Source organism: Pleurodeles waltl, chromosome 4_2 (genome assembly GCF_031143425.1).
Source record: "Pleurodeles waltl isolate 20211129_DDA chromosome 4_2, aPleWal1.hap1.20221129, whole genome shotgun sequence".
In the NCBI taxonomy this organism is placed as follows: Eukaryota; Metazoa; Chordata; class Amphibia; order Caudata; family Salamandridae; genus Pleurodeles; species Pleurodeles waltl.
In genome coordinates this window covers 140,073,386-140,145,474 of record NC_090443.1, presented here as the reverse complement: position 1 = coordinate 140,145,474, position 72,089 = coordinate 140,073,386, and positions in this window count along the sequence as shown.

Here is a 72,089-nt window from a genome sequence, read left to right as displayed (position 1 = left end):
CATAGCCATAGAGGCTATGCTGAAGCTGAATCGAGGATCTTGTAAAATTGCTGTTCTCCCCCCTGAAGAATAGCCTTGGCCTTTTTATTTTTCTCTTGAATTCCTCGAGATCCAATCACATTTGATGTGGTATCTATCCAGAATGGCCAAAATATTGGATGCTCTAAGGCTCTTAGCGCCGTAGCTAAAAATCTTTTCCCATATTTTTCTATCAGGAAATGTGGAATAAAAGGTGGTAGGGTTCCTCAAATGTGCTGCCTGTAGGGCCACTGAGTCTGGCTTCCTATGACCAATGAGTCATGCCGGTGAATTCACTGAGGCTTTGTATTTCTTCTTAACGAACGTTTTTCATTAATTTGAGTCCCTTTGCCCATTTGTAATCTAGGACTGGAATGGACTTCATCAACTTTCTAAATGTTTCTTTGAAGTCATAATGGAAAGAGACAGTCTGCTTCACTGGCACTGGGGGATCAAATCTTTTTGATGCTCTTTCCAAAAAATCATGGAAACTCAATATGTCGTCTGTAAGGGAACTAACAGCAGGAGGCGCTGAAGGAGCCGAGAGCAGGGTTATATAGTCATTACATTTGTCTGCTGTAACAGACTGCTGATCATGAGGAATTTCTCCTTCTTCTGGTTCATTCTCATTATCATCATCCCCATTATCATCATGAATTGTGATAGGATCCAGCATCCTAGGTTGCATTGACTGCCACCCCTTGGTCAACCAGAATTTTTTCTTGAAGCACTATATGATATTAACCTGGAAATGGTGCAGTCCGAGGAACCAGAGGTTGGTGAGGCTGCAGAAGGGGATTATCCGTCTCCGAGAATCTTTTGTAACAACCATTCAACATTTGATGGAGACCAGTCACCTCTGTTATCATAACCTGCATCATAGGTTCCTGATACTGTTGGCTTTTTAAGGAGTAGCCATAAGCATATTGCTCTTGGAATGCTTCTATAGAACTAGAGCTCGACTGAGGACTGCCTTTGTAGGAAAATTACCTTCCACATAGGTGATACCATTGTCTTCTTTATCCAAGTCTTGGCATTTAACATACAACTGGGAAGGGCTGTATGCCACACCAAAAGGACCATCACCCCATCATTATACTCATCAGTACCACTGGCGGAGGAAGTGGAGAGACTATGCTTGGCAATGTCCGGTCTGGTCAAATAGTATTTCACAGGAGAAGTGTGCAGTTCTATCATTTTGGACGTTCGGGAATGTGAAGGCATATAGCTGGACCTCGGGACTTCCTTTGCAAACTTGATATGGTTTGGAAGTCTCTCTCCCCACTACTTCCCATGAGGCCTGACCAACAATTGGTCTGGGCCTTTCTTCCTGAAGGAATCTGCTTCCTGATGTGGGAGGTAATAGAGGTAATATACAGAGTCCTATTTACACATCTCTGGGATGCCCATCTCAGTAGATCATTCTCTATATTATGGTCCTGATGAATTGCAATGAACACTTACTGGGCACTCATGGCAAGAAACATGTTGACTTATTAATCAACTCTGAGGATGATTATTACAACATGCGTTCTCCTTCATTTTTAACTCTTAACAAGAGCATCCATTGAGATATTCAAGATGCTATTCGTTAATTTTAAACCCAACCCCGTAATCCAGTCTACTACTACTAGTTGCCCTGCAACATGAAGGACGGCTTCAAGAGGTGAGGTAATCCCTTGACCACTGGGCAGAAAAACGTTCTTTGGTAAAAAAAAGCCCCCTTCTGGGGCCCGCTGAGCATTGCAGCACCCACCAACAAAGAACAGACCTGATGATGATACATGCCACCTTCGGTGGGTGAGGGTTTACACTTTCTATTGAGGATGTCTCTGATGACCAGTATCTGGGACTAAAATGCAAGGGCCCTCACAACAGCACTGCACGCTTGTCTTGTAAAACATTATGAAATGAGAGGGAGTGTGGCAGATCATGATAATTCCTCTCATTCCCGCTTTCTTGCTTCCCTGGTCCAATAGTAATCAGGTCTTTTGACGAGCCCATTGACGAAGGATCCACATTTTTAAAACAGATTTGTAATTCAGATGCTTCCGTTGATGTGTATTTTGTACGCAATTGCTTTCGACAACCCCATTGATGTCGAAGTCGTCATCGATCCCAATCTCAAAGACATTGTACAAGTAGTGGTTGTAGTCATTGTAGCTGACAATTACATTTTCACAATCACTGTCGACGGCTCTGTCGACCATGCCTTCAACAGTTTTGTCAACGTGTTTTATTTTTGGAGGATTAGGAGACTGGTTCTTGATTTCCACAGACCCACCACCCTTTAGTTATTAAGTTGAAGGCTCTTGAGGCAGTAATTGTTCTCTGATTGGCTGGAGTTTGGTTCTTTTTTTAAATTACTTGAATTGGTTACATATGCCACTTGTTTAAGCTCTCCTTTTCAATGCAATGCTTTACCCTACTTATTTCAATTACCGTAGAACTTCATACTGCACAATGGGGAAGATTCAAGCCACGGAACCTATGATATATTCAATACTGGAGATTTGCTTCTCCTTTGTGTGATCTTCTTTTTTGCATATATGTTTATTATGTTTCCATCCCACTTACACCATTCTTTGCTTAATATGGCAGCACAAATTTGTATGCAAGTCTGGCCCAATTGTCGTATACAGCAATATATCCGTATTGTACTGAAATGAGAAACATCAGCTAACGTTGATACAAGCATCAGAATCATGCAACTGAAAAAAATATATACAACAATGACCAACAATATCATCAACCTCGCTTGACTCCCCACACCCACCATCTACCCCCAATTCCCAGGAAAATAAAAACTGTGTCATTCAAGCAGCAGGTTACAATGCCTCAAGGGCCACAACACCAAGTGTCATGGCAGGGTCTCTTCAGGTTGTTCAGGAGGGGCAAATATCACATTCAACTTAGTCAGATAATCGTTCTAATGTTCCACAAGATTACACCTCCCATCCCTTACTCTAGTATACGCCAGTACTGAAATCTCTGCGGATGCCCAGCGAATAACATCTTTCTGCCATGTGATAATCAGAGGAGCATGCACTGCCTTCCAGGACATGGCAATATGTCTTTGTGCCGGTACAAGTGCCAGTCCTTGAAATGCCCTCAATTGTTTTGTCCTTGTCGCCACTACCTCCCAATAAAGAGGAGAAGTGTCATGTGGCAAAAGAGATGCAGTGATATCTGATATATAAGACGTAACATTTGGTCAGAAGCACTGACACCATAATCACTAAATAGAATGGCAAGTCCATCTGCACAGGTGCTGCAGTAAATGATGTAAAAACGAAAGAGAATCAGGATGAATTACCAAAACGATTGTGCGAAGGAGCCTTAAGCACTTGGATATCTGCACACAAATCGTAGTCTAGCAGGTAATATCTTGTGTGTGGACAGACCTGCAGGTGTCACCTTACATATTTTGGAAACAGATACAGCTCTCACAAAGACTGCTTTGGGTGCCCCTGTGGAGCTTTTAGGAGTGAACCCTTTCTTAGCAGGAAAAGCTTTGCTAGCTTTATTATAGCATAAAACTGAAAATGATAATCTGTCTACATTGTCTTGTTATGGCCATCTCTTACCAACTACTAAACCAGCTACTCTAGGTGTGTTTCCACACAATTTGGATTTAGAGAATGTGCAATTATTTTATTGTTATGCGTAGCGCTTTTTGTAGGAAAGCTACAGATACTTAAATAAATAAATGCAAATAGTATACATGATATTATATATTATTTCCACTAGAAAGAAAATGAGGTAGCAAAATGTACAACATAAGAACAACTATGCTGAAATGCACCCCCTCTCCTTCCTCAAATGCATTGTTGCGATTGATCCGCTGGTCAAACATCTTCAGGAAAACCATATGCATCATGGTCTCCAACTCATCCATGTATGCTGATGATATCTTATTGCTCGTTTGTCACCCTGCATACCACCTCCCTCCCTTAATCCGTTAAATCCTATGGTTTGGAAGCCTCTCTGGCCTACATATAAACTGGACCAAGTATGAGTTTTTCCCTCTCTACCAGTCCCCTTGGACTACCCACCGACATGGTGCATAAAATCCACCAAATACCTTGGCATACACTTGAAGGAAACAGTGAAAAAGACCAGTTCTTCATCTTACCTACGGCTATGCTGTTGACCTACTTTAGACACAGGTGGAGCGATGGATTAAACTCCCCCTCTCCATGGCAGGATGCATAGCTGTAATAGAAATGGTCATACTCTCTTGCTTTCTATACCTTTTTCTGAACATCCCTATACTGCTGACGCAACCTGGAGAACTGATCTCAGATATCCACTGTCCGATAAAGTGTGGACATATTGCTGTTCTCGAACAAAACTCATATTTACTCATATTTTATTAATCATAAACATAATCTGCTCCATTTTACAATCCTACTTCGTGTCTACACTACTCCCAAACTTCTGGCTCATCTCGATCCTACACGCTCGCCCCAGTGTCCTGAATGCCACAGTTGACTTTATACACTTGACTTGGAGCTTCTCACTCCTCTCCCCAATGATTGTGGTTACAAATGTGCCCAACCCCCTAGTTGTACTATTAGGATAGACTTGTGACATCCACCAATCCGTACGCAGTTTCACCTCAATTGCATTACTGCTTGCAAAGCGAGAATTGGCACTACAGTGGCACAGCAGCCATTGCCCAGCAACAGAGGCATTGGTATGCATTCTCAATCCCAAATATCGATTCAGTGGCATGTTACTGGGAGTAATACATAGCAAAATTCCTTTTTGAATTCTGCAAATCAGGAAGTTTGCGAACGCAAATAGGCTTGATGCATCTGGCCCCTGCTTCCTACCTGAGTGGTTCTAGACTCTCATATGAGGACTGTAGGGAGCTAAGTTTTTTGCAGGGCTCACTCCTACTTTTTGCCGCCACTTTGACTACTAGGTACTGGTGTAATGACTCTGAAATGCCCTGCGCCCCGCTAATCATGACTCAGTGCATGTGTACAGACCCTTAAAATGTATGTTTAATAGACCTATAACCAAATGGCATAATCTCACTTACTTGTAAGTCCCAAGTATATGTCACCGGGGGTACCCAGAACCTGTAAGTTAGATTGTCGACTCAGACACTACACTTGTTTTGCCACTCTGAGTGGGACAAGGTAAAACATGACTCCCAGTCTGCCACTGCAGACTGATAGGGCAGTTTTAAACTGCTCACTTGACTTTGCCATTTAAGGTAATGATAAAGACGTTGTGGCCAAGATGGCGGAGAGAGCAGCCGTGTAAAACTCTGCTTCGCCGCGGCCTGTGCACTAACCACAATAATCCTGTTGATGCCAGAAGTGGAGTGGCGTAAGGCTTCAGCAGAGATTCTCTCCCGGTGGTAGCAGAAACCGCTGGGGAGCTTTGGTGCAGAAATAAATGGCGGCCGCGAGAAACGGTGCCTGGCGTGAAGACAAGGCGGGTCCCGGCGAGTCGCGAGAGGCTGGGTGCGCTTAGCGACTCCTAAAGGGCAGGCAGAGGGGCGGGGTGCGCTTCGGGGCTGGTGGTGCCCTCCTGGTCCCCTTCCGCCAATAGAGGACGAGCAGCTAGGCCACCAGCACTGGGGACGGAAGCGGGTGGTGCGGAGGAAGGTCTGCCTGAAGCCTGAAGCGAAGGACATACAGGAGAGCGGGCACTGTGAGCCCCGGGGCCTAGAGAGGCCTAGAGCGACCTGCGAGCCCATTGACTGCAAGCCCCTCCCACCCATCCCTCTCTGATAACACTGGTGGCACCTGAGTGGGCCGGATATTGGTCTTCCCGGTGGAGGGACATGGGACAGAGAGACCAGCGCACAGAAGAACCGTGGAGGGGGGGCCCACCCGGCGACGCCAGACTGACGGAGAGTCTGGGGGCCAGAGTCGAGGAGCAGAACTGCCGATGATCCTACTCCCTCTCCCGGGGGTCCTGCAGGTGGAACTAGTGAAGAGGGGGGCTGTGGGCCTTCCCGTGCACCCCGCCTCCTACTCCCCTCTCCCCGCCCCCCTGAGGGGGAATGGTGCAGTATTTAACAGAGCAAGAAGGGGCAGGCGACGGGCCACACACGGGTCAAGGGTGGCAGAGGACACAACACTGAAAGACACTGGTGGCGTCCATGAGCCTGATGGCTCTGGGTGCCAGCAGAGCGTAAGGCTGGAATCAATAGTTGCTTAACGGGACCCGGACCTATCTGGGGCAACAGACAGAAACCGACAACAAAGCAACCAGACTTTTGAGGGGAGATAGCGCATTCCACCGATACCCAGATGGGAGCTGGGAGATCTACGACAGGGCCGCCAGAGCCTTGCATCATAGTAGGGTCCAGTGGATACAGATGAGGAGGAATTTCTGAAGGCCGGGTGAGAACCATAAAAGAAGCACTAACTAGATCGGATACTCGCTGCCATGGGGAAATCGTGTAAAAAGAAAGATATAGGAGTAGACTGCGATGAACCGCCGCAGAGAGCTAGCACTGCCTGACATGGGGGGCCCGAAGCTTTGTGACATCCTACAGGTGAGAACGGCCACCCGTAAAGCACTAGAAACAACGATTGACACCATGGTAGCTGAGTTTGGCCTATTGAAAGATGACCATCGACGGTTGGCTGAGAGGGTTACTAGAGTAGAGAGAAAATTTGCGGAGGTCCCAACCTCTATAACAATAGCGCAGTCAAGACTGTCGTCGCTGGAGGACAAAGTCAGAGCGCTTGAACAGAGAGCTGAAGATGCGGAGAATCGTTCTAGAAGGAACAATATACGGATACTGGGAATCCCTGAACAATCATAGGGCTGAGACATGCTTACTTTCCTAGAAACCTGGATCAGGGAGGAACTAGCGCCAATGGGACTTTCCGCGTTTTTTGCGCTGGAAAGAGCATACAGGGTTTCTCCGTGCCCACCAAGACCTGGGGTAATAGTGAGGCTCCTGCACTAGAAGGACAGGCACACCATATTGGCCCAAGCTCGGAAGAAAGGAGAAATAATGATGGACAACAGTAGAATTATGGTGTCCCCGATTGCTCTAAAGAATTTCAAAATCAGAGAAACACATTCCTAACTGCAAAACGGAAGCTGCGACAAATGGGAGTGTCCTATGCTATGATCCCCTAGGCCCAACTCAGAGTGGTGTCGCAAGGAGTCACACTCTTCTTCAATACACCACAGGAGGTTTGCTCCTGGATTGAAACACAACCAGCACAGGCCTTTCGGGAGGCACTGGACTTGCAATCGCCATGCATGAAGCGCTCAAAGCAGAAGAAGAGGGGACATCTGGGAGGCCTCCCCCCTCGGCCGAGGCGGCGAGGCAGGCCTGTTGCAGGGCTCTTAAAGATATTGTGGTCTTCGGAGCAGGGGGTCCAACCAGCCCTGCCTCCCGCGATGGTAACCCAGCAGAGCTGGATGAGGACAATGAGGCTGCCTCGAGTAATGGTACGACACAGTCAGATCATTCGGACCTATCAGATTCCGAGTTGGAACTCCCCATAGTCATGTCCCGGACGGCAGATGACCTCCTCTGAGGACAGAAAGCAGGAGGTCTTGGAGGGGGCAACAATTGACAACCGTTGGATCAGAGGAGATGGAAGAGAAGGGTCCGATCTCTTCGCTTCTGTGGCAGCAAGGACCATAAAGACGGGGGACCAAGCCCGGAAGCCTAAAGACACTACAATAGAAAATATGTCACTCCTGGATGGCCAGAAACTTACCCCAATGGTTGGTGTAGCAGGCCGCACCGGCACATGGTCCTCAAGCACCCCTCACCCAGAGAGGTAGAAGATACCGTACACATGATGTCTGTTTTGGTAGTTTGGACAGGGAGGGTTTACCAACCAGTCCTGGGGAAGGGGAGTTGGGTTGTTCTGTTGATGTGTTGGTTGCTAAGGAATTGTGCAGTTTACATTGGGATGGGTGAATTTCTGCTAAGAGCCGCATATGCCTGTTCCCAGCCTAACCTTGTTCACATAATAATAATGGCCTGGCTGAGACTCAGCCATTGGTCCTACAATACATTATGCCAGCTCCCACGCACTATAACATAATCTCCTGGAATGTGTGGGGGATCCATTCCTTAACAAAACATTATAAGGTGCTTTCCTACTTGTCCATCAGAGGGGCCCAGCTGGCATTACTACAGGAAACACACATCCTACAGAAAAAAGGGCTAGAATTATAGCAGAGATGGAGGGATCAACTGTACTATTCTGCATATGCCAGGGGGTTGCTAATTTGGGTCAAGCTCGGGGTTCCGTTCCAATGCATTGACCACAGAGTGGACACTGAGGGATGCTTCGTGGCACTCAGGGGTCTCCTAGACAGAAAAGACATAAAGATCATTAACATTTATGCCCCTTATGTCAACCAGGCTGGCTTCTTTGGTGAGCTCTCCCGTCAACTGGCACCATACGTGATGGGAGAAGTCCTAATCGGAGGGGATTTAAACTGTGTGGGTGACCCGGTCCTAGATAGGTCCCACCACCCGCTAGATGAGTCCCCATACGCAAGCTTGCACAAACATTCACAACATGGGGGAGAATTGGAATTTGATCGACACGTGGCGCACCTTACATCCACAAGAAAGGGACTACTCATACCATTCCCCCATTAATAATTTACATGTGCGATTAGTTAAATTCCTGAGCATGCCGCCTCTGCACCAGAAAATACACAACACAGAGTATTTTACCAGAACCATATTGAATCATAACCAGGTACTCCTACACCTAAACTGAGGAATGGACCCTCCCCCATTCCTATTTGGAAGCTTCGGCCGGAAGCATTATCGGATCCCCCATTTAAGGAACAAATAGGTAAGGCATCTCTCAGTATTTCCAGGAAAACAGAGAGTCTACTGACTCCAGAGGTATGGAATGGACTGCTTTTAACACGGTCCTAAGGGGCAGCTGTATTGCTGAGTCGGTAGAAGTACGAAAAACCCTCCATTGGGAAATTCAAACTGTTGAAGTAGTGCTGAAACATACCAAGCTAGCACATGCGGAGGGGCGGACTGATAGAGGGTCCCTATTGAGGGCCAAAGAACAAGTGGCGGAACTAGTGGAGCGACGCCGCTGTCATGACTACGGAAACTATATGATAAAAGCCCACACGTCTGGGGACAAGGCAGGGTGACTACTGGCCTGGTTGGCTTTGCCATATGTTAGAGGTACTCCAATTGTGGAGATCCACACATCCACACAGACTCTGGGCTATCATTGACTACGCAAGCTGAGATCAATTGGGTCTTCCATGACTACTATGCTAGGTTGTATAAGAGGAAATCTCAAGTACCCCCAGAAGACATTAAGGCCTTTCTTGAGCCGCTAAAGTTTCCTATAATATCACGGGAGGAGGCAGAATTATTAGGAGGGGATATTGTAGGAAGCTGGCTAGGTATATACTATATCAAAGTGAGATATAGTGTGCACAGAGTCCAGGGGTTCCCCCAAGGCTTAACAGAGGCTAAAGTAGATAATACTAATGCTCTCTTTGTGGTAGTGTGGTGCAGCAGTTAGGCTTATCAGAGGGTAGTGCTAAGCATTTGTTATACACACAAAAGCAATAGAAGGAACACACACTTCAATGAGTTAACTCCAGACCAATAGGATTTTATATAGAAAAATATATTTTTGTTACTTTATTACTAGAACCACAAGATTAATTTCAGAAGTAAATACTGTTGCAGTTAAGTACTTAACGTAGACATCAATGTAACTTTGTTTCACTTTAGTCATGTAAACAGTTTTTAAGAAAACAGAGATTATCTATTTTAAAAATGGACACTGCATTTTCTGAACAGTTCCTGGAGGAAGAAAATAAAGCAGTTTTAGAGGTAAGTACAGAACTTACAGTTCCAGTCTCCAGGTATAGGTAGTACACCGTTGGGGGTTCAAGCTAACCCCAAACACCCACTATCAGCAACACGGGCCGGCCGGGTGCAGAGGTGAAAGTTGAGCAATTTTAATGTGGGCTCCTATGGAGACAGTGGGCACTCGGGATTTGGTATAACAAGCAGCTAAGGACCCGTGACTCGGAGGGCAGACTAGGGAGGATTAGAAGAGCACTGGAGGGGCCACAAGTAGGCGCCAAACACACACCCTCATTGGCACTGGGGCGGTCGGGTGCAGGGTGCAAACAGGATGTTGAACTTCCAATGCTGGTCTATGAGGGAACCTTGGGGGTCACTCAGAGGCTGCAGACTGGGTCCAGGGGGGTGTCTCTGGCACACCACCGGCCAGACACTGTTGATTGTTGCTGCACTGGGTGTCGGTTTCTCCAAGGCCTGGGGGCTGCGGGTGCAGTGGGTCCTTTGGCGTTGGATATCTTCGTCCAGAGCTTTCGCAGTCAGCTGGCCCTCAGAATTCCTTCTGCAGGTGTCGTCTTGTAGGGGTGGAGAGGTCAACTCAGTGGGGGAGCACTTGCTCGGAATCGCCTGGGGACCCTCTCTGGGTGGGTGGATCACCTGGACACGGGCCGTGGGTGTCAGGTGCAGAGTGGTCAGGGCTCACGCATCTGGGGTGAGGTGGTACTCCTTAGAAGAGGTTTCTTCTTCTTTTCTTCTTTAGACAGGGCCGCTGTCCAAGGGTGTTCTTGATCCTCTGTGAGGCAGGAAGTCCTCTGGAGGTTTTTCAGAGGTTGCTGGACCTGCAGGATGCGTTGCCTTGCTTTTGCAGGTTCTTTGAAGCAGGAGACAGGTTGGTAGAGCTGGGGCCGAGTCAGTTGTTGTTTCCTTTCCTTCTCTGCTGGGGTTTCAGCTAAGCAGTCCTTCTTCTTCTTGTGAGGCCATCAAGAATCTGGTGAGTTGGGTTTAGGGAAGACCTTAAATACAAGATTTAGGGGCGTGACATGGGTCAGAGGTCAGTAGCCAATTGCTACGGTCCCCGACGGTGGCTACACCCTCCTTGTGTCCACTCCCTGTGGGGAGGGCTGCAGATTCCTATCCCTATTGGTCCCTGTCCTCCAAACCAAGATGGAGGATTCTGCAGGGAGGGGGGGTCACTTCAACTCTGGACACCTCAGGGGTGGTCCCAGCTGAAGTGGTTAATCCTCCTTGTTTTCCTTACGTTTCCAGCCGAACTGGCCACCAAAAGTGTAGGCTTGTCCGGGGTGTGGGCATCTCCACTAGCAGAGTGCCCTGGGGCACTGTAACACGAGACCTGAGCCTTTGAGGCTCACCACCAGGTGTTACAGTTCCTGCATGGGGGAGGTGTGAATCACCTCCACCCAGAGCAGGGTTTGTTTCTGGCCACAGAGAACACAAAGGCCCTCACCCCATGGGGTCAGAAACTTGTCTGCTAGTGGCAGGCTGGCACAGACCAGTCAGTCCTACACTAGAGGATGGGGTAAAACACAGGCGGCATCTCTAAGATGCCCTCTGTGTGCATTTTTTTATAAATCCCACACTGGCATCAGTGGGGGTTTATTGTGCTGAGAAGTATGATACCAAACTTCCCAGTATTCACTGAAGCCATTATGGAACTGTGTGGTTCGTAATCACAAACTCCCAGACCATATACTTAATATGGCCACACTTCACTTACAATGTCTAAGAATGGACTTAGACACTGTAGGGGCATATTGCTCATGCAGCTATGCCCTCACCTCTGGTATAGTGTACCCTGCCTTAGGGTTGTAAGGCCTGCAAGAGAGGTGACTTACCTATGCCACAGGCAGTATTTTGTGGGCATGGCACCCTGAGGGTGATGCCATGTCAGCTTTGCCTTTTTCTCCCCACCAACACACACAGGGGGTCATTACAACCCTGGCGGATGGCGGAGAACCGGAGGTAAGACCGCCAACAGGCTGGCGGTCTTACCTTGGTGTCAACCGCCGGGTCTCCGACCCGCCCGCCGGGCTGGAGACCTTGGTCTCCAGCCCGGCAGCCGTCAGTATACAGCCGGCGGTATTTGGACCCGGCTTACTGCCGTGGATTTCCAGCGGTTTCAACCGCCATGAAATCCATGGCGGTAAGCACTATCAGTGCCAGGGAATTCCTTCCCTGGCACTGATAGGGGTCTCCCCCACCCCGACTCCCTCCCCTACACCCCCCACCACCCCTGCCACCCCCCAAAGGTGGCAGGGCACCCCTCCCCACCCCGACCCCCAACATAACATTACTCACAATCACCCGACACGCATGCAGGCACCACCAACACACATACGCACACACCCCGACATACATGCCTACATCCACACACACAGTCAGACATGCAGACCCACATTCAAACATACACGCACACATCCATACAGACATACCCACAGCCATACACGCACTCATTCCCATACACACAACACCCCCGCAAGCATACACGCACTCACACACCCCCTCTACATACACACACCCCCATGCACGCACACAACACCCCCCTCCCCTAACGGACGATCGACTTACCTGTTCCGTCGATCCTCCGGGAGGGGACGGGAGCCATGGGGGCAGCTCCGCAGACACCACACCGCCAACAGAACACCGCCACGGCGAATCACAGGACGTGATTCGCTGGGCGGTGTTCTGTTGGCGTGGCGGTGGAGGTGGAGCAACCTCCACTTCTCCGCCGCCCGCAAGTATGGCTGTTGGCGGCTCTCCGTTGGAATAACGACGAGGAGCAGCGAACAGTCATAATACGCCGAGCGGCAAACCGCCTGCACAGGCGGTCTTCCGCACGGTGGTCCTTCGGCGGTCTTGCAAAAAGACCGCCGAGGTCGTAATGACCCCCACAGTCTGCAATGGCAGTATGCATGTGTTATGCGATGGGCCCCCTAGGGTGACACAACACATGCTGCAACCCTTAGGGACCTTCCCTGGCCACAGAGCCCTTGGTACCACTGGTACCTTTTACAAGGGACTTATCTGTGTGCCAGAGGTGTGCCAATTGTGGAAACAATGGAACTTTTTTTTAGGGAAAGAACACTGGTGTTGGGGCCTGGTTAGCAGGATCCCAGCACACTCTCAGTCAAGTCAGCATCAATATCAGGCAAAAAGTGGGGGGGTAACTGCAACAAGTGCCAGTTTCGTACAGATATTAAACTACCAGAAGTGAGGCCAGCCATAAAACAAATGGCGCGCGCAAAAACCCCAGGCACTGATGGTCTCCCGATTGAGTTTTCCCGCATTCACAGAGCAGCTGGCACCTAAATTAGTAGAATAGTACAATGAGGCCAAGCAGGTAAAGGTCCTCCCACCATCAACCAGAGAAGCACTAACGGTTCCCCTACTGAAACCTGGAAAACAACCCCATGACATGAAGGCCTATCGCCTGCTAACAATCCTCAACACAGGCAATAAAATATCCAGTAGAATACTAGCAGCCTGACTCCTGCACCCTATGTCCCAGCTGATACATAAAGATCAATTGGGCTTCATTCTGGGCCGTAGCACAGAACATTCATCGACTGCTGTTAATACTAGAGAAGGCTCCAACCGCAACTCCACAAGCTGCGATTTTATCAGTACATATCAAAACAGCTTTTGACAGCCTGGAGTGGAATTTCCAGTTTAAGATGATCACTAGTTTCCGCCTATGGAATGGGTTCTTGAAATGGGTCCAACTTCTTTATGCGTCCGCAAGGGCCACAGTAAAGACTGGTAAATATAGGAGGCTCTCAGCAGGGGTGCCCCCTATCCATTTTGGTGCTCGCCCTAGCAATAGAGCCTATCAGCTCACCAGGGGGGCGATTATTGAGACCCTACGGTATTACCTGAATGTCAGCATATTGCGCTCTATGCGGATGACCTACTGCTGTTCCTGCAAGACAGTGGGGTAGACTTAGCTGGAGACACATAAGGCCTCTGGGTCAACGGGGAGAAAACCAACCTATTTCCGGTCTACTGAGACACTCCCCCACCAGTTGAATTGGACTCAGTGCACTGGGAACCACATTGCATTACATATTTGGGAGTGAGAGTTTATCATAAAATCTCAGATGCTGTGGAGGGCAACATCGGATGGACAATAAGCGCCCTGAGGCGGGCCATGGACTTTTGGGGCACGCTCCCATTATCTGGGATGGGGAGAGTGGCGCTGTTGAAGATGACTGTACTGCGTCGCTTAATCTATTACTTTACCATCTGGCCGATTACAATTCCGCAAGCCATTTTCAAGGAAATAGACTCCATGACTCTATCATTCCTATGGGGAATGGGGCACAAGAGAGTGGAATTTCCAACTTTGCAATGACCCACCATGACGGGTGGGCTGGCAACGCCTAATTTCGAAGCCTATTACAATGCGGCGCAACTGCAATATTTCACACAGTGGATTAGGAGCCAGCATTGCCCGCCCAAAGAAAGGTGGATCAGAACACCGGTTGGGTTCCGGCCCCTTCAGCTTCTTCTAGGGTTAAAAATACCGGAACCATGGGAGATGAAGGAACAGGAGGTGGTGGCATACTGCTGGCGTAGATGCCTGCAAAGAACGGGAACCAAATGCCCTTATTCCGCTGAGCTCCCTCTTAATTATTTAACAACCCTGCTTCAAGAGGATCACAGGCAGGGACTGCATCAAATTAAAGAGGCAGGAGTACATTGGGTAGGGGACTTGTACAGAGATGGGACTTGCTCCCCTATAATGACCTGCAGACTGAGTTGGAGTAAGCCCTCAATATTTCCTGACGCACGCGGCCCTAGTGGCTACTATAAGGCAACTTTGGAGGGCAGGTGGGGCGGAACCTACCACCCACCTGAGCTGCACGTACATAGCAATAGTAGGGGGCACTCAGAAGGCAGTCACTTGTCTATACTGGAAAATACATCATGACCCCATACATCCCTTGACCCACCTGTGTCAGAAGTGGGAAGCAGATATTGTCAAACCCTTCACAGATGAAGGGTGAGAAGCAGTGCTGGAACGCATACCCCAAAACTCCCGCAAGGCCAGGTTTAAATTAATAAACTTCTTCATTTTACATAGAGCATATCTGACCCAGCATAGGCTGAACAAGATGCTCACAGTGAATGAAATTAAATGTCCCAGGTGTGCGGAAGGGGGGGGGGGGTTTATTCATATGTTCTGGAGCTGTCCACAGCTCCTTCACTACTGGCGGGAGATAGTGAACTACCTCTCAATACTAGTGGAAAGAGAAATTCCTAGAGACCCCGCCTATTGCCTCTTAAGTAAATTCCCACATACCACCAAGACTAAAATTACCAGTAAATTTATGGACCTGGGCTTCATTGTAGCCAAACGAGAAACAACCCGTGACTGATAATCTCAGGGCCCTCAGGTGCTAACATGGCATAAGGAACTCCTAAAATGGGTGGATTATGAAGGGAAAATATTGACCTTGGAGGCTCAGAAGCAGGGATGCCCATCAGATGGGGCCAGGGAGTGGATGATCCTTGTTGAGGAATTTAGGCAGCTGGTCTCTCCTCCGGCAATCTCTCTGGCCAGATCCACATAGGTAGTAGGTAGGAGAGAGGAACATAGAGGGGGCTTGGACCAGAGAATACCACCAATTGGTCATGTTGACTAGGCAGGACAGGAGACCGGACCTACAGCTGACTATTACTGAATTGAGTAGCACTGCATTGAATAAGTGGGGGACAGTTGGGAGGGAGGATGGGGATGGGGTTAAGAGGGAGGAAGTTGACTGGGATAGGCCACTGGCTGTTACACAGATATTGTGAAATGATATTGGACTAAGGAGCATAAAATGACCTATGTACTATCCCAATGTTTTTCTCTTAAAATCAATAAAATTTGTTTAAAAAAAATAAAAAGGAATGGTAAATCCCAGTCCTCCCTTTTTAATATATGTAAGTCACCTGTTGTGCCCTAAGGCAGGGGGCTGTACATTTAAATGTGGAACATGTACTTTTACATGTTCCAAAAGTAAAAAAACCTCTAAATTGTTGTTTTTACTGTGGAAAGGCTAGTAGCCCCGTTGACAAGTACAGAGTTCCAGGATGACATCTCAGCCCTGCTAACTTCTGAATGGGACTACTAAAGTTTGTACTTTAAAGTATCAAAATAACAGTACATTAAATCTGATTTAACGGTTACATTGAATTTAATGTCACTGGTGGGCAAAGTGCAACTTTAGAAGATGTCACTTTGGTTGCCCAAGATTTTTTGTGCCCGTTTACATAAGCACAAAAGGTCTGTCCCTGAGAAATCCCTCTGCCCTCCTGGGGAGACATGTGAACGACTCCCAGGAAAGATAACAATAAAGGCTTGTCACTGCAGGAGATGTTACTGCCTCCAAGCAAGAAGCCACATGGGGTGTTGGCCCAAAAGCGAAGCTTCAAGGGGGAAGCCGCCTTTGAAGGAGAAGCAGCAAGCACCTGTGGGATGGCATGCCCTATTGTCTATGTTGAAAGGCTGGCAGTGGGGACATAGAGGGCACACCAGTTGCCAAACCGGTTAATCCATGGGTGTGTAGCCCACAGGTATCCAATCAATCAATCAAACAATCAATAATTTGTTAAGCGCGCTACTCACCCAGTAGGGTCTCAAGGCGCTGGGGGTAGGGGGAGGATTCTACTGCTTGAAGAGCCATGTTTTGAGGTGCTTTCTGAAGGCTAGGAGGTCCTGGGTCTTGCGTAGGTTGGTGGGGAGGAAGACAAGGTTTTGGTGGCGAGGTGGAAGAAGGATCTGCTGCCGGAAGTGGTGCGTTGGATGCAGGGGACTGTTGCGAGGGCAAAGTTGGCGGAGAGGAGCTGGCGGGTCGGGATGTGGAAGTTAAGTTGTTCGTTGAGGTAGGCTGGTCCAGTGGCGTGGAGGGCTTTATGAGTGTGGATTAGGATTTTGAAGACGATCCTTTTGTTGATGGGCAGCCAGTGTAGGGTTCTGAGTTGGGCGGAGATGTGCTCATGGCGAGGGAGGCTGAGGATGAGACCTGCAGCAGTGTTCTGGATGAGCTGTAGTTTTCTCTGAAGCTTGGCTGTGGTCCCGCGTAGAGGGCTTTGCCATAGTCCAGTCTGCTGCTGATGAGGGGTGGGTGACCGTTCTTCTGGTTTCTATTGGAATCCACTTGAATGTCTTGCGCATCATAATGAGGATGTTGAAGCGAGAGGATGATATGGCATTGACTTGCTGAGTCATGGAATGAGACGAGTCTAGTATGAAGCCGAGATTGCGTGCATGGGTGGTGGGTGTCGGGGTGTTCCTAGGGTGGCCGGCCACCATGAGTCATTCCATGTTGACTTGTTGGGTCCGAAGATGATGATCTCGTTTTTCCTGAGTTCAGCTTGAGGTGGCTTTCTGTCATTCAATTAGCGATGGCGAGGAGTCCGGCATGAAGGTTGTTCTTGGCGGTAGAGGGCTTCCTCGTGAGGGAGAGGATGAGCTGGGTGTCCTCTGCGTAAGAAATTATGTTGAGGCCATGGGGTCGGACGATGCTGGTGAGCGGAGCCATGTAGATATTGAAGAGGGTGGGGCTGAGTGAGGATCCTTGGGGGACTCCACATATGGTCTTGGTGGCTTTAGACTGGAATGGAGGGAGGCGGACTCTTTGGGTTCTTTTGGAGAGGAAGGAGGTGAGCCCGTCCAGGTCTTTGTGGCAAATTCCGTCATCGAAGAGGCGTGTGCGAAGGGTTTTATAACATACTGTGTCAAAGGCTGTGGAAAGGTCAAGAAGGATGACGGCAACGGTTTCACCCTTGTCAAGTCTGGTCCTGATATTGTCAGTGCAGGTAATGAGGGCGGTCTCGTCCCTGGAGTGGGCTACCAAGCTTTTGAGACCAATAGAGGGTTTCTGGCATGCAAAAGTGGGCAGAATGGAGAATTCTAGGCAGTGGTGTAATGAAACTTGAGGGCCCCCCTGTAAAGAACATGGAGGGGCCCCCCTCCTACCCAGTCAGGAACTGTCAGGCTTTGGGCCTGCCGTCCATGCACAGTGTACTGTGCTGTGGGGGCCCCCCTGGAGCTCGGGTCCCATGCACCTCAGGGGTGCAGGGGCTAATGTTACGCCACTGATTCTGGGATAGCCAGATCCCACATTAAGTTGCAAGGGATCATGAGAAAGGGACAATCCTAGTAGACCATTAGCTACTGACCACATCTACCCTGAGGCATTTTCTGGGCATAAAAAGGGCACCCCTGTCACCCAGAACTCAGATCTCGATGAACTGGAGAAAAGGACAGAAGCAGCCCTGGTCTGCAACACCGAGGACCCAGTGAAGAAAGGCTGCACCAACGTGGACTGGCCCTGCTGAACCTGGCGGCTAGCAAAGGAGAAGGGATCGTTCCTGGTGTGTCCTGTTTGTAGAAAAATCATCTCCGGAGCCCAGCCAAAGCAAGAGATTGCAAGGGTCAGCTGGCGGACCTCTTGTTCGCAGCACAGGGCCACAACAGGTTAAGAAGCTTGCTGGGGTAAGTTAGTAGCCCAGATCTGGAACAGTAGCACCTTTAGAATGTTCAGCTTGTCATCATTTACATTAGTATTATCAATGTGAGGTCACATTTCTGCTACCTTTATCTCTTGTGTGGGGGGAATAAAACATGTCCGCAACACATTACAATCTTAGAGACTGAAATTGAGTAGGCAATTCCTGGTCTCACACCGCAACAGCTTTGTTCATTCAGGACAACATAACGTCCATTAGAAAATACATAAAATGCTGGACAAATCAAAGGGACGGGAGTACCATACAGAAAACAGGCCAAGTTTGCGACCCCTGCATTGCAAAGGCGATGAAGGGACACCTGTTTCCAAATCATTGCATGATTAACAGTAGTCTCACATTTGCTTCTGCTCAGAAAGACATCTGTTTCACCACTCAGACATTTATAGTCAAAGAGCAACTCCCACTCTTCTTTAATATAGCTATCGCATAGCCGCTCGTATCTGCCCACGGCAAGATGTTTCATGCATTTCGAAAAACGAAAGGGGGAAATGGGCAGATTTATAATGCCCTCTACGAGCCACACTGTTGATGGAGTTTCTGCAACTGTGAAAGGCAATTGTTATCACTATTCTATGTGAAGCATGGTGAAACTCGCTTCCCTTTTAGCCATTGTCTGTTGTTCCCTGGATAAATTAAAAGCAGCAAACAGGTCACTACTGTTAATGTATTTCCATGGAATGTGACCATTTTTCAAAATCTGTAGTGTCCAACCTACCTGCATGATGGACCGCAGTTGACTCTGTCCATGGTGTAAAAAGGACGTCATGCCTAATGATGTTAGTCGCAGATGACACTATGTTATTAAGGGAGTATATCCTGTTGGACAGAGCGTTCATGCCGTTATCGACAACAGCTAAAGCCTTTTCCAAACTATCCTTATCTATCTGCTTTAAACGTGCAGCTGTTTCCATTTGAGAAACCTTCCAGATCTCATTCTATATGGCATAGATGAATCTTTTAGAGTGTGGCTTTCTTGGACCTAACAAGAAGTTCTGTAAGTCTATGGCCCTCATTGCAACCCTGACTGTCGGTGATAAAGCCAACAGGCGGGCGGTAATAAAAATTGAATCACGACCATGGCAAAACCGCCAACACAGACAGCCACTTTAACTCTCCGACCGCCACAGCAGTAGAAACAAACACCGCAGCAGTAACCGCCAACCGACAGGTGGAAGACAATGTACCGCCCACACTATTACAAGGCATCAATCCGCCAGCTTTTCCGGGGCAGTACCAACGCCATCAAAAGCACAGCAGAAACAGTCTTTGGAACGGAAACCACTCACCTCACGACACGAGGAACCAGGACGCCATGGAGCCCGAGTTACAGGTCCTGCCCATGTTGGTTTACCTCCTCATCTACCAGGAACATCAAAGATGGCGGTGACGACGACAACGGTGAGTACTGCACCTAGCACACAGGGGAGGGGGGAGGAAAAAGAGAGTGACACACACAGCCAACACTCCCACCCCCCACCCACAACAACATACATACACACATCCAATAACATCACAGATACACCCCATTACCCCCTGGAAGAAAGCAAGGACCAAATGAAATGAGTTTAACGAGTGTAATAATCGAACATTCAGATAGGCCAAGATAACTTTAAATCATCAGTATATACACATATTTACAGCAAGTACACAAGTCCGTATACTGTCCCATTAAATGTCCGTGGACCAGTGGTCCCAAAAAGCAGGGGGGAAGCCCATGCATGACACCTGCCTCAAAACGGAGAGAACACTGCAGAGGCATCAGGTCGAAAAAAATACAGGCACCTCAGGGGGAAGGGGAGGGGGGCACCTCAGCCGGATGATGGGACAACGCCACTGCTCCTCGAGGGGGCTTCATGCCCACTGCTTGCTCCTGGGGAATACAAAGCCACAGTCTCTCAAGTGGGTGGTTTGCCCACTGCTCGGTCCTGGGGAGTACAAAGCCACAGTCTCTCAAGTGGGTGGTTTGCCCACTTCTTGGTCCTGGGGAGTGCCAAGCCACAGTCTCTCAAGTGGGTGGTTTGCCCACTGCTTGGTCCTGGGGAGTACAAAGCCACAATCTCTCAAGTGGGTGGTTTGCCCACTGCTTGGTCCCGGGGAGTGCAATGCCACAGTCTCTCTAGCGGATACTGTTATCCACTGGTTCTGGAGGGGGCATGGTGCCCAGAGTGCTTCATCCTGCCAAGGACTGTGGTAGTGGATGCTGTTCTCCACTGGTTCTGGAGGGGGCATGGTGCCCAGTGTGCTTCATCCTGCCAAGGACTGGGGTAGTGGATGCTGTTCTCCACTGGTTCTGGACATCCTGCCAAGGACTGGAGTAGTGGATGCTGTTCTCCACTGGTTCTGGAGGAGGCATGGTGCCCAGAGTGCTTCATCGTGCCTGGGACTGGGGTGGTGGATCCTGTTCTCCACTGGTTCTGGAGGGAGCATGGTGCCCAGTGATGCTGCACCAGCGGTGTGGCCGTTCCCATTCCCTCACATGTGAGTCTGAGCCACGAGATTTACCCGTAACAGGTAGCATGATACTCCATGGAGGCAGAGCTACACTCCTCTTTGCGACGACTAAGGCTGCAAACTGCTGGTAGTGCCAGTGCTGGTGGTGGTGCCTCATGTAGTGTGTGCAGGGTCCAGAACGTCTCCAGCAGCCTCGGAAGCCTGCCCACTGGGGATGCTGCTGATGTCCGCTGTAGTGGCACTGACTGGGCACGTCGCGGGCATGGCGGGGGCTGCGGCGGAGATGCTGCCGGTGGTGCAGTTGTCTGCACTTGTTGAGGGAGAGACCAGGCCGTCTCCTGCAGCCTCGGAAGGGTGCCCACTGGGGATGATGCTGTTGACTGTAGTAGAGGCAGCAGACGTGCAGATTGCGGTGCGGGTGACAGTGCAGGTGGCGGGCGTTGTGGCGGTGCCCACCGCCGTACAGGTTGCTGGTCCGTCTTGCAAAAGGGGTGACACCAGTCCCTCACCCGGAGGCTCCATGCCCTGAGCTGACTTCCCTTTGCTCTTGTGTACCTTCCCCACCTTGAAAGTCGCTGATGGGACCTTAGCACTGTCCTCTTTGGTTCTAGTAGAGGCCTTGCTGGGTGGTTGGTGCAGCTTTTCTCTTCAGCATGCTGGCCCCTTCTTTACCTTGGCAGGTGGCGGAATAGGGTGGTCCTTGGCCGCACTAGGTGGCACACTGGCAGCCCTGATGGGTGTCCCCTTCGATGTTCCTGGACTTGCAGGGACCACACGGGCAGAGGATTTGGTGGCTGAGCTTCTGGGCTGGGATCTAGACATCCTGGCCCTAGGGGAAGGGTGGGTGTAGAGAAGAGGTCAAAGTTAGCTAGGAAAAGTTTTTTAGACACACTGGACCGGAAGATGGAGGGGGTCTGGGAGTGGAGGAAGAGGAAGTGGTTGTAGGAGGTGTACGTCTGCTGAGTTTTGGGTGAAGGTGCATGGGCTGGAGGCTGTTGTGAAATGGATGGCTGTTGAGTGGGTGTGTGCCGGCGTTTGTGTACTTTGGGAGGAGGGTTTACAGACACACTGGGAGAGGACACAGGGGACGTGTGCATGTGAACGGTGTGTGGCGATGGGCGTGCTGGTGATGGAGGTAGTGGCTGAGGATGTAGTGCATGCAGGTGTGAGTGGAGACGAGACTGGGAGGGAGGTGGAGGACGTGGAGAAGGGGGACACAGTGCAGGCAGTGGATGTTGTTGTGTCTGCATGGGTATGGTGCTTGTGTGAGTGCCTGTGGGATGTGTGGTGCTTATGTTTGCCTGAGCCACTTTTGTGTGTTGATGTGAGTGTATGCTGGTCTGATGGTGTGCTTAGGATAGGCTGAGGCAGAGGGGATTGGGTCTGGGTAGTGGAGGTTGGAGGGGGGAGGCTGGACACAAGGACAATGGCTGCCATCAGTGCTGAGGCCAGAGCCTGAAATGCTCTCTCTTGGGCCGCCACGCCAGAATGAATGCCCTCCAGGTATGCATCTGTTTGCTGCAAATGCCTCTCGACACCCTGGATGGCATTCAAAATGGTTGACTGCCCAACAGTGAGAGATCTCAGGAGGTCAATAGCATCCTCACTGAGGGCAGCAGGGCTAACTGGGGCAGGGCCTGAGGTGCCTGGGGCGAAGGAGATGCCCACCCTCCTGGGTGAGCGGGCACGGGAAAAACGCTGAGGGGCTGCTGGGAGGGCGGTACTGGTAGGGGGGTGGCGGCTGTACCTGTTCTTGGGGTGGGCATAGATGTGCCCACCACCGCAAGGGAGCTCCCATCCGAGGAGGAGTCGCTGTCGCTGGTGTCCCCTCCTGTCCCCGTCGTGGAGCTCCCCTCGCCCTCCATTCCACTGGTGCCTTCAGACTCCGTACATTCACCCTCCTGGGCCATGTTGGTTGCAGCTCCCTCTGCTCCGGTGCCATTGCTCCTTCGCCAGATGATGCTAATGCACACAAGGACAGGGTGACAAAACAAAAAGGGGGGGAAGACAGAGGAGATACATGGTCAATGCCAGCCACACCACTACTGTTGGCGGGCACAACACAGAGGGAGCAGCCCTATGCACTAGCCCATGCACTAACAGGTCTTAGGAAAATCACCTGCCCATGGGGGACTATGCCTAACCCCATTTGCTGCACACCTGGAACCCACAGGAGCCTGACTACTTGTAGATGGCCACTACCACTATTGGGGTTGGAGTGCCACAGAGCCTGCCTAACAAGGGACCTACCCTACCAAGTTCGTCCTGGCCTAGGGGAACTCACAGCCCACATCCCCCAACCAGACACCTCGTAAAGCACGCAGAGTCAGCTGAATGAGACTGTACTCACCCCTTGTGGCTGCTGTGATGCCCTCAAGCGCCCATCCAACTTTGGATATGCCACCGCCAGGATCCGGAACATCAGGGGGGTCATGGTGCGACGGGCACCCCTTCCACGTTGGGAGGCAATCCCCAGCTGGGCTTCCGCCGTCTTCTTGCTCCAGCGGCGCAGGCCCTTCCATCTCTTGCGGCAGTGGGTGCTCCATGTATGATAGACCCCCAGAGTCAACACCTCCTTGGCAATGGCATGCCAAATACCCTACTTCTGATGGGCGCTGACCTACAGGAAAGGTAAAGTAAGAATGGAACTTACTCCCCCGTCCGGTTCTTCTTACTCATTGGCCACAACTTCCCACCCTTGCCCTGAAACACATACACTGACCATCCTCACATGCAGGCTACAGCCCCCCCACTCCATACATTAATGTCACATCCATCATGCTCACAGTGTACTCACCTGTTTGTCTGGAGGACCGTAGAGTAGTGTGTACTGGGGGAGGACCCCATCCACCAGTTTGTCCAACTCCTCCGCGGTGAAGGCAGGGGCCCTTTCCCCAGACACTGTAGCCATTGTCGCTTCCAGACTCAGGTCACAGCAGCAGTTGCAGTGTATGTCCTCTCCTGTTGAAGGTCAGGTATCAAGTGAGTGCACAGATAGAAAATGGCGGTCATGTCCGCGGCGATGTGTACCGTCACCGCCGGCGTACATCGTCATTGGCTCCTGGAACCCATAGGGCCCAATGATAACCAATGCTGAATTGCGCTGCGGTCTTCGACCACCTACTGCTACGCTGCACAACGCCAGCGCAGTTACCTCATTTCCCCTTGTCCCTCCTTACAGGTCAGGCAGCCGCTATTTCAGGGGGGCACCTGGCAGGGCACCCAACTGCGTCACCTCACATTTGGGCATTAATTCAGACAGACAGCGCCGCACACCAATTAAATCACAATAGTGCTAAACATCCTCGTGCAACCTATGTGGTATATGACCTTTGAGGAATAGCAGCATCCATTATGTGATGGGCCAACTCCAGAGGCACCAGGTGTGGCTAATAGGTGAGCCCAAGGTCCCCACACAGTTTGAATAGGTGTCTGGGTATGGGAGAGTCCCTAAGGGTTTGTGTATGTCTAACAGATACCCCTCGATATTTGCAGGTGACTCTGCTTACCCCAACCTGTCATGGCTACTGACCCCAGTGAGGAATCCCAGGACAAGGGCAGAGGAACGCTACAATGAGGCACATGGGCGAACTAGGAGGATTATAGAGCGGACTTTCGGCCTCCTAAAGGCCAGATTCCGGTGCCTCCATCTAACAGGTGGCTCCCTATACTACTCACCGAAGGTGTGCCAGATAATCGTTGCATGCTGTATGTTGCACAACCTGCCTTTGCGACGCCAGGTGCTTTTTCTGCAGGAGGATGGGCCTGATGTTTGTCTTGTGACAGCTGTGGAGCCTGTGGACAGTGAAGAAGAGGAGGCAGAAGAAGAAGATATTGACAACCGAAACAACATCATCATGCAATACTTCCAGTGAGACACAAGTAAGAGACTGGCACTGCTCCTCTTGTATCAGACTCCTGTAGGACATTGTATAAGTCTGCCTTTTTACCTCTGTGTATGGACCCTGACAGCTGACTTTGCCTTTCCTTTTCACAGATCTGTGTACAACGTTCTGCCTTCTGCTATATTCACTGCTGCCCAACAACTGTCATACTTTGGTATGTGCAAATGAACATTGACATTGATATTTGTCAGAGAGGTTGTAATAACACATTTGTGAAAGTACAGACTGACTCCAGATTGTTTTGTGATTCAAGGGTGTTTATTTTAGTGCTAATAAGTGGAGGGGGATGTGCAATGGGCTGGGGTGATGGTGGAGGAATATCCATCGTAGAGTCCAGTCTCTTTGTATCACAGGTGCATTGTCCAAGGGGGCATAGGAAGTGGAGCAATGGCAGTTCAAGGTGGTCAGGGTGACATAGTGGGACAGAAGGGTGACAATCAGGAGAGTCTTATTTCCTGGCGGGGTCTTGGCAATGTTCTCTGTCTTGTGGCTGGATCGCAGGGACCGTTTGCGGGGTGGTTCTCCTTCTGCAGGGGGTGGGGTGCTGGTGGCCTGTTGGTCCTGTGTTGGGACCTCCTGTCCACTAGCGCCGGCAGACGTGGAAGGCTGTTCCTCGTTCGGGCTAGTGTTAGGGGCCCGTTGGTGTGCCACTGTCTTCCTCATGGTGTTGGCCATGTCTGCCAGCACCCCTGCTATGGTGACCAGGGTGGTGTTAATGGACTTCAAGTCCTCCCTGATCCCCAGGTACTGTTCCTCCTGCAGCCGCTGGGTCTCCTGAAACTTGGCCAGTACCGTGCCCATGGTCTCCTGGGAATGGTGGTATGCTCCCATGATGTTGGAGAGTGCCTCGTGGAGAGTGGGTTCCCTGGGCCTGTCCTCCCAATGTCGCACAGTAGTCCTCCCAGATTCCCTGTTGTCCTGTGCCTCTGTCCCCTGAACCGTGTGCCCACTGCCACTGACGCCAGGTCCCTGATCATCCTGTGTTTGTGAGGTTGCCTGGGGTCCCTGTAGTGGTGGACCCACTGCTGATTGACGTGTCCTGGGGACAGTGGCTTGAGCCCGCTGGGTGGGTGCTGTGGTGGTGTTTGCTGAGGGGGACGTTCAGTGGTGATTTGGGACTGTGGCAAGGGAACCGACTGTCCAGAGGTCCCTGATGGGCCGGGCTGGTCATCTTGATCCAGGCATTGTGAGCTGCTGTCGTCACTGTGGGCCTCTTCTGTGGGGGGGACTGGATATGGCTGGCACCTCCTGTCCGGTGACGTTGGGTAGGGGTCCTGTTGGGGTGTAAATGCATAGTTATTGTATCTGTGTGTGCCACCTTGTGCAATAGGTGAGTTTCCCTCTACTCCTGGGCTTGCATTATTGCCTTGGCCCTTGTGTGAGTGGTGATTCTGTGGCCTGGGTGAGTCTATCTACTGGGCATGCTTCGGTGATGGGTGTCCATGCAGGTCTGTAATGGGTGTCCATGCATTGTTGTCACATGCAGGGCTTGGTATTGGTATGTGTGGGTTGTGATATTGGGGTATCTGTGAGGTGTTGGGGTGATGGGTGTGAGGGTAGGGGATATAATAGTAAAGATTTGACTTACCAGAGTCCAGTCCTCCTGCTACTCCTCAGGATGCATGATCGCCAAGACTTGCACCACCCATGTTGTTAGTTGTTGGGGAGGAGGTGGGGGTCCACCGCCAGTCCTCTGTACGGCTACCTGGTGTCTGGATACCACGGAACACACCTTCCCCCATAGGTCGTTCCACCTCTTCCTGATGATATCCCGTGTTCTTGGGTGCTGTCCCACTGCATTGACCCTGTCGACAATTCTCCGCCATAGCTCCATCTTCCTTGCAATGGATGTCTGCTGCACCTGTGATCCGAATAGCTGTGGCTCTACCCGGATGATTTCCTCCACCATGACCCTGAGCTCCTCCTCAGAAAACCTGGGGTGTCTTTGAGGTGCCAAGATGTGGTGTGGGTGATGTGTGAGGTGATGTTTGTTGTGATGTGTGATGTGATGTGTTGGGGTGTGTTCTTTGAGGTGTGTGGATGTTGTGTGCCTCTGGATGTTGGTGTTGTCTTCGCCATTCTCTCTCTCTCTGCTTCTTCCAAACTTTTTGTTGTAAGGGGTTGTGGGTGATGTGGGTGTGTGTTTTATAGTGGTGTGGGTGTGGTATGTGTATGTGTGTCAGATGTGTGTATTTTGAATTGTCCAATGTGGTTGTGTTTTGTAAATGTGTGTGTATTTTGAGCGCAGCGGTGTGTACCGCCAATGGATTACCGCGGTTGAATGACCGATACGTTGATTCGTGGGCCGTGATACTGTGGGCGTATTCTTGTTGGCGTGACGGTGTGGATTTTGCTATTGCCAGTTTATCACTGACCTTTGGTGTGGCGGACTTGTGTGGGTGTCTGTATTGTGGCGGATTTCTAGATGTGGGTCATAATACCTGTAGCGGATTTCCGCCACTGCCAAGGTATGTTGGCGGCCGTCAGCACAGCGGTAAGCAGGATTTACCGCCAAGGTTGTAATGAGGGCCTATATCTTCAGAAAAAGTATTAAGATGTTCCTTAACTGCTGCTAAGGTGTTAGTCTGTAGCCACTCTTAGCACAGTTTAACCACACTGTACGTAGTAACTATACTCGGTCAGCTAATCTTGAAACCCCCTGAGGAATTCACAAAACACGCCTGACAACCATTCATGTCTATTGGCCACAATAACCACGCGGCGGGACTGGAAAGTGAAGAATTAGAGGTAGCAGCCTGAACCTTTGCATCTAGTTCTTCCTCAATGACATTCAGGAAGGACTGCCAATTGGTGAATTTTACCTGTGTGGGGCTACCAGGCGCATTCATTTCCTTTATTTTTGCTAACCCTAGACAAGATATCTGTTGAATTGTATCATTTAAAAAGATTATTTGCACATGAATGAGGCACGTTCTAAATAAAGCTTCCCTACACTGAATTTGTCAATCTTGTGTTCCCCATATACTCTTTACATCATTAGTGTTCTTCCATATTCATAGCCTTCAACTGTAAGTCGGGAAACAAAGGAATCCAGATAAATCAACTTTGTGTTTGTTAGCAAAATTTTCCTAATTTTAGAAGGTGGTAACTTGAAATAGTATGGTTCTGCGTTCTTAACGTCATGCCCAGTAAAATATGTGAATTTATCCAAATAATGTTTTGGGCTCTCCACAGGTGGGGTTGAACAGTGTTCCCACTGTGTGTAATTAACTACTGATCTGTATCTAGTTGCACGGTGCAGGTAGGAATGTCCCCAGTTATTATAACAGAACATTTCCCCATAATTCTTTCTGTTAGTGTACACATCATCACTTTCAAATACAGTGTGATCCTTCAATTCAGCTAACATGGAATCAACTGTTTTTGAACATCCCAGTCGTCGGAAACAACATCAGGGGTAATTACATCAGTCATTGGAATCTTAAAGATATATGGAATTTGGATGATTTCAATAGGCCCCTATATTTCAAATGGAACTTTATTCCACACAATCCCATCTGGAATCAGTACTGCTGAAATATTCACAAGGGACAAGTCTCTTCAGACCTTATGTGAGGAAAGATGTGGAGTGAGAACTGCAACCACTGCCTCGACAGATGAGCATTCATGAAGATAATGACAATTTTTAAGCAAGAAGAAAACAGTCACAAAACCAATCCATAATAGAAGGGCAAGCAATGTCAGAAATATCCACAGATAGTTCCATGGATACATTTGTTATTCTTAAAGCATATGTACAGCTTATGTGTCTTTTAATCAGTTTTAGTAGCAGGTGCGGATGAAGTCGAGGAAAAATCATCAAGGTCGATTAAATAACCAGAAGCAGTTTTCTGCGAACACAGGAGACGGTGCATTACTGGTGGATGGATCCACTTCACGTGGAGGCTCATAGCAGACGATGTTGTCAGTTTGTGTGGTGTTGGAGTAGAAGACAGCCACATCTTGGACAGGGTTGTCATTGATGTGGTAACAGGAAGCAGCAAAAGCTCATTTTACATCCTCACCATGCTTGAGGAGGCATTTGTAGCATTGATGTACATGCTGTTGTAGTCAGAAGGGCTGTTGTTTCTTCTTTGAAGAGGTATGTCCTGTTGGGTAGTGAGAGGGGACCGGGAACTATCCAAGGGACCTCTGTGTCTCTGGGTACAGGATCGGCCACATGATGGAGTTTGATGTGAATTGAGACAAATCTGTTTGCTTTGGAACCAGGCAGCTGTGGTAGGATGACAGTTCTGGTACTTTGTATCCCCAAGGACTTGGACCAGTACTCTGTAGGATGGGCCAAATTCCTTCTTCACAGCAATCTTCTCACAAACCAGGTCCCCGACTTTAGGAATCCAGCTAGTAGAAGTTGTTGACAAATCCCTTATTCCTAAGGTGGCAGCACTGGCGGATGATTTATCATCACAAAATTGCTGAAGCTCCAGTTAGACGTTCATTTATGTCAAAAGGTGTATCTGCTGCCACCAAACCAGGGCCATTCAGATGTGGGACATACATAGATATCCCAAAGAGAACCTCATAAGGAGTGCGTCCTCCCAAGGACCTTTTTGGCAGATTATTCTGTGCTCTCTGGACCCCATATAGGTGAGGAAGCAAGCTGTGGCCAGAACCTAATACTCTAGCTGTTAAGGACTGCTTCAGATCTCAAGTCCTCTGCTCCACAAGCGAATTTCCCTCGAGATGGTAGGGTGAGGAGAAATGGAGTTCCACACCCATCATCCTCATGATATCCCTGAATGCCTTAGAGGCAAAGGCATGGCCCTGGTCCGAATGGAATGCTGCAACCACATATGTACCAATAAAGATCAGCCATTCTTTTATAACAGTTCAAGCATCAGTCAACCGCTGAGGCCATACCCACAGGAATCTAGAACAAGAATCTAGTGACTAGGATGTATTTGTATGCACCATCAGGTTGCAGGGGACCACAATGGTCCAGGTACACACATTGTAGTGGCCTTCTGGACAGTATGAGGGATGTCTGTGGTGGGCTTTTGATATTTGAGCCCTTCATCTGCTGGCAAATGTCACAGCAAAGTACATAATGCTTGTTGTGTTTTTATAGACCTGATCACCAGAAGCATTTCTGCAAGAGTGTTATAGAGGCCGCAACACCAGCATGTGCAAAGGCGACACCCTCATGAGCTGTTTTGATTAGATCTAGTCTCTGGTCTTGGTTAGAGACCACTTGATCTCCAACCCCAGGAAGTGTTGCATAAGCAACATTCTGTGCACTGATGTGGTAGGAGTATTCTGCAGGGTATGCTTTTGGGAGAGGCTTGCCTTCAGCCGAAGCTTTCACGGCTGCCAAGATTTTATTATCCAATCTTGTCTGAGAACGAGTAGCTGCAGCAACAGAAACTGTAGCTACTGCTCATTCGGAGGCTTCATCAGCCAAAATATTGCCAATAACGTGTACTCCTACACATTGATGGTCCAATGTATAGACTAAATGAGCACTCAATAACTTATCCTTCAGATCAGCCTCCCTCCCCCACAGAGTTCTATGTTTTATGGTGTTCCCTTTTGAGTCTCTGAACGCGTTCAATCGCCAATGGTTAAGATAATCATTGTAGGACTGGACACACCAGTACAAATCACAGACAGTCAGAGTGAGTTGTCCTAAATCCGTATGTTCTAGCACTAAGATAAGGGCTTTAAGTTCATCCAGCTGAGCTGTGCAGTCCCCCAGGGTGTGCGTGTAGGTATTGTGAGGAAGGAATATACCATCCTTCATTACTCTACTCACAGCTGCGCAAATGGCTGAGTATTGATGTTTAGTACCTACAGCTGGTTGTGCTGAACCATCAGTGTAAATGACAGTATGGTATCAGTCAAGCGGAAAAATATCTAGAGGTGCGGGGTACTCATGTTCGTATTGGCAAAATTATTTGGATTAAAGATGTAATCAACATCAGTGGCAGTCAGGGAGCTTGCACATTGAATCCAACATGGATGCAATGCTTTAGCATTAGAAACGCTTGCTTTGGTGACGGCCTCTTAGGCTTGCACTGGGGTAATGACAATAATGTGGTTCCCTGGGCAAGTGGACTCTTGTTAAGGAAAGCCATCTGTACTGCAGTTAGAATTTTTTCTGTGGGTGTAAAACGTTGTTCTGCATTGGAGTATAAGTATGATTTGCAAGCTATGGCAGGGCAAAAAATATATACTCGCCCATTCGCTATGGTGAGTCAATTTTATTCAGGGTGAGCCAGTTTTCAGGTCTACTTCAACAGCCTGGAGAGTGAGCTGTGCCGCTGTGCTAATCTAAAGTGCCAGTAAGAGGCCCCGGGGGGTGGGGTGAAGCAGAGGTGTTGACTGGCTGATTGCAGCACAGGCTCCGACTGCTGAGGCTTTGTTGCAATTAACCAATCAGATAGTAGCTAAATTTTGCTCTCCTTCATGGATACAGTGTATGGGGATGTTTACACGCTTCTCATTGACTGATTACAATGAAGGTGGGATATACAGCGTGAGAAGCGTGTAAACTGAGGTTTCTAGCCCCTGCTTGGGTGTTTCCAAATCGGTATGCCGATTTGTGGTGGCAACGAACTGGCTGGGCACACTGACCTATTCCAGTAGTGCCCCACTAAATAAGTGGCCACTCCACCAGCAGCAGGCCATGGTCAGCAGTAGGTAAGCTGGCACAGCTCGCTCTCCTCCTCATTAATACCTCAGTTTTTCATCGACTTTACGATCTCATTATGTCACAAATTTATGCAGCCGATGTAACTAGGACACAAACATGTTTGTACATGTCTCGTTACAGTGCACTTGACTCCAGCCAGGGCTGGCTTTAGGGAGGTGTGGCCACAAAGGGTGCTGACCTGGATGTGAAGAAGCTGACCTCAGTGGGACTCTGTGTTGAACAATAACTTACGAAAATCACGATTTAAAAGCACCTGCTAAAAATGTCCTTGTGAGTCCAGCCTTTAGGAAACAGTTAAACTTTCTAGAAAACTCTTGTGGTTAATGTTGGAGTTGGTCATGGGGTGGGGGTGCCAAAACATTTTGCTGCACCGGGCACCACCACTGCTAAAGCCAGCCCTGAATCCAGCCAATTAAAATTACTAATAGGAGGAAATTCTGCTGTTTAAACTCCGCCTACCCGGGAAGAGCTGTAGAAAAGGATGTTTCATATTTTATGAACGTAGCTTGGCAGGAGTTGGCGCTACATCCATTCCCCATATCAAAGATGCCAATATGTGTAAAATGTACAGCAGTCAGTTGTAGGACCTGGAGAAGTACTGGGGAGGGGTAGATTGGGAGAGCCGTAGTGAATGTGTGTTTGTCCTCTCCTCTGTGTAAAGTGTATCTACGTGCAATTGAAGATTGAGGTGGTCTTTCAGGGGTGAGCAGGCACAGAGCCCCTCTCTCTCGTGCTTGCCATGTTTAAAGCAGGAGATTTCTGAGTGCAGGGTTTTAGGCTCAGATATGCTACTTTTATTTTGCTGACCCTCCACTTAATCATTCGAAAGGCAGTGGAAGGCCAAAGCAATGAAGGTATTCTTCGGGCTGTTTTATAGCAACAGGAAGGCCACTGGTTAATTGAAAAGCTGGGAGAAAAGTGGGTGGGGTGAGCGAAGGAATGCAGATTGGGCGGGAAGGTATAAGGAAGACTCATTAGCTTATCATGAAGACCGGCAGTTCTCCTCTCTCTCTAATTTTAAAAGAAGTTGTCAGGAAAACTATTGCCAGCGTTGTTAAGTTCTTCCCTCAGCAAAAACGATTCCCCTTTTCCTTGTACCCACGTTGGTTGCAGAGGCGTCCTCACTCCCGGTGGCTCTTGGGGAGGCTGTTCTTAGAACTAGCTTGTTCAGGGTTAACTGCCACTCAAGATGGTGGCCACAAATCTTGTGAGGTCAGTGCTCTGGTGTTTCTACCTTACTCTTGTGCTCAAGCTTCCCTCCAGCTGTTTCTCTCTGGGAGCTCTGCACTTCAACTGTCATCACGAGGAGAATGAGCAGTGTTCCTGGGGCGCTTCATATCATAGAGAATTCTTCCAGTTTTGAGTAATTAATTATTTTTCTTGTTACGTTGTGCACACCAGCTACTTTTTCCCTTTTGAAGAGGCTGAATTTTTTCCTTCTTCCAACAACTGGCCACCGTCTTTCTGAGAAGAATTTGTTTTGGCTAAACAGAACTTCAAGCAACTGCAGTAAGGAATCCTTTTGTATGATTTCCAGACTTGCCAATATATATATGTACATATATATTCAAGAACTCTTTGCTAAGTCAGTCTTAGAGACAAACCTCAGTGCTCAGACTAATTCCTAGAGACTGTGATTGAGAAAACTGAACCTTGAGAAGGAGTTTTCGTTTCCTGTAAAAGACATTAGTAGTTTGCATATTTGTGAACTTTTGAACTGTTCTCCAGAGAACCTTGAAAACCTCTAACTCCTGGAGAAAAGAAGATATTAAGTTAACATTGTTCTCTTAGAGAGAGGCTATTCTCTCAAAAGATCCAGGTTAGGAGAACAATAGATTTAGGTGAATGTGAATGGTTGAACAGTTAAATACACAGTAGGAATGCACTTATCTATGCGCTTATCACCCGACTGCAGGTCCTTCCTTTAAATAAATCCCAATAAGAAGAAAGGTGCAGGTTTTCAGAGACACACACTGAATATCCTATCTTCAAGTGGGAAACACAGGCTGGAAATGGATCTGGAGGCGGTCTCTCATTTTCTGTCCCCATTCGACTTTCCCCCTAGTGGATGCAGTGTTCAGATAATCAGTTAAAGTCTTGTTGTTTCCGATGCGGGCACCAGCACTTACTTTTGAGGGCTGGCACTTACTTTACTGCCTCATGCATTTACTATGAGCAAAAGACATATATGGTAAAGATGGAGAAGGAAGAGAAAAATGAAAAAGCGTCCCAATCGCAGAAAGCAGAAAGCTGCAAGAGTGAGCTGACGGGGCAGGGAGTATGTGTAAATAGATTAAAGGGGCATGAGATGGCTTCAGGATTATGCTTCCTCAGTATCCTGTGCTCTCACATTTAATTGCAGCAGCCATGTGTTTAAGAGGAGGGCTTTGGGCACGGCACGTTTTTATTTACAAATTAAGCACTGCTCGTGATGACGATAGTTCTAGACAGAAGTATGCATAATTGCATAACCATAGTACAAGAGCACATAAACACGCAACACAAACACACAGACTAACATACACACTCATAGAAGACACAAGTACATTTACTTCCACACATAAACAACATAGGAATGTGCTCACCCTAACAATGAACGAACCATAGTATACACACACAGCAGGAAATTATATAAAAAATAGACATGCACATACAAACACATACACAGGCACGTGCAATTATTCCTTCACTCCAACATCCAAGGCCACATAGATGAGCGTACACACAATTTTTGCATGTGCAGTTATGATGTCATTTCAACACAAGGGCACACACAAAGCACAAGTGCACACACAAGCACAGACTCACAAATTTACGGTAAACACACAGGTATACTGATACTAAGTCACACACACATAGATCTACTCTCACAGGCCCCTACGCAAAAGTGGGAATACGCACACGAACACTAGCCTGCACTTGCAGTTTATACAGTCACACATGCAAAAACACACATGCACGGAACACACACAAAAAAACACCAGAAAGGTACCCTGCATGCCATCCTTAGGGCTATCTTTGATGCAGGGCATTCTCTGGTAGTCCTTGTCACACCCATGCCCGCGGAAGCTCAGCTTCTTCACTGCACAGATTTACGGTGGAAAATGAAGCCACCCAAGGGCTGATGTTAGTGGTGTGTTGGTCTTTGTTTTTTTATCCTTTTCGAAGCAGGCGAAAAAATATGCATGCCACTTCCTGGGTAGGGAACTAGAATTAATTATCTGGTTGCCTGTGCCGTTTCTCAGTTTCTGACATGGAAATACTATAATCACACCCCCCGGCCCCCGACAGCAGTTCAGCGACTCCTTCACCGACATCATCAGCACGCACTCGCATCCACTGACTACATACTCCTTGGGGACCTAAACTTCCACCTCGAGAACACCAATGACAAAAACACTGCCACCCTGCTCAACAACCTCTCTAACCTTAGCCTCAAACAACTCCTCACAACACTGACCCACTCTGCAGGACACACACTCAACCCTATTTTCTCCGCCAGCAATCACGTCTCCTTCAGTCACACCACCGAACTCTACTGGAGAGATCACCGCTGCATCCACTTCTCCTTCAAGAAACCCACAACACACCACCACCGACAACGGATCCCCCACTCCGTAAGGTCACCGAAGACCAACTTATTGCAACCCTCTCCTGGAACCCACCCATCGACACCACCAACACTGATGCAGCTGCATCGGGTCAACACCTGAGCCAATACTCTTGCCCCAATCAAGAATCCCTCCAACAGACGCACCAACAGAAAGGCCTTCTGGCTTACCGCCAACCTCCACGAATCTAAGCAAACCTGCTGAAGACTCAAAAGAAAGTGGCACCATGATCAGACTCTGGACAACCACACAGCCTTCAAAAACAATCCGCAGACACCACCAACTCATCCATGCCACCAAGAGAACTGCCTTCAAAGACCGAATCAACAACAATGAACACAGCCACAAGGAGCTATTCAATGCCAATGCCATCCTGCCATCCCAAGACCTCTGTGACTCCCTAGCCTCCTACTTCCACCGCACGACTGCAGACATCCACAACAGCTTCAGCACCCAGACCCCCCTGGCAACCACCAACATCACAGATTCACCTCCGACCAACCTCCTGCTCTCCTGGACCCCCGTCAATGACAATGACACCATCAAAATCATAAACACCATCTACTCCGGCTCTCCATCTGACCCCTGCCCTGACCACATCCTCAAAAAAGCAAGCTCGGTCATCACACCTCAACTTCTGAAGATTATCAACAGCTCCTTCCAGTCCGCCACCTTCCCGGAGAGCTGGAAACACACCGAGATCAAGCCCTCCTCAAAAAACCCAAGGCTGATCCAAAGGACCTCAAGAACTTCCGGCCTATCTCCCTGCTCCCCTTCCCAGCAAAAATCATTGAGAAGGCTGTCAACAGACAACTAACCCGCTTCCACGAGGAGAACTGCACCCTGGACCCTTCCCAATCCAGATTCTGCAGCAACCACAGTACCGAAACCTCCTTCATCACCGCCACCGACGACATCAGAACCATACTGGACAATGGAGAAACTGCAGCCTTCATCCTCCTGGACCTCTCGGCCACGTTCGACACCGTCTGCCACCACACCCTACACTCATGCCTCAGCAATGCAGGAATCCGCGACAGAGCTCTGGACTGGGTCACCTTCTTTCTCACCAGCAGAACCCAGAGAGACCGCCTCCCCCCATTCCGCTCGGAGGCCACCAAAATCATCAGCGGCATACCCCAGGGTTCGTCCTTCAGTCCGACCCTCTTCAACGTCTACATGGCCCTGCTCGCTAACATCGCCCGATCCCACAACCTCAACATCATCTCATACGCCGGAGACACCCAGCTGATCCTCTCCCTCACCAAGGACTCCGCCAGGACCAACCTCCATGAAGGAATGAAGGCTATCGCTGAATGGATGAAGAGCAGCTGCCTCAAACTCAGTTCCAACAAGACAGAAGTCCTCATCTTCAGTTCCTCCCCCTCCGCATAGGATGACTCCTGGTGGCCTGCCACTCTCAGAGCCGCTCCGACTCCCACCGACCTCGCACACAACCTAGGATTCATCTTGGACTCCTCATTATCCATGACCCATCAAGTCAATGCCATCTCCTCCTCCTGCTTCAACACCCTCTGCATGCTCAGAAAGATCTACAAATGGATACCCACCGAAAACCAGAACAGTCACCCAAGCCCTTGTAAGCAGCAAACTGGACTACGGCATGCCCTCTACGCAGGAACCACGGCCAAACTCCAGAAGAGGCTGCAACGCATCCATTATGCCTCCGCACGCCTCATCCTGGATATCCCCCGCCTCTACCATATCACAGACCACCCGAGAAACCTGCACTGGCTCCCAGTCAACAAGATAATCACATTCAAACTCCTCACCCACGCTCACAAAGCACTGCACAACACCGGACCAGAATACTTCAACAGACGACTCTCCTTCTACACCCCGACCCAGCATCTCCGCTCCGCCGACCTTGCCCTTGCAACTGTCCCACGCGTCTGCAGAACTACAACCGGCCGTAGATCATTCTTGCACCTCGCCGCCAAAACGTGGAACACTCTTCCCACCCACCTGCGCCAGACCAAAGACCTCCTTACCTTCAGGAAACTTCTCAAGACCTGGCTGTTCGAGCAGTAGCAGCACCTCCCCTCCCCCTTCTCCCCCAGCGCCTTGAGACTCTCACAGGCGAATAGTGCGCTTTACCAATTCCTGATTGATAATGCACCATTGCACAGTACCTGCCTGAGCAGCGCGAGGTGCAGGGGGCTGCATTATCATGTCAGGCTGGAGTCCTGCACCATCCAGAGATAGCCATGGAAATGACAGGCCTCCTGGGAGAGGGCGCCTCTAACCTTGCCTGCCTCAGAGAACTGACCTGTGTATCCACCCACGGGATCCACTGATGGATGGGAGAAAGGGCGCTACGGGCAAGTCCACAGACGGCCATGCAGTGCAGACAGCAGTATAAGGCTAGATAGAGCATTTAGACCACGCAGGACCGTCATGCCAAGAATAGGTAAGGAAAGCAGGGAGCGGGCAGGCTCTGTTCTGTTTACTTCTGCATTAATTGTGTGCAAGAATTACCTCGAAGGTCACACTTATGCCACTAACAGGCGGCTGTCAGTTTCGAGGTTTCATGGCCTGTGACATACATACACATGTCACACAGATCTTTACAGCAAGTATTTGGAGCCATCTTACTCTAATTATCAAAAAGCAAAATTGTTAAGCCTTTAAAGTTAGTAGTTTGTAAACAGTTCACATTATACTAAATTAGTTACAGTTATTGCTTTTCTTTTGCAAGATTCCGAAGCTCAGAGGGCAGAAACAGTGCAGGCTGTTTAGGGAGGGGAAGGCAGACAACAGGCAGAAAGTGCAGCAACAATGGCAGACATCAGGTTGTGGTCGGGATGAACCACTGGAGCTGAAACTCTACTGAATAATGCAGGAGAGAGTTTAGCTGTTGGAAAAAGGAAGTCATTAGAAGAAATCCACCAAAAGCAAAGGGAGTATGATCAAACAAAAGAGAGAGCTGTACAACAGAAATGGTTTGAAGATATTAAGTGGGCAGTGATCGAAGAAAATGAAACTAACAGATCTGTCCCAGAAGAATCTAGTTAAAAAAAAGTCTCAAGTTTTGTATTGTGCAGTTTGCAGTAAGTTTCCAAACCTTGCAGATGCTAAGGTGGTCATTATGAACATGGCGGTAAACACCGCCCCGCCAGTGGTGGCGGTAACTACCGCCAACATGCTGGCGGTCAGGACCACCGAATAATGAATCCAATGAGAAACAAGTAGCAGTCCATCCACACACCGCCATCTTTGTAGTCCCGACGAGGACAGTGGAGGCCGCCCACAGGCCGTCAGAAAGGTCCTACCCAACCACCAAATAATGAAACACAAGGCCGCCATCAGTTTCTGTGGAAACGAACAATATAAAAGTACACACTCACCGGACGCACACACAACTCGCCGACGCAGACATGGAGAGAAAGTGCACATGGGAAGAAAGGGCACAGTTACGCATCCACCCCACCCACCCGGCAATGCACTCCCAACCCCTCCAACATCCCAAGCCTTACATACTAAAACAAGATGTATTTACCAGACACAAGCCAACAAAGAACTGCACCAAAGTACACACAAGTGCACACCACACCCCCACAGTGAAACGCTGAACAGCGTCACTATATTGTGCTAACAGCACTACTGAGCACTCAAATTTATTCACATGGAAAAACATAATGTCCAAATAAAGCCATTGGCCACTCCATTGTAAATACCCTGAAGGGCTAAAATAGGCTGAACTTGACTCCCACATGTGCAAAGGGTACTCCACTTGAAAGGGGCATCAATGGGACCGCCAGGCACCTCAGGGAACAGGGGCAGGGGGTGGCGGGTGGGAACTTACTTCTGGAAGGGGGGGCTTGGGCTTAGGTTTACGAGGTGGTTTGGGCTTGCCCTTGGAAGGAGGGGGAGTGGGCTTGGACCGGGGGTGGCAGATGGACCTGGGGCAACATGAGGCTTCTTCCTCCTTGGGGAAGGGGAACAGGAATGGGAAGCGCAGACTGGGGCGGACCTGGACGTGGAAGGAGTGGACTGGGCAAGAAGATGGGCATGTTTAAGGACGAGACGGGTGAGGGAGTGGGTTTGAACAGGTCAATACGGGAGAGGAAAAGCTTCTTAGGGGCAGTTGGAGGGGATTTGGAGGCAGGTCTGGGAGTGGAGGTTAAGGGAGTACTTGTATCAGGTGTAGATATGCCGGACATGGATGCAGGTGCCTGTAAAGTATGCTGATGTGTGTGGTGTGGATATCTGCAAATGTTTGAGTGTTTTGGGAGGAGGGGGGTGGACACAGTGGGAGAAGACAGGCTGCCAGTGTACATGGATGTTGTCTGGGTGTCTGCAGGTCTGATGAGTGTGCTGCAAGTGTCTGTAAATGTAGTTGTGGTGAGTGCAGGTGCGGTGTCTGGGGTGCATGTCTGGATGTCAGATGTTGTGGTGACTGCATGAATGGGGACAGACACAGTGACTGAGGGTACAGTGCGTGTCGGTGTGCATGTTGAGGTGACAGACAGGGTGGCGGGGGGGTTGACACACTGGGGGAAGTGGATGTTGTTGTGTGTGGTTTGGTATGTTGGGTGTGTGCCTGCCTGTTGTGGAAAGTGTGGTGCTTGTGTTTGTCTGTGTGCTTCTTGTGTGCTTGGGATGGGTGAAGGGAGTGGGGCGCTGGAAGGGGTAGAGGTGAGGGAGGGAGGACGGAAAAACCAGGGACAATGGCTGCCATCAAAGAGGTCAGAGCCTGAAAAGATCTCTGTAGGCCATACACGGCACCGTGAATGCCCTCCAGGAATGCATTGCATTGCTGCATCTGGGATGCTAGCCCCTGGATGGCATTCACGATGGTTGTCTGCCCTACGGAGATGGTTCTCAGGAGGTCAATAGCCTCCTCCATTAGGTCAGCAGGGCTGACTGGGGCAGGGAATGAGGTGCCTTGGGCGAAGGAGACGCCCACCCTCCTGGGTGAGCGGCATGGGCAACTGGGTGGGGAGCAACTGGGAGGGCGGTGATGGCATGGGGGTGGTGGAAGATGGCATAAAATGGGTGTGCCCAGTAGGGTCCGCCACCACCAGAGAGTTCCCATCGGAGGAGGTATCAGCCACTACCTTCAGTGGTAGTTGCCTCCCCAGTGGTACTTCCCTCGCCCTCAAACCCACTGGTCCCCTTGGCGTCGCTCAACTCTTCCTCCTTGGACCCGTGGACTGCTGCATCCCCACTCGCCAGTGCCACTTCTCCCTCGCTAGATGATGCTGATGTACACAAAGGACACAAGAGCACAGGGGTGGAGAGACAAAACAAGGGCGAACTTTATCAAAAACTGAATATATGTACATCTTGGGCCCACACACACACTCCCATCTAGGTCACACTCCTACACGCAGCACCGACAACATACGTCATGACTGTGCCCCTGACTAGTGGCCCATTACCCCAGATTACATCACATTACCCACAGAAAACACGGACCTGATACACTGTGTGGAGTACACACATGAGAGACCATGCCCAGCCAATGCACTTACAAGTCCATGAGGCCACAAAGCATACGAGATGACAGAAGGGGGATCCCCTATGTGCCTATGGAGACTGCCCAAACTAGCCCTCACACCACTCCAGGGACTTTGAGGAGGTAGGGATGCAGGAATACATCTGTCCATTGCCTGGCACTAGAATGCATACATACCACAGCACCAACATACATCTATTAAAGCAGTATCACAACAGTGTTGGTACTCACCCCCTTGTGGCTGCTGTGCTGTCTTCAAGCACCCATCCAAATCCGGATAGGCCACCGCCAGAATGCGGGCCATTAGGGGGGTCAGGGTCCGACGGGCACCCCTTCCTCATTCGGAGGCCTTCCCCAGCTGGGCCTCTCCGGTCTTCTTGGCCCAGCACCTCAGGTCCTCCCACCGCTTCCTGCAGTGGGTGCTCTGCCGGTTGTAGAACTCAAAGTCCGTACCTCCTTGGCAATAGCTTGCCAAAGGCCATTCTTTTGCATGGGAGAGACAGAGCAAAAAAACTGATGTCAGTATGTGTGCACCGAATACAAATGCCATGCCCGTTCCCTATGGTACGGCCATTGTTGAAAGGGAAGTTATCAACTCACACACAGTACATGCCAGACAGTCTACGGCTCGAACCCACATGCATACAGGCATCCGCCACAATCACACACATCTAAGGATGACAAATGCCAACTCACCTGCTCCTCTGGTCACCCATACAACTTGGCATACAGGGGTAGGACCCCGTACACCAGCTTCTCCAGCTCCACTGCGGTGAAGGCCGGGCCTGTTCTTCAGGGACCAGAGTCAGGACACAGCAGCACACACAGTGGAGTACTACCCTGCACGGGAATCAGGACTCAAAGTGTCTGACGAAATGGCACTGGTATAGCGGCGGTGTGCTCCGTCACCGCCGGCGGTGATCATGATTGGCCCAGGTTCCCCATTGACATCCATGTAATCCAATGATCGGGTGAACTGCGGTAAACACCGCATTCCGCCATGACTACCAACGCCAGCAGAATGAAGCCACTTGCACTCTATCATACCTGGATGGCAGGAGGCTGCCATTTTGCTACCACCATGTCCCCATAGCCTGGCCAGTGGCCTCATCCAGGGCCTCAAAATCTCCGACCGTAGTCGCTTGCTGACATGAGTCTAGGATCCTCACATGCACCCATCTTTGGAATTGTGTCCACACTGGGATGTCATTATGACAGAGTTAAATCAGCACACATATGTCTGACGGTGTAATTCATACTTTGTGTCTGTGAGTGTTACCTACGTGTCGCACTTACAAAGATACAGTGACATCATGTGATGCAAGTGGATGTTCACACTCAGTGTGTGGTGGGTCCAAACTGTGGTGGCATGGTGAGCAAAAGAACAATGGATTAAACCCAGATCTGTGACTGGGGGTGAGTGTTTGCATTGTTCAACACTACGTCCATCATCCTTTTGTGTTGCTAAAGTTGCCCTAAGTGGGAAGGGTATGCCCAGACATGGGTCCCTTGCTCACTGTGCTACTGGATTCAAGCTAGCCTGGCTGATGAAGGTTGATACCCTGAAACCGGTCCTAGGATGCTTGTTTCCAGTCCAGGGAGGACCTGGCTTGGCAGTTCGGGCTGAACTGTTCCCATGAGGAACAGGGTCAAGACTGATTTGCATATGGCTGGGTCCAAACTGGGGTGGCATGGTGAGCAAAAGAACGATGGATTAAACCCAGATCTGTGACTGGGGGTGAGTGTTTCCATTATTCAGCACTCTGTCCATCATCCTTTTGTGTTGCACACTCAATATGTGTTCTTTCTTTCCCCATAGGTACAGACCCATGTGGCGAGGGAGGGCCCCATCTGTTTACAGATCTCTGGTTGATTTGGAAACTATGGAGGAACGTCACATCATTGTCACCTACAGACTCAATAGAGCTACTGTCCATGACCTCAGTGCATTAATGGATCCTGTACTGAAACCGGCTATCGGAATCAGCATGCCATCCCTACAAATGTGCAAGTGCTATCTGTGCTCCATTTTTTGGCTACAGGCTCATTTCAGGTGACAGTGGGCATGGGTGTAGGGGTCTCACAGCCAATGTTCAGCCTCATCCTGTAAAAATTCCTGGATGCATCCGTCCAACATCTGCAAACATATGTCCAGTTTCCCCTAAGGGCTGAACTTCCTGCCATCAAACCTGGATTTTATGCCTTTGCTAACATCCCCCATGTGATTTGTGCCATTGATGGAACCCACATAGCTCTCATACCCCCAAGAGTGAATGAACAGGTGTACAGGAATTGGAAGAACTATCACACCATTTATATACAATTGGTGTGTACTGCTGACCAGTACATATCACATGTCAATGCCAGGTTCCCAGGCTCAGCCCATGATTCCTTTGTCCTGAGAAACAGCAGTGTACCACACTTGATGGAATAACTACAAGGGGACAGAGGATGGCTCATAGGTTGAGTGTGTATGACACTGGATCTGTACATAGCTGATAGCCAGCCAATGTGCTTGTAAGGTCAGTTTCTTAAGGTCCTGTCTCACCCACGTTTGCAGGTGAATCTGGCTACCCCAACTTGCAATGGCTCCTGACACCTGTGAGGAAGCCCGGAACAGATGCAGAGAGGAATTATAATGAGTCAATGGATGTACTAGGAGAGTGATTGAGCTTGGTCTTGGCTGGAGTTTCTGTGGCATGTCTGGGTCTGAGGGCACGTTTGTGTGGCTGGAGCTGGGCTGCAGGGGTAGAGGTAAGGTTGCTGGTTTCCTGTGTGTCCTCTGACAGTGCCACCAGTCCAGTAGGTGCTGCAGATATAGAGGGCAGGGCAATGTCCTGGCTAGTGGTGGGGGCTTGCGTGTGGGTGGAAAACTCAGGCTGGCTGTGGTACTGGTGCTGCAGCACCCCTGCAATGGAGGCCATGGTGGCACTAAGCTGTTTCCATTGCTCCATGGCCTTCTTTTGGCGTGCTACCTGCAGCCTCTGATTCTGCTCTAAGGTGGCCAGGATCTGGCTCGTCCTGTCCTGGGTATGGTGGAATGCCCCTAGACCTCAGATATCACCTCCTGGACTGCTGCATCCATCCTTTGGCCACCCCCCTGGGCCACTGATGTCCTCCCACTGGCCCTAGCCCCCTGTGCCAGTGTCCCCTGCACAGGTCTGGCAGTCCCACTTGCATTTGGCCCATCATCATCCTGCCTGTTGGTGGGTGGAGACTCTGGCCTCTGTACATGTGGGCCACCAGTCTGTGGCCGGGAGACACTGGTGTGGGGTTGTTTGGCCAGAGCTGATGATGGTGGCTGGCTGGTAGGGCTGTCAGTGGTATCCTGGGTGGGGCTGCTGGAGGGTGTCAGTCCAGGACTGTGTGATGGGCCAGGGTATTCCTCAATTTCCATATATCCCTCTGCACTCTCCTGAGTGGGGCCTCTGTCTTCGTGTTGGGCGCTGGCACTCCTTGGCATTTCCGTCCAGGTGGCATGAGTGGTGGTGTCAATGGGGGGGGGGGGGGGGGGGAGGGGGAGGAGAGAATGGACATGTGGGTGTGAGGTACTTTTTTGGCAATTGATGCACTGCTCTGCCCTATTTTGTGCTTATATTCCCCTGTTGTGACATGCTAGGTTCCTTCGTTTACATTTCTTAGCTTTTTAAGTGGGGGGTGGAGGTGCATTGTGGGTGCTGTAGTGCCACTGGGAATCCATGCAGGGGTAGGTGACTGTGCACAGGGGGCAAGATGGAGGTCTGTTTTTGGGATAGTGGGAATGCAGGGTAGTTGGATGTGGGTGTTGTGGACTGGCTGGGGATGGGGTCCTGGTGGGAGTGAGAGGGGTGGATTGATACATGCATTATAGGTGGGGTGGATGTTTTGGTATAGTGGTTGACTTACCCGAGTCGAGTCATCGAGTGAGTCCAGTGAGGCCCTCCAGGTGCAGGATTGCCAGGACCTTCTCCTCCCAGTTGTTGTATTCGGCGGGTGTAGGTGGGGGATCGCCACCAGTCTTTTGTACGGTGATGTTGTGCCTGGATGCCATAGACCAAACCTTCCCGCGCAGTTCGTTCCATCTCTTCCGGATGTCATCTCTTGTGCATGGATGGTGTCCCACTGCCGTGACTTTGCTGACAATTTTTCCCCATAGCTCCATCTTCCTGGCCACGGGTGTCTGCTGCCCCTGTGTCCCAAATAGTTGTGGCTCGACCCTGAATATTTTGTCGACAATGGTTCTTAGCTCCCTATCTGTGAAGCGGGGGTGCCAAGGTGTGTGTTGTGGGTGTATTGGTGATGGTGCTGTTGTCTGGTTGTGTGTGTGGCTCATAAAGGTGTTTGGGGTTTGTATGTGTTTTGGTGGTGTATTTGTGCGTGTGACTTGTGTTATGTTGTGTTCAGTGTATGCGTATTGTATTGTCAATCTCAGTTGTTATATTGGCGATGCAAAGAATTGTGGGGTATGTGTGTGGGTGTTTTCTAGTGTTGTGGATGTGTGTCAGGTGTGTGGGTTTCAAAGTTGCCAATGTCTGCATTTGATGTTAGTGGGTCCCATTGGTCAATGGCCAATGGTCGTTCAGCATACACTATCTGCCATGCTGATTTGTGCTTTATTGTTTGGTGGGCGGAGGATTTGTCTGCATGGCGGTGGTGGGGTGGGGTATACTGCCCTTCCGCCATTGTGCGCCCTGGCCGTGGGTGGGGGTTACAGGATTTTTGGAGGTTTGAATTTTTGGCATCATAATTTGGCGGTGTCCAGTCTCCCGCCACTAGCGGTCTTCTGTTCACCGTCACCATGGCGGTAGGCGGTGATTGCCGCCAAGTTCATAATGAGGGCCTAAGTCTTCCCTATATATTTGTGTAACAGAAAAATTCTAAAGGGAGACCTTGGAATGGCACAACAAGAGCAAATCACATGAAAAATGCATATTCCATGAAGCTGCAGTTCAAAAACCCATGAGACCGGCATAGTCAAATCGATCACAAAAATGAATGAAAAAAATATCGGACACGTCAACATTCTATTTAATACAGCCTTATTATCTTGCAAAAGAAGGTGAGGCTTTTATTAATTTTCCAAAACTCTGCACACTGCAGAAAAATAACAATCCTGGCTGGAATTTGGAAAATTATACCAATGATCATTCATGCCGTAACTTTGTAATAGCAATTTCAGAGACCATAAAAATTACAATCCAATCACAGATAGAAAATGCTAGGTTCTGCAGTGTACTGTCAGATGGGTCAACTGACAAAAGAGTGGAACAGGCAATGAATTATGTACGATTTGTTTGTGGAGGCACTCTTGTTACCAATCTGTGCGACATTGTCAGCATGAAGAGCTCCACTGCATCCAGTGTGAAAAATGCTAAATTACTCGGTCTGCAAAGCATGGACATATCTCTGGATAGTCGTAGCCAGAAATGCATTGGTCTGAATACAGACGTTATTGCTGTGAACCCGGGCAGTAAATCTGGTGCTGTGAAGCGGCTACTGGACGAAGTCTTCTCACATCAAAGATGGGACAACTGTGACCACATTGCAGTTGTGCACTGTGTAATTCACAATCTAGAACTTGCTGTGTGTGATGTTAAAAAAAAGTTCAGACTTATCCAGATTTGAAGAGATGCTCAAAGGATGTTTCAAACTATATTATTATTCACCGAAGCAGAGAAGGTACCTTAAAGAGATAGCTGAGACTCTGGAATAGCAGTTAAAACATGTTGGTGGATTGCAGAAAATCAGATAGGTAGCAAGTCAGCACAGGGTAGTAAAAACACTTAAGACAAACTGGGAGTCTACAGTAATTCATCTTGAGCACCTTGCTACTGGCAGTGATAAATATTCATATAAAGCCAAAGGATTGCTCCATGACATGAAGCTGAGAAGTGTCTTTATTTCTTGCACTTCATGATTGACTTCACAAAGCTGTTTCAGCAAGTGTCCAAGGCATTTCAACAAGAAGACAGCCTTATTTCTGAAGTTGCAAGAACGATTGAGGTGCTTCAACAGAAGGTAATGCAGCTGAAAACAAAGCCAGGGAAAGCACTAACACAATTTCACTTGCTTTTTAAAGAGAATAATTTTTTAGCAGTCCCACTAATAACCCTGGCTAAGCATGCTAGAAAAGGCAGCTCTAGTGAAACTAGAGTTAAGGGGGACACTGCTGAGTTAATAGAGTGTGCTACTTCTTTTATATATGACCGGTTTCTAAAGCACATCTCTCGCAAGCTGCACTCTTAGTTTAACATTTTTTATTTCACTTTGTGGCCAGACTGTTGGAAAAAATAAGAGGTTTTGGGAGCAAGAATTTGAGGAGCTTTTTACGTACTACAAAAAGGTTCTTACTGATGATGAAATTCAGTCTGCCTCTGGAAAGAGTGTAGGATTTCAAACTGTACGTCTTTCATAGGATGACGCAAATGCCAGTATCCCTCTTCACTTAGCTATTAAAAAACATGCCCAGAAGAAGTTAAACATGTTCTTCCAATTTTAAAAATCATGCTTTCAGTCCAACAATAGCAATATGTGAATGTGGGTTTAGCAGCATGAACCAATTAAAAAAATAGCTTTGTGCATGCCTCAAAGGTGACACACTATTTGCTTTAATGCAAATCCAAGTAGATGGTCAGGAAGTTGACACTTTTGATCAAACCCCAGCAGTTCTGCATTGGATGTCAGAAAACCCAGGAAAAAGACACATAATGGGCCACAAATCTCACTGTTCAAGAAAGAAGGCTGTTGTTACTGAGTCAGAAGATGTTGACTAGTTTATTGCTAAACTCTCTATCTGTACCATTTTCCTAAGCATGTAAGTGCTGCGCTGTGTTTTTTTACCATCTACTATTTGGTATGTGATTTCTTGATACGAGGCATTGCATAATTTCTCTTCACTCTCAGCAGAAAAATGAGACTGTCAAGAAGATGTTAATACACATGCTGCCAATTATTTACCACAACTACAACAATATAAACGAAAACATGGGTTGGGCAGCACAGACTGAATAAAACATGAGCTAAATCCTGCCTCATAGCCGGCATGTCAGAGTTTATGCAAATACAAGTGGATAACTCGAAAGTTGACACTTTCATCCAACCCGAGCAGTCTTGCTTTCACTGAGAGCAAACCCAGGACAAAGACACATTATTGGACACAACCATATACAGGTCCGATAGGCAAAACTGCCCTTATCTGAAAGAACAGGGACTTGTTTTGACTATATTGGTCTCTTGGCTAAATCTGCATCAACCTCTTCATTGACACAAGTATGATCCTGTTGCACAAAGTTATATAACCACATACTAGTTGATACAAGGTAGTGTACCTCTCTTTACTCATATGCTACCTACAGATTGTCAGAATCATTTAGCACAGCAACAATATAAGCAAATATGGATTTGCCAGCATGCACTGATTAAAAAAAAAAGCTGTGTGTACTTGCCTTAATGTCTGACATTGTTGCCCATGCTAATGGAAATAAATTGAATGGGTTATGGTTGACATTTCTAATTCACACCAGTCTTCTGTGTTGACTTCCTGCTAACCTAGTTCAATGACTTGGACAAAGTATTCCAAGACAGAAAGCATTCCAAAGACAGGAAGTGTTGCATTAACAAAACACAACCCCTATTTCATTCTAAGTTTAGTTCAGAACACTAGCATCTTCACTAACAAGCGCCTGATATTTTGTTCACAGATGTTATTTCAGTGACAGGTTAAAGTTTATGTTTTTTTGCCATATTTATTATGTTGGTATCCTCCCAAACTTCCACCTCCTTGATACACACATACCAGGGAGGTATTTGGGTGTCAAATTGAAATTTGCTGTTTGCTAGCAATTTGGTTGGCCAAATCTTTCATGGGTTGTCGGTGCTGCAAATGTTTTGAATAAAATTTGTATAAGACTGATTTGTGGGTCGAGTAGATAATTCTAGTTACTAGACCTGCAGGTCTAGTAATAGTTTGAAGAATTTTCGAGGCCTGTACGGGCACTGTGTCACCTTCATTAAAAGTGACATAAGTGAACTCAATGGCACCCGCAATTATTCTGATGACCAAATTTGTTTTGTTGTCTCGTGTGTAAGTGTTTTGCTTTCCTGTTGAAATCCTCTAAGTATGCATGTATGTTATTCTGTCCAGTGTCTGCTACAAAAATCAGGACTTATTAAGTCTTGGAGGGTCTTGATACGTTATGCATAGTCAGGAATGTAAAATCTTCCAAAGTTAAAGACACCAAGTAAAGACTTTAGTTTCTTGATAGTATTTGGTGGGTGGAGTTGAGCACACTTCTCTATAAAGTGTGGGGCCAGGCTCTTGCCCTCGTTTGAAAGCTTGTACCCGAGGAATACATTGAGAAAGGCTATTTTAGTTTTTCCAAAATTAAATTTGTAACCAAGGGCTGCGAATCCCAGAACGATCCGATTGACCCTGGCAAGATGAATGTTGAGGTCGTTGTCTGTGAGATAGATGTCATCCACATAGGACAACGCCTCTGGATCAATATCATGCAATATTGATGTTACACAGGCTGAGAACAGTGCTGGGCTGTTCTTGTAGCATTTGGGGAAATAGCAGAAGCGTTTGTGTGAGACAAATGAGAATGCACTCAGGTCTCGACATTTGTGTGCTAAATTTTGGCACAAAAACCCATTGGACATATCCAAGGTTGTTTTGTATTTTTTATGCACTATGTTGTTTAATTAGTGCTGTACGGTGTGAATTTTGTATTGCGAATATGCGTGTATGACTATTTAAATGTCGGTAATCTAAGACTATTCTTTAAGAATGGTTGGATTTTGCAATGAGGAATAATGGGTTATTCATTGCAGAGGCACAGGGCTCAATTACTCCCTGGTACTCAAGCTGAGTGAGGCTCTCCCTCACTGGAGCTTTCACTTTGTGTTTGATGGGATATTGCGGCTGAGGCTGGGGTGTAGACCTAATAGGTATTACATGGCAAGGCGAATCCTTGTTCCAACCTACATGGTTGCAGTGTAGAGCAGGTGCCTGCGCTAAAGCCCAGTTGACAGCGTAGGCTTGTTTTACCGCTTCTGGAACAAGATCAGAGAAAGAGGGCAAAATGACATCTTACCCATGTGGGAGCTTACGGACATGCTCAGGAGGCCAGTCCCTCTAGTCCAGCAGGATATCACAACTAAGTTCATCCCAGAATATCACTCTAATAGTGCGCTCTATTTCTCCCTCAATTTGGATGTTTAAATCATAAACCCTGTTGGGTGGGAGAGTGCATCCGTCCGCAGTTTCGACTGCAATATAGTCACTAGTTGCTGCCGGATCCAGATGATCTATCAGACTCTGGCGACATATCGTGACTTCTGCCACGCTGTCTAGCAGTGTCACTGCCCACATCTTGTTCTTCAGCAATATTCTCAAGTGTACTGTCATTTTTAGTTGGCAATGCTGCCACCTTTTTCTTTTTAAATTGTGGCTTTTGTTGTAGGGACTTATCTTGTTTTTTTGTCTGAAGACCGTGGTGAGTCTTTCTTCTGTTTCACGTAGGCAGGACGTTGATCTGACCGGCCCACTCTCTTGCTACATCTATCCAGTGCGTCCTGAAAGGAACAAGAGGGATTTGAATCTGTATATCTGCCAGGAGCTTTTATAATTTCTCTATTTCTGAGATTATATATCTTTTCGGAGTTCTCTTAAATTTGTTTTTGTTTACCCCAGTGTTCTTTAGAACCCTCCTGTGCTTGTTTAGTGCCTTCCTTTGGTGTGGTACTTTGTATTTCAGGCTTTTTCGGCTTGGCTCCCAAACTATCCCATCCTATACTGGTATAGATATCAGAAATTTTCGGTAGCTGTTTCTTCTGTTCCAAGTGTGGAATCTCTCAGAGCCGCTGGCATATAGCCAACGCTACCGCTTCCCCTTTAATGTTACCGAGTATTATTGAGAAGACTGCGTCAAAGTTGCACATTAGTTTCATCCCCAAATTTAGGGCTGGAGCAGCCCTGTATTCTTCTGAATTCAATTTAACACTTCTGGTAAATTGGCAAGTGTCAGGGTACCATGTGTGGTAGTATAAATCGCAGCAAAAAATGTACCCATCGTGGTGCAGTCATCTACTGAGGGAACAATCCTGAAGGGCAAACACATTGTGAGAATTCTATGTTGGTCCTGTATGGGGAAACACAGCTTCCAGCTGATTCGTTTTCTGGGCTATACAGAACGGGGTTTTTCTCTCGTTCCGTGGGCACCTTGCCCTTGATAGAATGTTCTGTGTGTAGATTAATCCCAGTAGAGGCCAATTGGTATCCAGCAGGTGTTAGTGGTGCTGGACGTGCTGGTGTTGTGTTCAAAGTTCACATTACGATCTGAACAGGCCATCTATATAGTGTTACTAGCTCATTGTGAAGATTGTGCAGATCAGCTGCCTGCATGTTTTGTACACCAGGGTGTGGTGTATATGTGTCAAACATTGGCCACGTTGGTCCTTCATTACCTAAGTGACCTTATCTTACATGTTGTATTACGTGTGGTAGGGCGCCATTAAACCAGTTCTGATGTTCTTGATAAGTAACCAGTATTACCAGATACTGGTATGCTTGGTACTTCTGTTGTACATTTGCAATTCTGTATTTGTGCAATATGAACGTTCTGGGTTCTTCCTCAGGAAAGGTAACCCAGGAATAGAATGTTTCTGTTTGGTAAGCTTCATTAGCTTCTACAATTAATGTGACATCCCCGCCCTCATCTGACATGCCATGCCCTATTAGGTGGAGTGTTATTGCATGTCTGACATTCTCAGGCATGTCGATGGCATTAGCCATATTAAGAAGTGGGTAAACAGGTGGAACATCAGATGGGGAGAAAGTCCTTTTAAGAGTTAGAGCTAGAACAACTTACAGCCTAGTTAGGTGTTCCCTGTTCAGCTGAGGAGGATCTTTCCAAAGACCACGGACATCTCCGTATAATGGTACTTAGGGTACTGTTGTATGTGAGACATTGATACTCAGGGTATCTGTAAATTACTGTCTAAACACCATTGTTGATGGCACCAGTCGTAGTTGGACTCTTGCTCTAGGCTCGACTGCTGGTTTAGGGATGACAGCACCTTTGTTTGTAGGCGACTAGGCCAATCCTACGACAAGTCGCAACTGTTTGCCTAACCCTCCCTGCTCAGAAGCAGTACCTCACCAAAAACCCAAATAGTAAAAGGTGATTTGTGGCAGCCTTTATGCATGGACTCAAGAGTGCAACATCTCAGGGGAGTCGTGGTTAAATGTAGATTACCCTTTTCTCGCATGAGCAATGTCTTAGTCACACATAGGCAATGAAAGAGATGCAGTAAAGTTTTAATAGGTTTTATTAACAAGACTGCAATCTACAGTAAATTGCATGGGCTGCAATGACTAGGATAACGAACAATGCAAGAAACAGAATGGTAAAAGGGAGAATATGGATGTAAAGACCCCCACCATCTTGCAATAACATAAGATGTAAAGCAGGTGTGAAATAAACCCTAATACCCTAACATGATGAACCTAATCTCTAACCTAAAGAGAGCTAGGTGAGTTAAACCTAATCTGCCAGTACCATGTCCCTGAAAAGAGCCCCCCAAACCCTTGTGACCTTGGAATGATGTCTCTAGATCAGACTCCGTAGTGACATGAAGGCTGGTCTGCATCAAGACGATGAGTAGCATAAATAGCATTGATGGCATCTGGTATGAATCCTTGTCTGCGTGAGATTTATTTATATAGACTTGTAGGACCCCTGATGCAGGTATGTTTCCAAACAATAGATAAGAAGACATGGTTGGGGCTGAAAATTATTTAAACAAATCCCTGAAAAGGTACATTATGTTACTGTTACAGGAAGTGGGAAAGTACATGACGTGAATACCTACATGTATCATTTATCTTTGACGCTGATAGTGACGCCTTTAGAGAGTGGCACTGATAACGTAAACTAAAACATTTTCCTAACTAGAAACATAGCAGCCATCTTGGAAGAAATAATTAAATAAATATGCTAACACAGAACAAGCTAAGTAGGTTAAAGGTTACTAGGTGATGGGGGCACAGGCCTGCAAGCCAAAAGGATAAGCTAAATTCCTGATTGCCATTAAAACTAAATAGGATCCACTACAGCCTCATACATGCAGAAGACAAAGAGAAGCAGGATTTGGTTCAATATATATTATTGAAGCAACTGTGTTCTACGTTATGAGGCATCATTTGCGATTATTAGGACAATAAAACACAACCATTGTGACGAAAAATGAGAAACAGATAAAAAGTCCCAACATTAAGTCACACTAGTGAATCTAAAATCCCTACCTACACTACTAAAAATCTACATGAGAGAAAATAGCAGTGTTAGGCCTAATCTGCCCGTACTTGGTCTCTGCAGGGAAGACCCACCCCAAACCTGGATAATGAGCAGGTGGTTGAGTGTTGGTCTGCTGGCAGTCCTCCCAAGTGTTTGGAGTGATGAGCCGAGTCTAGCAGCAATGGAATTACATTGTACAGCACAGGATGGCTGGCTGGTTGGAATGTCCCCTCTAACCTGATTCATGGCAGGCTGTTGTTTTATAACAAAACTTCTTGTTGTTCTGAGTACTGCCCTGACGTAATAAAACTTCTGTCAGGGTAGACAGAATACTTTGTAAATTATCATGTACAGCCTAGTTTAGCCTTGCGCTGAGCACAAGATGAAATGTTGTAGAAAAGAACTAATAACAAATTCTGCGTGGAAGGGCAATTGATAATAATAATAATAAAACAGTACTGCTAGAATGAAGATTTTGCTAAAATATTAAAAGGAATAAAATGAAATGCAACTAGGTGAAATGGTGCAGGCCTCAGGCCCAGAGCTGAAATAAATGTGCCCATGTAAAGCGCTAAAATAACCCCACGACTAAATCCCTCGATTTTGCCAGTTATCTATCCATTCATTTACCTCTATTTCTAGGCAAAATAATCAAAGTCTGTCACCAATTGCAAGATTATATCGAAGGAGGCACGTTCTCGGCTCACTTTCAGTGTGGCGGTTGTGATACCGACACAGTTATTATGGATATTTACCAAAAAGCTTTAGAAAGTGAGGCTCAAAGCAATTCAGCCTCTATAATGCCAATAGGTAGGCCAATTGGGGGTCTTTGATTCTGTCCTCTCAGGACTATGAGAATGGTTTAAAATCTGGGGCACTGCATGGGAACTGTGGAATGTTTTCTGTATAAACGATCACAATACATGAAACTAGACAGTTTTTATTCCATCCCGGTGTATTTGGATGTGTTCCCAAACGCTCAGGCTTTTCGCCCTATTTAACGGATACGTGCTTGGTGTATCTTATCAAAGAGAATGGCTTCATATGGGAGCCTCATGCAGATGACGCCTAATTAATTTGAATGACACGCCCAAGGACATTGAAAAATTGCCTTATAGTCTTTCGATAAAACACTGGATAGACATTAATGTCAACAGCAACAAGACAGAGTTATCGCTATTAAATAAGGATAACATTTCGGCGTCTCTTCCTAACTGGTCCACAGATTCTGGTCCTGCTCCCAGCTGGGCTCGATTGGCAAGTCTTATGAGATCACGCTTGATGCTGATCAACCTTTTATTTCCTCTTTACAAACAGTAGTGAAATCATCGATCATCGGTATGCTGTTTCCAAAATCCGCTTAGTGCTGTCGCCAGATCATTGCACCCCACTATTTCAAGCATGTGGTTTACCCGGAACGTACTATTGGATGGCTCTTCATTTGCGCCTTCAAAACAACTCTCAATCTACTAACAATTTAAAAGAGAGTGATTCGTTTTATTTTTCGCCTGAAAAACATGTCACACCATGATGAGGGAATTAGGTTGGCTCAAGAAGGAAAACTAGATTAAGCACTGCTGTCTATTTCTGGTCTTGAAGACACTAGTTGACAAAAATCTGGTGCACATAAAAAAGGTGACTTACCTCGGTAATACTTTTCCAGGAGATATTCTATCTACCCACAGATTCCTCATCATGATTTTTCCAAGGCGTAAGACTTGATTCGAAAAGCTCTTGCATCAGCTCCTTTGCACCAGTAGGTGGCAATGACGTCTTCCATTTAAGACTGTGTTGCCCGAGCCATGGCGACACGGAGCTGCATGTATGTACCATTCCTGAGCACTGATGTCATTACCTCCTTTTTCCCCACTTCCTCAGATGCAAAAACTTCACTTTGCCTTCGTTGTTGCTCTACTTATCAGGTTTTAGGCCCAAATCTTACCTGGCTTTCCCGTACCCTCCTTTTTTATATTCATTTTTTCCTTCGAGTTCCTTCCTATATTACTCTGGCGTTGCTTGTTTGTTTTTTCCAACAGTCCTCGAGTACTGTTAACTGTGTTTAAGCCTCAATTTCACCCGACATGATCAGTATTGTTCGTGGTAGTTTCCAGCGTGCTTAATAACTTATTTTGGAGTGAATGCGGTGAGCAATATATACATTGTATGCAGTGGCAGCTGGTGAAATTTGAAAGTGGTGGGGCGTAAGACTAGTGAATAAATTGTTCCGTGAGCAAGGTCAATGTTTATTGGGAGGGCTTCGGGGAGCTTCGAGTGATTCTGCCCTGAGAAAAGTTTTGAAGGTTGGCAGGTTTCGGTGCAATTTTCAACAATATTTCTGTGATAAATGGACATAATACAGTTCTTATACTGGCTTTATGCTGCCACCCTCGCTCTATCCAGGATGTGGTGCTATAGCCAGAACTGCTGAATTAGGAAATTAGGAACTGGGGAACCAGGTTAAATTCTTATACTGTGATTCTGGGCAAATCACTTAATTTCACATGTGCCTATAATTTTTGAATGTGACAATGTGTAATGCAATTGATGGTCATGAAAGCGCTTAAATTACTTGGGTCGAGTTTGCACAAGATAAAAATTATTATTATATATAAAAACTGAACAAAGAGGTTAAAAATAAAGCCTTAGCATAATGAAAGACAAATAGCTAACCAATTAATGGCTGATTAGTACAAAGTGAAACCAGAAAATATTGATAAAGCATGGCTACCTTGCTTAAATTGTGTGATCTTAGGCAAATATCTTATTTCACCAATTTTCTTCATTATCATGTATGAAAGCACTTTTAAATATGTGAGTTCAGAATATCAGTTGTACAAAAGGTGTTGCTAAAAAACCCCACAAACTATTAGTTTTACCGTCCGGTAGCTACATATAAAATAACCCACAACTTAAACGAATAATAAATAAAAACATGTAGTGCTCAGTGAAAATCGCACTAAAACATATAATACTTTATGAATATCTACTAATTAAGACACTGCAGTGGTCTGCGTGTAACCAAAGAGCTACAGAATTAAATATTGGTTGGTGCAGTGAAGAATAGTGATGTGTATTTTCAGTACTGCAAGGTCACTTCACTACCTGTGACAGAAAGCACTATGAATATGGAAGTCATTATTTTAAACTTGAATTACGCACAGTATAAGATAAACTGCTACAAAATGTGCAAAGGGTTTTCAGAGAAAATGTTGCTTTCAAAATAAATATTTCAGTAACACCAAGACTGTACTTAATGCAATTTACTGTCCCTTCAACACCTCATTAGGGGTAGTAAGCGCTATATAAATACAATCACAATAAAAAGCCCACACTCCACAGCTCGGTTAACTCTTTCAACTACCACTGAAAAACAATAAATCACAAAGCGTCACTTAATTACATCAATTAAAACCAGTACACGCGCCCAATCATCCTTTACATTTACAGATTACCCTTAAAATTAACTCATAGTGCACATTTGCATTTCTTTCAGGCAGCAGCACCCTCCCGTCCGACCCTCCCTCGGTTTCACAGCTCAATGGACTCACTGACTGAGACTTTAAAAGTGAAGAATCTAATTTAACATATTGTAATTAACCAAGGACACAGGAGAGAAAATAGCAGGAAAGGGAGAGAGCGCCAGGCCTAGGACAGTGGGAAAAGGAAGAGAGGAAGATTGGAAGGAGTGAAAGGGAGGAAAAGTGAAACCGAAAGGCAAAGGAGAAGTAGCACCACTCTCCCTTGTACTCTTGTAGTCCATCAGGGGGTTCCAGTGACAGTCCACGTGCTTCCAGCGAGGCCCAGCTGTAGCTCTTACAAACGCCTCTGCAGGAAAGCTCTAAACAGAGGCGCAAAGTAACTGTTTAGAGCACATGGCGATCGACGTCAGGCCTCCTTGCTAATGATGCAGGCCCTCCCTTTTCAAGTCGACACCCAGTGACGACTTAAAGGGGGACGGGGGGTAAAAAGCAGCTGGTGACAGACAAGCAGCGCCAGGAGTACAGGGCTGATAATTTAGAATGTGACGCTTTTAAACGTCATTGTTGGGCGGCTTCAGAGGACCCCATTCATAGCAGGATCGGGCTGGCAGCTTGTCAGCCCTTCTACTTGTTTACCTTTCCCTGCTGTCAACTGCCTGACATCCGTTTTGCAGAATACTGGCTAGGTAGGCCAAAGCAGTGAATGCTCGTAGCATTGTTTGAAAAGGTCAAAAGGAAAAAACACAATTGCCATCCGTCACGTTTAACTACATGGGTGCAGCCCCTCTGCCCACTCCCAGAAACCGCCGCTGATTATATGTAGCTACTCCAAACACTCTACACTGTTGTACATAACGGTGCCCTGCTTTTCTTAGATAACCCGACAGCAGCTAGCGAAAGCACCAGTTAAGCCGACTCAAATATGTTCGTACTGAACGGCTACACTCCAATCCTGTGTCTATTTCTTTCGCCTTCCCAGTTTTCCCCAGGATCTGTTACAGCTCTTGTGCCCTCATCGAAGCTGTGTAGATGAAAAGGGATGCTCATGCACATTCCTGTCCACTCTGATCCTGACACTAGGACCCTCAGAGAGGTCCTTCTTGTCAAGGCATAAAACAAGTTAATGCAGAGGATGATCCAACAGAATAAAGTACGTCCCTGGACTGACTGCACTTTTTAGCAGCACTGAAACAAATAGTTGATCATCAAAGTGGAACTTCTCAGTCCTATCGATATATAAACTAAATGCATGCCTTGGGTCCAACCGTTTCACCCTCTCATACTCTTTAGATGGATGTGCTGCAGGGAAGGACGTGCAGCACACGGAAAGGTGACACCACGTTCACAACAAAATATGCATGTGTTTTAAGAATCAGTTTTTAGGGGCAAGAAGGTGTATGCGGAGGCTGTACTAGCAAGGCACTCACTCATGCAATCACTCATGCAACAGGCAAAAGTAATCGCAATGAGAAACACTGTTTTCAGGATAAAAAGCAGCAGAGTGCAGCTATGTAGTTGCTCAAAAGGTGCACATGTCAGAAACAAGAATAGAACTAGCCGTAGGTGTCATTGTGGCATAAAAAAGGGACTAGGAGGAACTATATTTGAAAGTTCTTTTGGGAAATACATCTCAAGTGATTTAAACAATGATAAAAGGCAGAATAGGTCAATAATTAACCTTTAACTGTTCCCATGGCAAAGCTCTACAGCGCCGAAGCCAATACAAACGAGAAGATCAAACAACTTCACCTACAGAGGGACCATGTGCTTTCCCTCACACTAAAGGCAACAAAAATGCCCTGAATATTCGGACTTGGAGGAAGGGTGTTCGGAAGCCAGAATGATATGCATTACTCGACCGTGAAGGCCAAAGCCCCTCAAATGGTTCTGCTCATTCTCTAGGCATAGAGGTGTAGATTGTTTAGGTTCACATGGGTTTGGGTGGAGTACCGTGCCCTATCACTGGAGGGAAACAGAAGATCTTCCTGAACTGAAAGCCTAAGTGGACGGCAGATGCTCTGGGTCAGAAGCTGGGAGAACCAGGCCATCCAAACCCGGTTTGGGGCTACCTGGAAGGCCTGTGCTCGACCTGTCTTACTTTCTTTTCTACCTGTAGTTTTACAGAAAGAGGAGTGAAAGCACACAGAAGGTTGACGTCCATATAAATGCGGAACATGCCCCCTAGAGAGCAACAGGGTGGAAACCCAAAGTGGAAATACTGGACACTGAGCGCATTTGGAGGGGCCACTTCATCTCTTTAGAAAACTCGGGGTGAAGACCCCACTCGTGGTGAGCAAGACCTCACAAGGTGATTCACTGTTTGTAAAATCTAGTGGAGTGTAAGCTAATTCCACAGCCTCAACATCTCTAGACTGAGAATGAGAGACCCTAACATTGTCCTTTTGTTGCAGTTCTGCATGGCAGTCATGTTGTTCATGAGCACCTGAATTGTGCTTCCTCTGATTGACGAGATAAGCAACTTAAGTGCCAGATGAACAACACACAGCCCCAGCAACCCAGCAAATATATGTGGTAATGTTGCTCTAATGGGCACTGAAAGCTTTAAATGTCCACAGTGCCTCCAGAGAGAGAAAACAGAACGCCTTTTCACATGTATGGGTGGTATGGGTCATTCACCACTGCAAGTCCATAGAAGCCTCCTAGGATATGCAGATCTTATGGATCAGGCAACCCCAGTGCTGCGCCCATTGCAGATGCAAATTCCACTGAAGGTCCAAAATATGCCACAGAGTATACAGCATTTTCAAGCTAACAGGTCTGGAAGCCTCAATGCTTTTAAGGCTGGAACAACATCTTTCGCCCTGCACATCAGCATCATTTTCTGAATATTCAGGACTCACTGCAGGGCAGAAAAACCTTCAAAATTACCAAATCCAAGATAGCCCCAAACAATGGTGGTTTCTAGGTGGGTAGCTGATAGAACTTGCACTCATGGATGGAGAACCCCAAGTTGAACACCAATGACTGTGTTCTACAGATGCTCTAACACTAGCTGAGAGGAGCCTCCTTCAACAGCCAGTCATCAAAGTATAGAATAAATCAAATCAAAAACATTTATAAAGCGCGCTACTCACGTGTGAGGGTCTCAAGGTGCTAGGGGAAGGGGGGTTACTGCTGCTCGAAGAGCCAGGTTTTGAGCTGCCTCCGGAATGCAGGGTGGTCCTGGGTGGTCCTGAGGTTGGCGGGGAGGGAGTTCCAAGTCTTGGCGACCAGGTAGGAGAAGGATTTCCCACCTGCCGTGGTGTGGCGGATGCGAGGGACGGCGGTGAGTGCGAGGTTGGCGGAGCAAAGTTGACGGGTGGGCGTGTAGAAACTGAGGCGACAGTTGAGGTATTCGGGTCCCTTGTTGTGGAGGGCTTTGTGTGCGTGGGCGAGGAGCCGGAAGGTGATCCTTTTGCTGACGGGAAGCCAGTGCAGGTGTCTCAGGTGGGCGGAGATGTGGCTGTTGCGGGGTATGTCGAGGACGAGGCGGGCGGAGGCGTTTTGTATTCGCTGCAGACGTTTCTGGAGTTTAGCGGTGGTTCCTGTGTATAGGGTGTTTCCGTAGTCCAGGCAGCTTGTGACGAGGGCGTGGGTCACAGTTTTTCTGGTGTCGGCGGGGATCCAGCGGAAGATCTTTCGGAGCATGCGGAGAGTGAGGAAGCAGGAAGATGATACGGCGTTGACTTGTTTGGTCATGGTGAGAAGCGGGTCCAGGATGAATCCGAGGTTGCATGCGTTGTCTGAGGGGGTAGGTGCGGTGCCAAGGGCCGTGGGCCACCAAGAGTCGTCCCAGGCGGACGGGGTGTTTCCGAGGATGAGGACTTCAGTTTTTTCTGAGTTCAGTTTCAGACGGCTGAGTTTCATCCATTCTGCGACGTCTTTCATTCCATCTTGCAGGTTGGTCTTGGCGCCAGTGGGGTCTTTGGTGAGGGAGAGTATCAGCTGAGTGTCGTCGGCGTAGGAGGTGATGTTGATGTTGTGTTTGCGTACGATGTCGGCGAGGGGGCTCATGTAGACATTGAAGAGCGTTGGGCTGAGCGAGGAGCCTTGTGGGACGCCGCAGATGATCTCGGTGGGGTCTGAGCGGAACGGAGGGAGGTAGACTCTTTGGGAGCGGTTAGAGAGGAAAGAGGTGATCCAGTCCAGGGTCAGTCCTTGGATACCGGTGGAGCGCAGGCGGGATGTTAGGGTTCGGTGCCAGACGGTGTCGAAGGCAGCCGAGAGGTCGAGGAGGATGAGGGCGACTGTTTATCCGTTGTCCATCAGAGTTCTGATGTCGCCTGTGACTGAGATGAGGGCGGTTTCTGTGCTGTGATTGGCACGGAATCCAGACTGAGAGGGGTCGAGTAGGTGGTTGTCTTCAAGGAAATTGGTCAGTTGCTCGTTGACGGTATTCTCTATGACTTTGGCAGGGAAAGGGAGGAGCAAGATGGGGCGGAAGTTCTTCAGGTTGCTGGGGTCCGCCGTAGGTTTCTTCAGGAGGGCGTTGACTTCCGCGTGTTTCCAGCTCTCGGGGAAGGCGGCAGAAGCAAGCGAGCTGTTGATGATGGTCTGGAGATGCGGGGCAATGATGTCGTCGGCTTTGTTGAAGATGAAGTGTGGACAGGGGTCCGAGGGAGCACCGGAGTGGATGGAGTTCATGGTAGCTTTGGTCTCCTACGCGCTGATGTGAGTCCAGGCGTTGAGGGTGATGGCTGGGGTAGTAGGTTCTGTGGTGGTTGGCTGGGTCTGGTGTCCGAAGCTGTCGTGTAGGTCGGTGATCCTACGATGGAAGAAGGTAGCGAGGGAGTTGCAGAGGTCTTGTGAGGGCGTGATGGAGTTGGCGTTAGGATTGGAGAGCTCTTTGACGATGTTGAAGAGTTCTTTGCTGTTGTGAGTGTTCTTGTCCAGTCTGTCTGTGAAGGAAGATCTTTTGGTGGCGCGGATCAGCTGATGGTGTTCGCGGGTGGCGTTTTTGAGGGCAGACATGTTTTCTGCGGTGTGGTCTTTGCGCCAGGCTTTCTCGAGGGTACGGCAGTTTTTTTTTGATTCCTTGAGGGTGTCTGTGAACCATTGAGGTTTCCTGGTGCTGGTCTGTCTTGGGAGGCGTCTGAGAGGTGCGAGGTTGTCCGCGCAGTTGGTGATCCAATGAGTGAGGCTGAGGGCTGCGTCATTGGGGTCAGTGGAGTAGGTGGGTTGGTTGTCGCTGAGAGTGGAGCGAAGCTGTTCCGTGGGGATTTTGTTCCAATGTCTGCGTGGGATGGGTTGTGTGCGGAGGTGGAGAATCTTGCGACTGAAGGTGAAGTGGACACATCTGTGGTCGGTCCAGTGTATTATGGAGGAGTGGCTGAAGGATACCTGGTTGCTGGCAGAGAAGATGGGGTCAAGCGTGTGTCCGGCGATGTGGGTGGGGGTGTTCACCAGTTGCTTGAGACCGAGGTTGGCAAGGTTGTCGAGCAGGGTGGTGGTGTTGGGGTCATTGTTCTGCTCCAGGCAAGGGAGTGCGGGGAGATGAAGTCTGCGATGGATTCGCTGAAGAGGGTGCGTGGTCCAGGGGGTCTGTAGATGAGAGTTCCTCTGAGGGTGGTCCTGGGGTACATTTGGACCCATGGGGCCTATGTATGGTCAGATGTTAGGAGGGTTCATTGAAAGTGAGTGGATCCCACCACAACATTAGCTATCATCTGACAGACTTCAGGATCTTTACATGAAAGTACATGTCCTTGAGTTCACTACATTCTTTCTGTCTTGCACATCAGAAAGCACACAGTGAATATGCAGGTACCATGTCGAGGAGAAGGGATGCTGCGCTTCCAGGCACAGTCCAAGTGTAATAACCAACATTTTAGTGGCAAAGACGATTGGTGAGTATGCCAAGTTTCAGCCAGAGGATTTCAGCGCTATGGCTTAGGTCTGTGTGTTAACATTCATAAAGTCCACCTTTCTTTGTCATAAATGAATATACTGTATTGGTTGTTTTAAGAAATTATGTTTTAAAAATGTTTACTAAGACATCTGTTGTTTTTCAAACAGAGTTATTTAGGAGCTGGTAATATAAAGTGGAAAAACAACTTTGAAAGCTTTGTTGTTTTCGGATGGAAACAATTCAGGAACATATTCTTTGCTTCTGAATATTATTTAAAAGCATGGCATAATTTGTTTGAAAGTGACTACAAACGGAGACAGGTTTAATGTCTTGTAGATTTATTATTGTATGCTTAGCTTGTCACTGAACTATGTTTTTGGACTTATAAATCAAACTTTCATGAACAAAGGTAAAAATGGCAGGAGGGGGAAATTATTAATGTGCAATTGCAACACTCTGTTGTTTCCTTTTGTTCTAAACTAAATATATTTTTGTTTTAAAACAGAGAGTTACTGGAACACATATATATTTGTTGTAACAGAGTGCAGGCAGCCTAAGAAAGTTCATCTAGCATCAAGGTTATTGGCAAGAATCTTTGCGTGTATATAGGACCCGGAGGCCTCCATGTGATCCCCTCTCCCCACCAGAAATATACAATTGACAACTATTAAACGTTGGAAGTGTTTTATTCAAACATCAAACATCTCATAACTTTTCAAGCATAACAATATCTACACATCTCAAACTCTAAGTCATGAGCAATTCTTGTGACCATAAATCAATTCTGACAGGATCCCTTCCTGTCCTGAACCACCATTGGACCACACAGGTGACCCATATATCACCTGTATCCCTAGGAGGGGCGGTTACCCTGCCTATATCACTGTACCTTGTCCTCATGCTTCGGGTTCCGCCCCCTCCTCCAAACACCAATCAGACTCGGGGTGTAACGGGGCGGCCAAGGGCTGGAGCCCCATGTTCCCCCCAGCGATCTGAGCTCCCTTACCCCTTGATCTGGTGTGTACATCCGTTGGTTGGCTCAGAACTTCAGGATCCTATCCCAGGTGTCCTCCGGGGGGCCCCACCTTGGGGACCCCCCCTGTTGCTTCTAGTCACATCTCAATTTCCGCCACGAGGGCGACCAGGGCCCAAAAGGTCCTTCGCCCTCCCCACCATAAAACAAACCACGCGCAAAAGCCCACATGTCGCAAATGAATTGCTCAGTCCCTGTATCATATAGATGCACCTGGTCCTTGTGGAACATGTGTGAGCCCTTTAATAGTTTGTGGGGGATGTTCCACAGTCGCCCTGGGCCTGGGCACAGCTTTGCCATCTCCGCGTTCAGCCGTCGCACTGAAACGTTGATAGTCCTTGACTTGATCCCAGCACCCCATTTACGACGTGGCACCATGTGGGACCATGCAATCGCAGCATTTGGAAATTGCTTTGCCAATTTAGTAATCTCTAAAAATACCGTTTCTCTTAGAGTCTTGCTGCCCAATCGCACCAGGTCGTTGCCTCCTATGTGAATAATGACAAGATCCGGTGACTGAAGTCCCGCGCATCCCTTCGCCATATTGACCAACTGTTGTAACTGAGTGACGCCCACACCGCCGATTCCACACCAGCGGAACGCCACATCTTGAACCATCGCCGGATTCGACCCACGGAGCTGTTGCACCCGGTACGCCGCCCGACGAACAAATGAATGCCCCAGAACCCATACTACACGTTGAGACATTGTACTGAAATGAAAAGAAAAGAGCGTGAGGCATTCAAATACAAGCATAGTGCTACCTTTAAACCAATTCCGGCCTAATGTACCGTTTGTAACACTCCGATGACCACCGGCCGATGCCTTTTACTGTGGTGGACGGCAATCCAGCACCTGCCGCTAGTGTGGCTGCCCCTATTCTAAATGAATGGGAGGAGTAACCTGATTGTTCCACGCCTAAAGATCTCAAGGCCAGCTTGAAGATCATCAAGAATTGGTAACGCGATAAGCAATCCCCGTTGAGGTGTAAGAACAAAGCGGACGATCCAGCCCGGGGGCGGACCTGGAGGTAATTATTTGTAAGCCGTACTGGGCATAATGGTGAACCGGGTGCGTCCCTGAGTGAGATACGCGCCCCCCTCTGAAGCTGGTCCGTTTTTGATTTGCGCAAGACTATCGAAAGGAACCCAGCGCCGGACGTAATGTCGCCCCATTGTAGCCCCCCCGCATGGTCGCCCTTGGCTGCGCCCACCAATTCACTGATTCGGAAGGCCCCGTAAAAGGCCACCGCGAAAGCCGCGGAGAACAACGCATTCTCCGCGGGGGACGAGCAGATGTCTGGAAGTATGCCCAGTATGTTCCCGAGCAGGCGTGCGGTAATGGGGCGCCTAGAATCTGCTTGAACACGAGCCACCCTGGCCCAACCTGTTAAAGCCCTATTTATAATAAATGTATTCAAGGGTGCCTCGAGATGTCTGATCTTTGCGAAAAAACGTATTGCCGACAAATAGGCCTTTACGCACGATACTGGGCGCCCCTGGGTTTTTAGATGCGACATGAACGCACAAACCGCGAACTCAGTGAATGGTTCAGAGATCTGCTGTGACAATAAGAAACGCCTGTAATTATGAAAATCATTCTCGTAAGCTTTATTAGTACGTGGTGCTAGAGATGCTGCCACTAAATCTGGGAGGGCGGGGTACCAATTCTCCACAGAGACTCTGGGAACTCCGACATTTTCTCCATCGCCTGGGGGTGATACCGCAGAAAATCCTGCATTAATGAGCGAGACAGAGCGTCAGCAGCGTTGTTATGAACCCCCGGCACATGTTTAGCCCTGAAAGTAATGTTGTGTTGCAAGCATGTTAAGATCAGGTGCTTCAATAGGCGTAGGACCAGCGGGCATGAAGCCCCTTGGCGGTTAATGACTTCTACTACTGCCATGTTGTCAGACCAAAAGATTACCACCCTGTTCTTCAATATCTCTGCCCAGATGTTAACTGCTACTACAATAGGGAATAACTCCAGGAAGGCTATGTTCTTGGTCCATCCCTTGCCAACCCAATCTAGGGGCCAGTCAGCTCTGCACCACCGGGGGCCCAAAATTGCTCCAAAACCTACGCTACCAGCCGAATCCGTACACAAACCCAGTGTTGGGCTGGAAATTGCCTTTATAGGCCAAATGACCGCACCATTGAAATTTTCCAGAAAAGACTCCCACAACCTTAGGTCTCCCCTAACCTCCACGGATAGCCGGGTGTGGTGATGTTTTTCAACCAGCCCGGACATTGAACGAGCGATGGATCGGGAAAAGGGGCGGGCCATGGGAATGATTCTCAATGCAAAATTTAATTGGCCTACCAGCACCTGAAGCTGGTGTAAGGTAACCTTCTCCTGAGACAATATTACATGAATGGATTCCTTGAAAGCTGACAACTTCTCCTGAGGCAAGCGACACTCCCCGACCACCGAATCGATTTCAATTCCCAGGAAAGTGATGCATGTAGTGGGACCGGCCGTCTTATCGGGGGCCAAAGGAACCCCGAATTCCTCAAACATAGCGGTCAAGGCCTGAAGTGCCCACCCGCATTTGTCAGACCCAGGTGGACCCAAGATTAGGAAATCATCCAAATAATGAATGACATCGCGGTGACCAGTGCGAAGTGAGAAAGCCCATTGGAGAAAGGTGCTGAATTGTTCAAAATAGCTACATGAAATACTACAACCCATGGGCATGCATTTATCATAGAAGTATTCCCCCTAGAACTGAAAACCCAAGAGATGATAATCATCGGGGTGGACTGGGAGAAGACGGAACGCTGACTCAATGTCGGTCTTAGCTAACAGGGCCCCTTGGCCCAGTGCCCTTAACTTTACCAATGCGTTGTCGACCGATGCATATCGGACGGAGCAAAGCTGAGGGTCAATAGCATCGTTAACAGATGACCCTCGTGGGGCAGACAAATTGTGAATCAGCCTGAACTGCCCTGATTCCCTCTTGGGCACCACTCCCAAAGGGGAGCACACAAAGCCAGATAAAGGTGGTCTTGCAAAGGGACCCGCCAGCCTCCCCAGGGCCCGCTCCTTTGCCAGCTTCCTGGCCACCACGCAAGAGTTCTGTGATGCTGAGACTAAGTTTTTACAGTGATTTAAAGGTGTGACATTTGAGGCGGGGATCCTGAACCCGTGGGAAAACCCGTGCAAAAGTAACTTTGCTGCGTCTAATGCAGGGTAAGCCTGTAACCATGGGAGCAATGTGTTTCGTCTAATAGGAGAAGGCAGAGGGTGGTCAATTTGCTGGCTTACTTGCATCCCTGCCCCTCTCTTTTGACTTCTTGATACACTTAGTTTCCGGGTGGGATGGGTGCCCACAGAAGGAACAGTTGTGCCTGAACTTGCACGACCCTGCGGGACGTGAACATCCGTTTCGGTTGAATGCCCAGCAAGAGCCCTTCTTCTCGCTATGGGCCTGATTCCGAAAGGGCTGCCTCCCAGAAACCTTGTTGTTAACGCATTCCAGCCATACTTCAACCTCAGTTTGATCCCAACCGATGGATGGATTTTCCACCCTAGCCCAGCGGAAGTCCCTGTCGTATTCTAACCAAGCATACCCCCCATACGTGTGATGGGCCTTCAATATTTTGTTTGCATAGTATATCAAAGAGGAGGCCAACTCTGTTTTTTTCTCCAACCAGACTGACATGAATACATTAAAACCCAATAACCAATTAGTAATGCTCTCTTCTACTCGGGGTTTCCTCTCCCCAAAGAATGTAGACTTGGGTTCTTTCTCTTTTGACTCGGCCTCCCTCCTTTTTGCCCTAATTAATGAAAATATATCCACAAATTCCCCTTTCCAGATCTTCTCCTTAACCTCTGCAGCCACGTGTGCTGTCAGCTTACCTGGTCTGGAAAGCACCGCATCTGAAGTCCCTTCCTTTGTAGAGTTATCCTGAACTGGAACCTTGCTGGGCCCAGGCTGGACATTTTGAACTATGGGAGGCGATGCGACAACAGCGCCAGGTGTCAGGGTGACACTCTGGCTGAGCACAGATGCCTGTAGGTTCGTTGTATGTGCAGCCGATAGCGCATCCACCTTCCGCTTCAGCTCATTTAGTGTGTTCTGTAGGGAATCATCCGCCACCCACGGCGCTGTGGGGGGGGGGCGAGTTGATAGGTGGAGCACTAATGCTGGCTAACAACCTGGATACTTCAAGCAATGTTTGCCTGGATGGGTCCTGTACCGATACAGGATGCTCGAGAGCCTTAGAGGCAAGGGGGGGCACAGGCATTGCTGTAGGTACTGCTGCGGGCAAGGCCACCCCCGTTAAGGGGGCGGGAGGGGCCCCTGCCTGTGCCGCGGGTGCCAAAGAGGCCAAGGATTTGCGGATATCCGCCAAGACCCCTTCTAACCCTAGTACTGGTGTTGTGCCCTGGGTCACTGGGGAAGGTGCGGCAACTGGTGCGGGTGGTTCTGGTAGTTCAATATGCACACGTGGACTAGCTGCAGCAGTAGGAGCAGCTATAATGAGGGGCAGAGGGGAGGGGACTGGAGGCTGCGTTCTTCCCTTCCTCGCGCGCTTGACTGGAGGAAAAGCCGCGCTTGGAGCCACATGGGACCGCTTAGGGCGGCTGCTCCCATCCCCACTAGCCTCACGAACGGGTGCCCCCAAGACCTCGCCTGCCTCCTCTCTGCCTAGTTTTTCTAGGACCAATCTCAACAACTGTGATAGTTCTGGATCATTCCCACTCCTTTTAGGGGCGCATGCCTTCTTAGGAGCCATGATTGAATATAAGATGCAAGGATCCCCCCTAATCTGACAATGTCTAGAAAATACCTATCTATTTTTTTTTTTTTTTTTGGATGATCCTGCAACAAATGAATACAAACACAGTTAACTCAATGATAAGTAGTGCACGTAAGACAGCTCAACCCAGCTAAGACTAGCCAGGCAATGAAGAGGAAACTGTATACACCCCAGTTGTCACCACAGTTTTTAAAACAACATTACCTTAACATTGAATCAATGCAACATTAGCAAAATCAATGACATCACACTGTTACCCCAAACCAGGTCATAAACACAACCAAAACATTGGAAGCACAGTAAAAGGTCAAGAAAGCTCACCCTCACAAACAGAAAAAGTAAGCGCCTCAGTGTTTACAATATGCCCCCACTTAAAACAGAAGGCCTAAAAAAGCTGACCCGGGGCACGTGGCTGCAAGAAGCAAGCGGCAAAACAAATGAAATATTGTCAACTGGCACTCTATCGCGCGAAGCACAACACTCCCGACAAAATCAGGACAACAGGCGCCCTAGCGCGTAAAGATAAACATCACCGGTTCAGTGTAACCACATGCAGTCTGAATTTACATTACACCCAGCGCGCGAAGCCAAGTTAATTTGAAAAAACCGGCCGTTCAATCATGCGAGGCAGAGCCCCCCAAACGTTGGGACTCAGGATGCGAAGGACAGCAGGAGCGCTAGCGCGAGTTAACAAATCCCCCCTTTCCGGCAATACTTACAAATAGCAGGGTTCACCCGTCGGTCCTCTCAGATTAATCCCAGCCGGCCTGCGGGATCAAACTAGCGGCAAAGGCACCAGGCGCGCCGACCCAGCTCCACGCGGACGACGGAGGGAGAGGAGCGCCTCACCGAACACCACGAAATACCGAAGAAGGTGGAGCAGCGCCTCCAGCGAAACGCGTTGCTCAATCGCGGGACCCCGCTTCCGTCCGGCCGCCGCGATCTGGAGAAGAAGGACTTGCCTTCTCGGGGGGGCCGTTAAATAGCCCCCCCACCAGCCCGCGGCGGCCATAACCGGTTGGGGCCAAACGTGCACCCGACGTTCCTCCTTGGGGGAAGACTTCCGCCCCCGGGCCTCGCGAGGCCCGGGGGCGGAAGTCCGCCCTGTGAACTGCGCACCCTGGGTGCGCACTAGAGGGGAGTGCAGGGGCCACGCAGCCCCCGGCTCCTAACGGGCCGCGCCCCCCCACTTTGGAGGGGGCGCTTTACCCAAGTTCACATCTTCTACTTCCTATATCTAAAGTAATAGGTGTATTTATTTTTCGTTAGGTAACCCTTGTGTAGTGCTACAGTGAACAACTGGCTGCTCTATTTCTTCCCATCCCCTTTTCCCCGGAGGCCTTCTTTACACAAGTCTAGCACTGGGTAGGAGGCACAGTCATCCCTGAGCCCCCTTTGGTGGAGCTCAGGTATTTGTCTGAATTTGTTGCAGTCTTCTACTTAAGGGAATCTCCAACATTTATTTCTCACGATATTAAACGCTTGCCCCGGAGCTGCGTTTGTGAAAATGGATATTCTATAATTGCCAAGGCGCTACAAGTACACTTATTGGCTCTTGAAGAACAAAGAGGCGGCTGACATTTTCAAAGGACGCATTAATTTAATAAAGCAGAAATATAACAGACTACTGCAGCATCAGGGGGACCCAAACCTTTTTTCAGTAGGAGACACCTACCTAGATTTAGACGGTGCCATCAATGAAAACCCGATCAGCAATCAGCTTTAAACGCACACAGCCTGTTTTAACCATCCTGGAGAGTAACCAAAGGCAACACAAGAGTTCCCAATGCCAGGTGGGCAGAATATCTGGATTTGATTAAGAACATGCAGACTAATACTATACAATCATCTTTGCTGCAGCCACACACATAGCAGCTCCTTTAGAAACAATTATTCTTATTAGTATTATTAGACACATACACCTGCTTACAACCACTGGTTGGCAGGGATCCTCATGTGTTTGAATACTGAGTCAAAGAACAGAAAACAGTCTTGCCCCCCAAATCTCCCACTCTCCTTAAGCAGTCACAGCTGACAAGTTAGTCACCAAAAATAAAATGGCATGAATGAACAAGCACTAAATGTAGGTACTTCGCCATATCATTTCTTGAGAAACCCTCATGTTGCATCCCTCCAGCTAGTGCCCCACCACGGTTTCCATTATCCGTGCTGATAGTCTAAGCACACTAATGTATTTGGGGCAAGAAAGTTACTTAAAATCAACTCAGAGGAGGGATTAGCAAGATCCTCAGCAACTTTCAAAGATCTTACCCCTTGTTCTGGAGTCAGGGTGATTCTTTCCTCATCAGAAAATCGCATACCCTATGAATCTATGATTTATGGTCAGGCACTCATCTCTCCCCATATATGCCACTTTGGTCTGGTCAAGTGAACGGGCATCATTTTAACCTAAGAGGGTAGGAGAGGCGGTCCAACACTCCCAGAACGACATATGTGGGGAATCTCAATACATTGGTTTCTTACATGATGTTGATATTATTCAGTATCTCCGACCAGTATTTTTGTGAGTTTCGGGCAATGCCATAGTAAGTAGAGGAGCGTCCCTGTATCATCGCATCACCACTAGCATGCCTTCATTCTAGTATTGACAGTGTGCACTTGTCTCCGCATTTAGTTGTCAGCTATTTCTTAATGTAGGCACCCAGGGCCAAATTTGAAGGTATCTATGTTGTCTTGTTCTGGTATGCCATTGTCCCTCTTAATCTGTTCAAACGTTTTCAGGCCCTCTGTGTCAAACAAGTCTCCTAACCCCTGACAATTCTGTTTTTGCCATTTTGAAAACTGTTACCCTGCAGACGGGTCGTAGTCTGGGTTACCCACAAAAGAAGTGAACATGGTGGGGTGTGTCTAGAGACTTGTTGTTATTATTAATGTGTCCCATGCTCCTACAGTCACTTCTGTTACTGAAGACAAATGCAGGCCCTAGGGTTTACACCGTCTAGCCAAACAAGGGGTCCATCAAACACACAAAAGGTGATTGGAACAATGCTTGTATCTTATTTAACCACAGGCAATCCGCTCATGGTAACATTCCAACCCTTCGTTTTTCTGCCCTCCATGCCACTTCAGTTTAGACTTAGCTATATGCAAGTCAGTCTTTACCCTGCTACAGTAGGAAAGAGTCCAGCTCACATTGCGAGGCTAGCTCCTCCCCGAACTGGAACACAAGCGTCCCATGACCTGTTTTGCTCTGATTGGGACTTTTTAGTCAGGTGTAGTTTGGCTTCAGTGGCCCAGTGAGCACGGGACCCATGTCTGGGCATTCCCCTGCCACTTAAGGAGGTACATCAAACATGCAAAAGGTGATGGGAGGAATGATTGCAATTTGTCTAAACACTGACAATCGCTCGGGGTAGCATTCCAACCCATCATTCTTTTGCCTATTGTGCAACCTCAGTTTGAACCCAGCCATATGCAAATCAGTCTTGATCTAGCTCCTATATAAAAATGTCCACTCTGAACTGCCTGGCTAGGTCCTACCTGAACGGGAACACAAGCAACTCAAAGCCGGTATCGCCCTGACCCGGGCTCTTCAGTCAGTTGTAGCATGGTTCAATTGGCGCAGTGACCACAGGAACCACATTCAGGCATACCCTTGCCACTTAGAGCGGTCCATCAAACACACAAAAGGTGACGGGAGGAAGGCTTGCAATTTGTCTAATTATTGCCAATCGCTCCAGGTAGCATTCCAACCCATTGTTCTTTTGCCCACATTGCCACCTCAATTTGGACCCAGCCATTCACAAATCAGTCTTGACCCTGCTCCAGTAGCATTAATCCATCCCAAACTGCCAGGATCTCTCAGAACCAAAACACAAGCAACCCAAGCCGTGCCAAGACTGCGCATCTTTTTCAGCTGCCTCATCAGAAGGCTTTACATTATTTGCCTAGTCTTGGCTGAAGTGCCCTGAGGAATAAGATCCTATCTCTGGCCCAGTGAACTGGATATTGGTGTTGCAGCTGAGACTCACTGCATGGATCTGTAGGTTTATCTTTTCCAAGCAGCTACTTTACAGAATGCAGAACTCAACAATGTTCAAAGGTTCAATAAAAGCATTGTGCACCCACCAATCTCCCTGCTTTTACACTGGCTGTAGACAAACAGAAAAAAAAACAGTAAAACATTTAATTTTTCCAGCAGTTTTCTTTCTCTTCTGGTGAAACAATAAATATTTCGC